General features: G+C 47.4%; 1 protein-coding gene across 3 annotated transcripts; it reads right to left on the bottom strand.

Moving 5' to 3' along the window:
* Positions 1 to 49,193: 49,193 nt before the first annotated feature.
* On the bottom strand, positions 49,194 to 62,621 carry LOC144773492 (serpin H1-like). Of its 3 annotated transcripts, XM_078658538.1 has the most exons (6): positions 62,492 to 62,575; positions 58,988 to 59,031; positions 53,486 to 54,201; positions 53,228 to 53,326; positions 51,351 to 51,583; positions 49,194 to 50,592 (listed from the first exon to the last, which is right to left on the bottom strand). In XM_078658538.1, exons 3-6 carry the CDS (start codon positions 54,168 to 54,170, stop codon positions 50,290 to 50,292), a joined length of 1,320 nt encoding a protein of 439 aa, XP_078514664.1. In that variant the 5' UTR covers positions 54,171 to 54,201; positions 58,988 to 59,031; positions 62,492 to 62,575; the 3' UTR covers positions 49,194 to 50,289. The 3 variants fall into 3 exon arrangements, with proteins under 3 accessions (XP_078514664.1, XP_078514665.1, XP_078514663.1); XM_078658539.1 differs by lacking the exon at positions 58,988 to 59,031 and having other exon boundaries at positions 62,492 to 62,621; XM_078658537.1 differs by lacking the exons at positions 58,988 to 59,031; positions 62,492 to 62,575 and adding an exon at positions 58,330 to 58,401.
* Between the last annotated feature and the right edge of the window lie 9,468 nt (positions 62,622 to 72,089).

The raw sequence follows: 72,089 nt of genomic DNA, 5'->3' as shown, positions 1-72,089 counted from the left end.
ATAGTGGCAATGGATCTGCTAGAATGAAAATTAGGCGTAGGAAGAATCAAAGACCAGCTTTTACTTCTTCATTTATCTAATTTTTATTCAAAGCAAACTTTATCATGTCTGAATTTGTGCATTAGTAAATCTTTATTCGATAAATCTTAAACTTTATTTCAGAATGATCATTTTATTTGAGCTCAAGCAAGAAATCGCTTTATTTCAGAAGACAGTTAAAATTAGCAAAGAACAGATAGTTCCAAAGTCATTCTCTCCTGACATCCCTAACTAGCACCCTCATCTTATCCTTAAATCCTGCAAACAAGTAAAATCATAAGTATCTTACATCCAGGAATCGGTCAGCAATCAGGCAGCATCTCCGATGGAAATGGAAAAAGCAACCCCAACTAGACAAATCCAGGGGTTTTTATACTTTAATTCCCTAACTTAATCTATCTAAAAAGTTTCTAACATCTCTTATTCAGTGTCTCATTGGACAATTTCGGGGTGGGTGAGCATCATCTCACCATTACAGCATTAATTTCACAACGTGTCAGCGAAAAAAGAAAGGGGCTTTGTTTTAGGACAGTCTTTGGCCTAGGCATTTCCTTTAGGGGCAACATCCATATATTCTACCAGGCTCTGAGCACGACATCATCCCTGCTTGGCACCCATCCTATGTCCCGGGCCACATCAGCCTTGAACCTCTTCGAGCACAGGCAGTTCACTCTGACTTGCAGGTTTTGGTGCGCCTGCGCAGTTCAGCTCTTGCTCACAGTTTATCTGACCGTCCATTTTCTGGATAGGCCTCAGAGGCCACTTTTGGAAATATTGCAAAAACAAACACAGATTTATGTTAAATTGTGAATTTAAACCCGTTCTGTTTACCTCCCACCTTACTATTGTTTCCCAATTAGTTGTTACCTAGCAGTCAAGCCACATAAATGCGTTTTATACTCACATTTCGACCTCTCCATCACATAAATGAATACAATAAGCACATTTAAATTGCGTTTGTTTACGAATAAGCTGCACATTAGTTCACAACACGATAACAATACACATTAGCTGGGTTTGATTTGTGCCATGCAAGCAAGTTAGTTCTCCCCATGTGCAAAAATAAAAATAATGTGTGCACTTTATTGTTGGTTAATTTCACAAAACATGCAATCAGTAAACGTTATTGTTATGGGACATTAATTTCACGAGGGGTACACAAAATTTTGCGTTTGCCACCTTGCTCCATCACAAGCATGTGTGTACATGCATTGCAACGCATGTACATGCATATTTTGTGATGCTGGAGAACCAATGCAAACAAAGCATTGGCAAAGCAAATGGGTTAGCATTCACCTTTTGAAAGGTGAGACCTATTGGCATTGCCAGTGCTTATTTTAATTCCCATTTTGAACAGCAGATGTCTCGAAAGAGATGTTTACACTCCACCAGAAAGATGCTCAAAAGTTACGTCCTTCAATAAGACTCCTGAAATGACCAGGCCCTCTCAGCCTCCTTCTCTGGATCCCCCAAGCTTTCTCCTGCTCTCTATACTACACTCACAGCCACCTGGACGCAGCCATCTACACAGATACCAGCTACTGGAAGTTTCCACTTTGCTCTACACATTTTGAGACCGTCATTTGGTGCCCTTTTGTGAAAATCTTCAAAAACTGATCTGTAAATGTAACCAATGACATTGATTTCATTGCCTTCTCAACAAGAGCTGCATACTTTCTGATCACTGGTTCCCTCTTGGGACATGTTATTGGTACCCTTTTAAGTACTGCTCCAACTGAGAGTTAGTTCAGTTGGAAGCCAGGTTATTTATGTGCCCCAGAAAAAACAGACCTCTCCAACACCTTGAATGAGCCGGTGGTCATATCGAATTTTAAATATTGACCTACATTAGTATTGAGTTTTTAATATCGTAGCGACAGAGTATTGAAGTCAAGAGTATCGTTGACCAAAATATCGACCCCAAGGTAAATTATATTGTTTTTTAAAATATCAAAGTAAGTAATATCGTGAGCAAAAATATCGATTTTTTTTTTGTGTTATGTATTTTAGTATGTATTTTATATGTATGTTAAATTAGTAATTTTGTTAAAGTAAATTTTGCATTTTAGTATCAGAGTGGCTTGTGTGTTTATAGGGGAATAGGGTGGGAAATAATGTAATTATAATTAATTCATGTTTTTACTAATTGGTATTGATAATTCATTGTTAATTAATTGGTAATTAATTTTTATTAATTAGTTAGTTAATTATTTGAATTAAAATTAATTTATTATTAATTTGTAATTATTATTGTGAATTCATTTATTGTTAATAATTAATTGGTTTTTTAATATTTATTAAGTGATTTATTGATTAATAAATTAATTATGTAATTTTTTATGTTTAGTGGGTTGTGTGTTTATAGGGGATTAGGGCGGGAACTAATTAAGTTAAATGGATTAATGAGATTGTTTTTATTTATTGGTATTTATAATTAATTAATTATTAATTGGTAATTACGTTTTATTAATTAGTACATTATATAAATTATAATACATTTATTAATAATGTTTACTTATTGGTATTAATTAATTGTTAATTATTTATTAATTGGCAATTCATTATTAATTCATATTTATTAATTGGTTAATGTTGCACCCTCTGGAGTGGGAATAGTCATTTTTACCCCTACGCTATCCAGCGCTTTCCCTACTGTTGCACTCTCTGGAGTTGGAATAGTAATTTTTACCCATACGCTATCCAACACTTTCCCTACTGTTGCACTCTCTGGAGTGGGAATAGTAATTTTTATCCCTACTCTATCCAGCGCTTTCCCTACTGTTGCACCCTCTGGATTGGGAATAGTAATTTTTACCCATACGCTATCCAGCGCTTTCCCTACTGTTGCACTCTCTGGAGTCGGAATAGTAATTTTTACCCCTACGCTATCCAACGCTTTCTCTACTGTTGCACTCACTGGAGTTGGAATAGTAATTTTTACCCCTACGCTATCCAACGCTTTCCCTACTGTTGCAATATGTGGAGTAAGTATATATATTAATTTATATATAGATGTTTAATTAATTTTAAAATTATATGTATTAGTTAATTTTTTTAAATATGTTTTAATGTTTATATCTATAATGTTTTTAATTATATGTATTTTTACTTTTTTTACATTATTATTAAAACATTTTAAAAAACGATATTTTTAACTGATATTTTTGACGATATTTTTTAGCATTGATATTTTTGTACTTACCTTTATGTAGATAGGACTTTGATATTTTTACGTCGATATTTCTGTGTCGATATTTTTGTAGGTCGATTTTCTGCCTTTCAGAATTTTGTCAGACAATTGAATAAGCCCAGACGGAGACCTAGCGAGTGGGCAGGGAAAAGCAGGTAGCATGGAGAAGGGCTACCACATCCGTATATGTGTTTTTTACATGTGGAGTGCATAAATGATATTCCTAGGGCTCAAGGAGGCAATTCTTCTGTACCAAATATGAATTACTGACTTCCACCCAACCCATAGGAAATCAGTAGAGACCCCACTCCTTGCTTTATTCAACCCGCAGGATGATTAGTGAGGAGCTGGTAATATGGAGTCATCGACTTCCTTAGAATCTGTATCCCTCTGAAAAGACACCAGGTCTTTCAGTTGGAGTCCCACCCAAAAAATCTCTGTGGCATGCTTCACCATTGAGTCGTTGCCTGAAGGGGAAATACATCTGGATGGGCTCAACCTCTGTTGTTATTATTATTATTATTATTACGAATTTTAATATAGCGCCTGGTTACCATTAGGCATCCCCGCACTCATCCAGAACAAAACAACGTCACACCAGCACAAGAAATCAGGCAGGGAACAAAAAAGTTTTTAAGAGTTTACGAAACCGTAAAAAACTAGCTTCCGAGCGCAAGTACAGAGGGAGAGAATTCCACAGGGTGGCCACCTTTATAGAGAATCTTCTTCCGCCAGTTCTTTCTTTCCTCACCCTCATGACCTGCAGCAGATGTTGATGGTCAGAGCGGAGAGAGCGGGGGGCCTTATAAGATTGGACCATATCCTCAAGGATAGGTGGCCCTTTCCCCTGTAGAAGTTTATGGGCTACGCAAAGTGCCTTAAATTTAACCCTCTCTCTGACGGGGAGCCAATGTAACGCCTTTAGTGCGGGGCGAGCAGACTGACGCCTAGGAAGATCCGTCAGGAGCCTGGCGGCCGCATTCTGCACTTGCTGCAGTTTATTTAATGTGGATTCCGGGGCACCCAAAAATAGGACATTACTAAAGTCCAACCGCGAGATGATAAGCCCCTGAATGAGTAACCTCCTAGAGGCTGCTGGAAGGAGAGGTAAAATCTTCCGGGCTGAACGGAGCAGGCCAAAACACACGCCTGAGATCTTTTTCGCGTGTGTTTTAAAAGAAAGGTCCTGCTCAAGCCACACCCCGAGGCTCTTGATCTCCTGCTTGGGGGTGGGCACAGGTCCCAAACAACTGGGCCAGCTGCTAGGAGATAAAGAAGGGGAAGAATTCCCCAGCAGCATCAGTTCCGTCTTAGAGCCATTAAGCTTTAGAGCTGAGCTACACATCCATATAAAGATCTTCTCCAGGCATGTGTGCAACCGGTCGGGATGGTGAGTCAATTGTGGGAGACCTACTACCAACTGGGTATCATCAGCATAGCTGATGATCTTAATACCCAGAGGCAGTACCACACTCTCCAGAGGGGCCATATAAATGTTAAATAAGGTAGGGCTCAACGAGGAGCCCTGTGGCACACCACACTGGAGAGGTACTGAGGATGATTTCTCGAGGCCTTCCCACACCTCAAATGACCGGCCTTCCAAAAAGGAGGCAAACCACTTGAGGGCCATCCCCGAGACCCCCACCCCTGACAGCCGTCGGAGAAGCACCTGATGGTCTACGGTGTCAAAGGCAGCACTGAGGTCCAGGAGGATCACTGCCACTGATCCCCCTGAGTCCAAAATGCTCCTTGCATTCTCCACGACTGCCAGCAAGGCGGTATCGGTCCCTTGATCGGGACGGAACCCCGTTTGGGAATTACCCAAAAGAGAGTTAGACTCCAGGAAGCCTGAAAGGCGACTATTCACCAGCTTCTCGGCCACCTTGCTGAGGCCGGGGAGCAGGGAGATAGGCCTAAAATTGGCAAGGTCGGCTGGGTCCAAGTTAGGCTTCTTCAAAAGAGCCTTCACAACCGCTCCTTTCCAACTAGGGGGTACTACTCCTTGGGCAAGAGACAGATTTATAAGGTCCGTCACAGGCCCACCGATGGTATGGGCTACCTGCTTCAGGTATTTCATGGGAGCAGGATCTTTCGGAGAGCCACTTTTCATAGATGTCAACACTGTGAGGACTTCTTCCACAGTGACCGGATCAAGAGAGTCCAACTCTACAGGTCGCACCCTAGACTGAGGCCCTGGACTGCCACTCGAGGAAACATCCTCGGTTAGCCGGGGAAGGGAAGCAAGGATGTTATCAATTTTGGTTTTAAAGAAAGTGGCCAGTTCTGAGCATTTCTCACGTGGGTCCTCGTGAGTGACCTGTGGTTCGGGAGCTTTCAAAAGTTCTTTAATGACCCTAAACGATTCCCTCGAGGAGTTGGCCGCAGAGCCAATTCTCTCCGTAAAGAATCCAGTTTTAGCTACCTGAATAGCAGACTTGTAGGTACTAAGAGCCGCCCGATATTCTCTCCGGCGCGTTTCGCTCCAATCTTTCCTCCAGGACCGCTCCAGCCTCTTGCAGCCCTTCCTTGACGTTCTCAGTTCAGGTGTGTACCAGGGTGCAGATCCTACTCTCTTACCCTTAGTAAGTTGTTTTTTTTGGGGGAGGAGAGCATCCAATGAGTTGGTGAACCAGGTATTAAGGTTCTCATCCGCCACTAGCAGATTAGGCCCAGGGGTAGGTCGTGACGCCTCCAAATGTGCCGCCCATGTGTTCACTGGGAGCCTAGACCAGGCTCTGTCCACAATGTAAACCCTGGGGGCCGGCGCAGCTGAGATATCAAACTGCCACTGGGCAAGCACCATAAAGTGGTCTGTCCAGGGTAGAGCCAACGATGGAAATGCTCTAAGGCCCAACGAGTTGGAAAATATAGGGTCCAACAAGTGGCCTTTCTCATGAGTGGCACCCGAGTTGGCCAGGTAGATTCCAAACACTTTAAGGTCACCTAACAGATCTACTCCCAGAGGATTGAGAGGGTCGTCAAGGTGGATGTTAAAATCGCCTAAAGTGACGAAATTACCCGTGGAGGAGGCAAGAAGAGCAGTGGTTTCTAAGAAAGAATTGAGAAAATTTCCCAGGGCTCCCGGAGGACGATAGATAAGCAAACCCGCCATAGATGCGGTAGGGGATAAGCGGAGAGAGAACTGATAGCTCTCACAATCGCTCACCCCTCCCTCCTGAACCTTACAGACTAGTGAGTACCTATAGAGGATAGCAACTCCTCCTCCCCTCCCTACAGGCCTATCCTGATGCGAGATAAGAAAGCCAGGGGGGGGTGCTCTAACTATATCGGGACCCGAGCTGGAGGAGATCCAGGTCTCGGTTAGGAATAACACATCCAGCTCGTGGTCCAATATGAGGGAATTAATCTCAGTAGCGTGGCTAGGTAACGACCGACAATTCAGCAGCGCGATGGTGAGCGCTGATTTAGCAGAGACCGTCTTCTGACCCACACTGCAAGCCCTACACGACAGGAACGGGGGCGGTCCTTCCTGGGCAAATTTACAAAAAGTCGGGTGGAGAGTCCGACATGACATAAGTTCTTCCCTCCCATACCTGATACACGTACGTGGTGACTCCAATGGGTCTGGCATAGGGACCAGCCCTAAGCCCGTCTGGGCCCGGACGGGCACAGACGGGCTAAACTCTGGCGTAACTCCGGCGTCAGTTCGGCGTCCCTGCTGCGCGTGTCCGCTGCGCGTAAGCATGGCTACCTAAATACTCTCCTAACGAAATGGAGAGAGGACTTGCAGGCGCGCTGGGACCCCCTCACCCAAGATGGCCGCCACGAGTCAGGGGCAAAGGACCCGCAAAACGCGGTGAAATTCCTGAATTACAGTGCAGGTGAGGTGGCAGAGATGAGGGTATGCGAGGCCAGGCAGGTAAGACCAGGGGAAAACTGTCAAAGCAATCTAAAACAAATACAAAAACGGGTATTTAAAAACAGAGCAGGAGCTGCCACAGAAAACAAGCGCTGCTGGGATAGCGCTCGCGCTGGAATAGGGCGCGCAACACAATCAAGCCTTCCTAAATACTCTCCTAACGAAATGGAGAGAGGACTTGCAGGCGCGCTGGGACCCCCTCACCCAAGATGGCCGCCACGAGTCAGGGGCAAAGGACCTGCAAAACGCGGTGAAATTCCTGAATTACAGTGCAGGTGAGGTGGCAGAGATGAGGGTATGCGAGGCCAGGCAGGTAAGACCAGGGGAAAACTGTCAAAGCAATCTAAAACAAATACAAAAACGGGTATTTAAAAACAGAGCAGAAGCTGCCACAGAAAACAAGCGCTGCTGGGATAGCGCTCGCGCTGGAATCTATGTAGCAGAGAGAACTCTTTAGATATTGCTCTTAACTGGGAATCTATTAAATTATTTGATTAAAATTGCCTAAAGGAATACCTAATGTCTTAGATTTGATTCGCAGGGTTCTTTCAGAAGAATAAAAACAAGGATTGAAGTAGAGTAGATTAAAAACCAGAATTGGAGTGGAGTAAATTAGTTTTCCCGCATCTGTATCTTTACTGTATATGTTTCAGCCAGTTACTTATATGCCCATCAGGGTCAACCGTGTTTCTTCAGGTCAAGAGCAAGTGTGGTGTTCTCTCAAAGATCCAGGCAGTTCCGCCCAGATATATTTTAAGTAGTTTATTCCATAACATAGGACTCTATCCAAAATGTCATCCCTCCAGTATAAGAATAACTGTTTCCTCAGAATCTTCATCTCTTCCAGTATAAACATACTCAGAACAGAGATGAAATACTATTCCATCATTGAAATTAAAGACACGCAATATGACACATCTTTCCCACCCACCACATAAAAAACACACCCACAAACAAGCAGTGGCGGCTTCTCCGCTAAGGCGGCAGAGCGTCGTCCCAATGCTTTGCAGCAGTGAAATATAGGAAAAATAAAATGATAATAACTCGAGATTATTGTCATTTTATTTTTCCCTGTTGCGTCAGCTTTGTGGGTGGGGCTGCTCTGGTGACAGAGGAACAGGGGGAGGAGTGGTAGCACACTATGAGTGCCCATGACTGTTTGGCCGGCTAAACAGTCATTCGCACTTTGCATGTTCTCCACCCAGGCTGCATTACAGCCTGGGTGGAGAAGAAATTGAAATTGAAATTGAAAGAGTTTTGTAGAGAGCTCTAATACCAAGCGGTTTCTTGGCGCTATAGGAAGAAACTGAAACTGAGGAAGAGGGGGGAAGAGCCTAAGAGGAATATGCTAAAGAAAAAAGGTGAGTTTTTAAGGCTGCGCGAAAGTCCGCATAGGAGGAGGTGGATCGAATCGCAATTGGGAGTGCATTCCAGAAAGGGGGGGCAAGGGTAGAAAATCTGGAGCCACCAAATTTCTTCTTTCGGAAGCGGGGAACGTTCAGGAGGAGCTTGGTGGATGAGCGGAGATTTCTGCCGGGTACATAAGCATTGATCTTGGATCTAACCAAGGCGGGGGCGGTACCGGCTAAGGACATGAAAATCAAGCAGCCCATCTTAAAAAGCGAGCGTTCCCTCATGGGGAGCCAGTGGAGAGCCTTAAGCAGAGGGGTGATGTGACTGGATTTTGGGAGCCTATAGATGAGGCGGGCCGCTTGATTCTGGATGAGCTGCAGGCGGCGGCGTTCGTAGGCTGGGATGCCAACGTATAGGGCATTACCATAGTCCAGGCGGGATAAAATCATCGCCAGGACAATGAGTTTGAGGGCTTCAGCTGAGAAATACCGCGAGATTTTACGAATGGACCTGAGGGACAGGTAGCAGGAGGAGACCACCGAGCTGATATGGGGGCGCTTGGAGAGGTCTTGACTAATTTTGATGCCCAGGGTTTTCACAGAGCTAGAAGGAGACGGGGGAGAACCAAAAATAGGGGGCCAGAAAACAGGGGACCAAGGATTAGAAGCACCACCAATGAGAACCAACTCCGTTTTGTCGGGATTTAACTTCAATTGGTTACGGTTCATTCAGTTATAGATGAATGTGAGGGTGGAATGAACTGTAGTAATAGAGTCGGGAGAGGAGGAGAGGTTGAAAATAAGCTGGAGGTCATCAGCGTAATTGAACGCCGTGACCTCCATGTCCTGTAAAGCAACAATAAGGGGATGTATGTAAAGGTTAAACAAAAGAGGGGATAGAGAAGAACCCTGGGGTACCCCACAGGAAACAGAACGGGAAGGGGCTAAGAAGCCCTCCAGCCTGACAGCCTGCGTACGGCCTGCTAAAAAGGAAGTAAGCCAGGCTAGAGCTGGCCCCCGCAGACCGGCACCCCTGACACGGTCGAGCAGAATGGAATGGTCGACCGTGTCAAAGGCAGCAGATAGGTCGAGAAGGACTAAGGCCTGGGGTGAATTGGTATCGGCGCTGCGTTTGAGCTCATCGACAACAGAGAGGACAGCGGATTCCGTGGAATGTGCAGGTCGGAAGCCAGCCTGGTGGGCGGCCAAAAGGTGATTGGCCTCAATGTAGGTAGAGAGCGAAGAGGTGATGTGGCTCTCTAGGATCTTACTCATGAGCGGGAGTAGCGAGATGGGCCTAAAATTAGAAGGAGCGGTGGGGTCGGCACCGTTTTTTTTTAGGATGGGGATTACCGTGGCTGATTTGAACGAATCAGGTACGGTACCTAGGGTAATAGAGGTATTGAGGAGAGTTACTTTGGCCAGGAGAGTATGAAAGATCTCATCAGAGATCAGAGGGAATTGGTCAAGAGAGGAGAGGTGCAAAGGTGGCGGAGAGCATGAAAAGAGAGGTGGGGCCGAGGGGATGTTCTGTTTAATGGTAGTAATCTTCTCAATGAAAAAATCATTGAGAGCGTTACAGAGGGATTGAGAAGGAATGGGCTTGGGAGCAACTCTGTTGGAGGCAGCTAGCTCGTGCACAATTGTGAAGATCTCCTTGGGTTTATTGGCTGCCTGATGAATTTTCTGGGAAAAATATTCCAGTTTTGCGGTGAGTATAGCGTTTTTATAGGCCCGAAGGAGAGTCAGATATTGAATCTTAAGATCGGGGAGGTATCTAGAGCGCCAATGGCGCTCAGCCCGCCTAAGTGCTAATTTCTGGGATTTAAGGGCTTCGGTGAACCATCTGTTGGCGTCGTGGGGGCGGCGCGTTCCGACTCGTCTGAGTGGTGTAACTTGATTGCAGGCCTCTGAGAGACAGTTGTTAATGGTGGCTACCTGCCTGTTGGGAGAAGTGTCTGTCAGAGTAGGAGCGGAAAGAGCTAGAGAGAGGCCTAAAGCGGCCAAGTCCACCCTATTCCAGTTGCGAGCCCAGGTGTTCTTGGGAAGGGAGGGAGAGTTAACCTCCCTCAGAAAAGCAGAAAAGGTGATCAGGAAGTGGTCGGACCAAGCGCAAGGGGATATAGTGGGAGTAGAAATAGGCAGATTAACGGACCATACTTGGTCAAGAATGTGTCCATGAGTATGGGTGGGGAAGAGATATGGGGAGTGAAATTGATGCAATGAAGAGTGTCAGAAAAATCTTTAGACATGGTGTCCTCGCGCGGGTCGCCCGGCCAAAAGTTGAAATCACCTAATAGCAGGACGGCCGCATTGTTGACCACAAGGGTGGCCAGAAGGTCCTGTATGGCCGGGATGAAATGGGGCATGGGTTGGGGGGACGATAGAGGAGCACCGCAGTTAGAGGAATCACAAGATTAGTGGAACGTACCACCAAAAAGTCAACTGAAGTGATCGGAGGGTAAGAAAGGGGTTGAAAGGGGTTGAAATCGAAGGTTAGGATGGACTATCATTGCCACTCCGCCGCCGATCTTTCCCTCAGGACGATCGGCTCGGAGGATATAGTACGGGTCAGGAAGAGATGTAAGGACATCTGGTAGGGAATCAGCAGTGTACCAGGTTTCAGTGAGACACAGGATCTCAGGCTTGGTGGATTCAAGAAGATCGAAAAGCTCTATTTGGTGCTTGACTGCGGACAGAGTGTTAAGGAGAAAGACGGAAGCCATGGGGGGAGGGATTTCAGAAGGCCTAAAACAAGATGGTGAAAAAGCGGGGCGTGACAGTCCCATTCGCAGCTCGGGCTTCGGGATAGGAGGATTAGTGCGATGGGGCTGAGCAATGTCGAGAGTATTAATCCGGGCCAGGATAGAGGGACTAATGGGCCACTCGTCATGATAAGCCAGAAGTTTGTTGGGCGAATATGTAAAGGGACAGACAGGGTGCGAGGCCCCAGGACCTGGCCTGGCGCGGACGGGCGCAGACGGGTTTGCCTTCGGTGCGCCGCCGGCGCGCCCTCTGCGAGCGTCCGCTGCACGGCCGGGGGAGGCACATCGTTAAGAAGAGTGAGAAAGGGCGTGGCCTGGCTTCGGTGGGCGTGGCCTAAACCCAGGGCTTCCCCGAGAATGGCGGCAATACTTCCCGAGGCCCGCAGCAGCGCCTTAATCGGTTGCGCGGGTACCGGCAATCAGGGGAACAGGGGGTAAGTGCTCCAGCAAAGTAAAATCACAATACAGTTTTAAAAATACAGTTTTAAAATGTCGCTCCCGGCTTCCGCCTCAGGAGTCACTTTCTGGCTAAGACGCGCGGTGCTGGGGGCGCGATTTAGATAGCAAAAGGGGCGTGGCCTGGCGTCGGTGGGCATAGCCTAAACCCAGGGCTTCCCCGAGAATGGCGGCAATCCTTCCCGTGGCCCGCAGCAGCGCCTTAATCGGCTGCGCGGGTACCGGGAACAGGGGCTAAGTGCTCCAGCAAAGTAAAATCACAATACAGTTTTAAAAAATACAGTTTTAAAATGTCGCTCCTGGCTTCCGCCCAGGCTCCCATTCCCTGGCTGAGCACCGAACCATGACACTCAGACCAATCGCTGCATTGCACCGTTGTGATTGGCTCAGGGAAGCCTTGGTGATTCCTGTTCCGTTCAGTCCGGGAGAGACGCGGCAAGGTGGGGCATTTTCTATTTTATTTGTCATTCCACACTGTTCACGTTCAGGTACATGCATCAATGTAGGCTTTTGCAATTCCTTAATTATGATTATTAAGGAATCACAAATAAGGAATTGCAAAAGCCTATGCATGTAATAATCGCTATGAAATTAGTGATTTCCAAACATTCCTTAATTGCGACTCACAAATTGCGACTCGCAATTAAGGAATGCCTTCCCATTCATTCCCATGGGCCAACAGGCCCATAGGAATGAATGGGAGATTGCATGCGCAATTTGCCAGTACCAATAGGTACTCGCAAATTGCGCTTGCAATTTCAATGGTGCAAGGGTGTCAAAAGGACACCCTGTTGCACCCCTGAAATTGATCTGTGCACACATGTTGCGCACACACATGCCCCGTTTTTCAAAGTTTTTGAACATTTCCATCAAGTACAAATTGATGGTAATTTGCACCCCATTAGCAAAATCGCAATTTGCGATTCCATCATGATTTGCATTTAAGGAATCGCAATTTACAGTTCCTTAAATGCAATCACAATTTAAGAAATCACAATAATTTGCGATTTCTTAAATTGCGAGAGGCTGACAGGTTGATGCATCGCAGAAGCCCTTTTTGCAGGCGCAAACTGACGATTTTTGCTAATTGCACCGTTTGTGCTCACATAAATCGTTGATGCATGTGCCTGATTAATCTTTACTTGCCAAACAAATTCACCTAATTCAGTAACAATCTCTTTCACCTTATCAACATTTTTGTATTCCTGCAGCATTTCGTTAAATACCCCTTCTTTGCAAAACAGTTTAATAACTGGAATTGCCACAACGAAAGCATGCCCCCTTAAACATACTGTAGTTCACAGAGGGCTTTGGTTGGGTATCAATAACATGTCCTGTCATAACTTGCAGTATTTCTTTGCCTAATACAGCAAAGCACCCAGGAAAATGTTCAAACTCTTTTGCCACTATTACAACAACTTTCAACAATTTATTTTTCCACATGTCTGGAATGTAATGTTTATTTTTTTAATGCATACTGCATATTCGTTTAGAATCAGTCAGCACATTAGAGGATTTCTCAATAGAACCACCTCTTCCCCTAAACTTCTTTTGTTTCCACCAATTCTAGTATAACACAGAACACTAAGGCTAAATCAACAATGACATTATTCATAGCCCACAGTGGTAAATTCTGGGTGGCATTTCCTAGGGTGAGTAGCAATTGGTACCACTTCTGCATGTTGTGCTGATTTGTTACCGGTTTGTATCTGTATTCAGAGTGTGATTTCAGTCCCATTCGGCGTACTGAGATATTGAACATGCACTCCACCACCTCCGTGGTATTGGGTCTGAGTCTGACAGGTTCTGCCAGACCTTTGCCTTGGAAGTTTCTAAACACTTGTGGCCTCATTTATGAAAAGGGTAGCAAAACAGCGATGCAACACTTTTCAGTGCGCCCTTCTTGCGACACCATGGATGCACAGTATTTATTGTATGGTGCTCCATATCACAAGGATTGACAGATACGTCAGCAATCCTGACGTATCTGTCGGCACATAAATGGCGCATTGCTAGTGTGTCTGGAAATTCCAGCAAGACCCATGTGAAAAGGCCTGCATCACCCCTTACGCCTGCTTCAAGCAGGCATAAGGATTTGAGGCAGTGCGGCTGTAGAAGTGTTGAGGTGAAATCTCCTAGATTTCACTGCAACACATCTATGAGCCTTTTCTGCGCCGGAACACCCACCCTGCATATATTATACCTGTCGCTTGTACAATGTGGTACAGGGGTTTACAAAGTGCCTCATCTGTCTGTGTTTTGCTCAGCGATAGAATTATATTGAAAGCTGAAGGTTGCTGCTGGTCGGGATGAAAGTGCATTGCCACAGCTGTATGTGACTTGACTGGATTGCATGGGATGCTTGCACATGAGGCGTGAGGTGCATTGTATGGGAGATAGGTCACGGTGCTGATATCAAGATGGTTCACTTACAGGGCTGTGCTGAAGTCAAGTAATGCACACAGACTTGAACCCATGACAGTACTTTATCAGTGGCACTGTAATCTACTCTAAGTATGTATGCAGTATTTGGATAATGCGCATCTAGCCAAAGGCAGTAGATGCTATACCGGGGCAATGGGAAAGGTACAGCCAACAAGTGATTAGAGGTGTCTGGTCCTGATGAATATGCAGTTGTTTTTCCAGTTCCTGGGTACTTTGATGGAGGAGGTCTTGAGTTTTTTTTGTTTTTGCACGTCGATCCAGAGGTGGCCAGCTCTCTTTGAGGAACTGTTTCACTTTCTAAAGTAGGGAAAGCTAGTACCAAGTTGTCTTGGTTCTCTTGGTGACATGTTCCTTAAGGTCAGTCTCCAGGGTGAATCAGAGTGAGCTGGGCGACAGCTGGGGTTTGACTCTTGTGATTCAGATCATTGAGCTATCACAGACCCTTTCATGTGTCAGCTGATATGGGGATGGAATGACACCTCTCCTCTAGGATGGCACTTATTTATCTGCTGTTTGAACCAGTGATATGTGAGAATAGTGTAATTGGTCTGTTGTTGAAGCCTGTAATAGTACTCTAGGCCTCCCGTACTGTATGTGATTGTGAGATTGTGTATTTTTTGTTATTCTGCCCCTTTCAAAAAGATTCTTATTTACAAACGTATAATTGAAAATCTGCTTGGAAGGTGCAGGAAAGGAAGCAAGTTGTATAATATAGTTAGATGCTAAGGTAAATGTCAGGCCAATGAAGACTTCATTTTAATTCCTTTTTCACTTGTAGCTTTTGTGCTGAAAATTCCACCTTTGTATGATCAACTTCTGAAAATTGGCTTAGGATGAATGAATCTACAACAGTTTCAGGGAGGGTCAGGTTTGCCTGGTACTCCTTGATACTACTGGAAAGTTTCTCAAGAGGCCCTTAAGCGCAGATAGCTTTTTAACAAACTTTTCATCTTTCCTATGTTATTCCTGGACTTTTAGGTGCCTTGTGCTGCTACATGCTGCTAGGTATTGAGCAGCCTTTCCTGCTATCTCACAAATTTCACCAAACAGAATTTGTAACAGTTATTCCACATTTACCCCTGAAAGCTCTTTCTGTACCACCGATATGCTTCTGTTGCATGGCTTGGTCTATCCGACTCTCCTTCCCACGCCTGGTCTGCTGGTAAATCAAGCCTGTTCTTGTTGCCCCCATCAACCAGGGCTCCTTTTGCTAGACCTTTTGCTAGGTCTACCTTCCTTGTACTCTCCTTGTCTTACATGCACTAAATTGCTGAGTTAAATAATTGGACGGGAGTGGACAACATCATCCATTGGTATGGTACAAATATAATATTCTAATACTAACAATATAACAAAAGTAAACCGAAGAAACTCATGGCATCCGAAAAACAAAGGTGCTGTCCTGGATATGCAGTACAGGTGAGGATAAATAGTTCAGTGGAGACCAAAAAAGCCAGAGGTTCATCTTGAGCCCAGAAGTATTCTAAAGTTCTGGGATCTGGCCCCCAATATTTATACCATATTCTCCTTTGATCTCTTGTGGCAAAAAGTCTCTCAGCTCAGTCCAAACCAGTTCTCTCCTCTCTGGCTCAACTTCTTGGCAGGAGGTTTAGACAGGATTGTGCCCAGGAGACAGGCAGGGCTTATTCAGATGCAAGGAAAGCTCCTCCCACTACTCTAAATGTAGCCCTGGTCTATTCAGCTCAGCTCTGAGTCATCCAGGAAAGGCAGGACACGCCTCAACCCCAACCCCCCCTGCCCTCCCCCCATCTGCTGGCTGTCTACAGTGAATGCACATCCCCAGCCCCTGTCACACCAACATTCTGCTATGTTTTAGAAAAAAGCCTGAATGGGCATTTCTTCTACTTTGAAAGATTGGAACCACGTTGTTTCTGTTTAGATTCTGAAACTATAGATGGAATTGGAATAAAGTTGATCACATCGATTACATTGGATTCATGCTTCTTGCTTATATGGCAGTGCTCTTTGGGATTGGTGCGTGATGGCACACTTACTATGTTTGGATTAATTTCTAAAAGTGGCATTTTCCAACACACAATTTAAAAACCATCTCCCTACAAAGATGTGTTATTAATTCTGAGTTCAGAGAGCCTAAACCCCACTTCTCTATTCTGTCCCAATGGAACGTTATACTTTTAAGATCTTACAGAGCAACTCCCATGTTAGCCTATGGGACAGATAGCCTTTTAATAGTGAAAAACGAAATTGGCAGTATTTCACTATCAGGACATGTTACACACAGTACATGTCCTACCTTTCACACTGCACACTGCCCAAGGGTACCTTGGCCTTACCTGAGGGGTGCCGGACATGTAAGAAAAGGGTCGGTTAGGGCCTGGCTAGTGGGTGCGCTTGCCAGGTGGACATGGCAGTTTAAAACTGCACGCAGACACTGCAGTGGCAGGTGTGGGATACCTTTACAGGGATACTCATGTGGGTGGCACTATCAGTGCCGCAGCCCTCTAGTAGCATTTGATTTACAGGCCCTGTTACACTCAGTGCACTGTACTAGGGTTTTACCTAGTAGATCAAATATTCCAATCATGGATAACCAAATGTGTCCACAATTTACACAGAGAACATATACACTGTAGCACTGAGTAGCAGTGGTAAAGTACCCAGAGTCCAAAAGCCAACAAAAACAGGTCAGGAAAAATAGGAGGAAGAAGCAAAATGGGCCATTTCCAACACTCTGTGTGTTGAGTACTTCATTATGAACCATTTATTGAAATTTGCATGCTCTCTTTACTAAATACATCCCTCTCTTTTAACACCTAACTACACAAGGTGGCCATTACCAAAGAGTCTATTCGATCAATAATCTAGGCCCTCTATAGTACCTACACTATTAGTCTGTATTTTAAGGCAACAAGGGGACCCCGAAAAATCAACCAGGGACCTTGGGAGTCAATTATTTTAGCAACAGTGGTCTCTAGAAAAATTGGAATTAGGAAACCAAAAAATGAATATAGACCCGGTCAGTGCTATCTTTCTTTTTTGTGAAACTTTTTATTATTTTAAAACACAAAGAAACAAAACATCAAACAAACAAGCAAGGCATTACAATAATAAAACAGCCATTAGGTCTGCGCTCAGGGAGGACGGGAGGTACATAATAGCAGGAGAAAAGAGTCTTTGAATACAGATGAGGGGAGGGAGGCAGAGGTAGGATTACATATGGACAACACAATAAACCACAGCTGGAAGGGATGTCGGTCAGGGCGATTGGGAAGGACTCGGAATAGCGGTGAGCGGGGGCGTACAAATATCTCCACGGTATGAGTTCCAAGGGTTCCAGATTTTCCCCCATTTTTTGGGCCTGCCTCTTGCAACATACACTGTTTTCTCTCCAAACATGCACCAGTCCAGACTCTCTCTCCAAGCAGTCACTGTAGGCGGCCTTAAGGATCCCCACAACTGAGCAATATCCCTCTTCGCAACCATATTGGCCAGAGTCACCCACCGAAGCTGTGATACGTCATAGTCATTCGGACCCCATACATTCAATAAACATTGTCGGGCTTCCGGCATCATCACAACACCCGTAACTTCATTCATAATCTCATGTATACGTTTCCAAAATCGCACCACAGCAGGGCATTCCCATATAATATGGAGAAAGGTGCCAAGAAGACCACATCCACGCCGACACATTCCATCCGTGGAGTAGCCCATATGAATCAGACGCGGACCGGTGACATAGATTCTGTGGAGGATCTTGAGTTGGACCAGACGGAGGCGGGCCGGAATCGCCACCTCCTTGGGGGAGGAGATCGCAGACTGCCAGTCCTCGTCATCCAGTTCAATACCGTCGGCAATCCAGGCATCACGGAGGCGATCGAGCAGACTCGATCGGTCATTAATCATTTTCTTGTAGAACAGTGAGATAGTACTATCTGGCACATAGCCGTCTAGGATACGATCCTCGAGGGGGGAGGAATCCGGAATATCACTACCCACTGGCAACACTGAGTGCAGAGCATGACGTACCTGGATATAACGAAATCTTTCCCTGTCACTTAGCTTGTACTCTGTTTGCAGATCCGAGAAGGCTTTAACCCGTCCCTGAACCCAGAGATCGCGCACTTTACCAATACCGATCATGTCCCACTTATCGAATCCGTTCGTCCGCCATAAGCCACCCAGCTTCGCAGAGGCATAGAGCGGTGTCGCACCAGTTACTTTATCACTCCAGCCCATAGCCGTCGTTGCACTATGCCATACCCGCACAGTTATAGCGGTAGGTCCCGTGAGTTGTGAACGGGCGGATCCCGAATAGAGTGCCCTGTAGTAATCACCCCCCGGGAGCAGCCACTTATCCATTTCGAATGCTGGATTCAACGCCGGTCCGTACATCCCGTGGTTGATGGCAGTAAGGTGGGAAGCCCAATAATACCTGCGAATATCCGGGAGCGCTATACCGCCATCATACCAGGGAAGTGTCAATTTCGGAAGAGCTATGCGGGAACGTCCGTCCCATATCAGTTGCCTCTGCAACGGTTCTATTTCCCGAAAGTATTTCGACGGGATGACATCAAAACTATTTTGGAGGGCATATAGGAACCGCGGTAAGGACATCATCTTAAAAAGGGCCGCACGCCCTAGGGGAGACAACGCTAATTTACGCCAACGCACCACTTCGGAGCGCAACCGCTGGAGCGGGGGGAGCAAATTACGTTCATAGCGAACCGCCGGATCCATCGAAATAAACACACCCAAGTACTTAAAGCCAAATTGCGACAACTGGATGGGACAGCCCCGGGGCAAGCGAGGGACATCACCCGCAAGTACATAAATGTAGGATTTCGACCAATTAATGATAAGACCGAGTTCTTCCCGAAGGAGTTAAGTACGTCGAACAATACGTTGAGCGACTTTTGGGGAGATGTAAGATATAATAAAATATCATCCGCATATAAGGAAATGCGATCTTCAAATTCCGGCGTCCAGCATATACCCTTCATCGAAGGTTCCCACCGCAGCCAAGCGGCAAGAGGCTCCAACGACAGAGCAAAAAGGAGCGGGGACAACGGACAACCTTGTTGCGTGCCCCTCCCAAGAGTAAAAGGCACGGAGACGCGGCCATTAACCACCACCTGTGCCAGTGGCGTCTCATACAGGAGTTTGACCCAACCAATAAAACCCGCGCCGAATCCAAACTTGGCGAGTACCGCCCAGAGATAAGACCACTCGAGTGTATCAAAGGCCATCGTGGCGTCTAAGGACGCCAAGATGGCCGGTTCACGCAGCGTCGGGGCCCTCGCGAGAACACCATGCATATGTCGCAAATGTAATGCCGTGTTACGGTGCGGAATAAAACCCGATTGATCCGGATGAATCAGGTCGCCAACAACCGTAATCAGACGATTAGCAAGCAGTTTGGCAAGGATCTTGGGTTCCGCATTTAAGAGCGAAATGGGTCTATAGGACGAGCAGCGATCGCGTGGTTTACCCTCCTTATGGATCACCACAATGGTCGCAAGACGCTGATCTCGAGGGAGGGAGCCATGATCTCGCGCAGCCAAAAACATATCACGGAGATAGGGAGCTAAAGTATCAGGGTGTAACTTATACAGTTCCACAGGAAGGCCATTGGGGCCCAGAGCCTTTCCGGAACGCAGGGAGCGTAGCGCGAGAGCCACCTCATCCACCGAGGGCGTGGCATCCAAACAGTCATGATTTCGACAAACATGGGAGTGCTATATCCCGAAGCAACAACCGCGAATCCTCCTCGGTCCTGTCGGACACCGAGGTATAGATTTCTCGAAAGTGATCAGCAAAGCATTCAACAATTTCAGCGGATCAGTTACGCTCACACCACTGCATGTCTCAAGCACCGGAACCACTCGATTCGCTCTCTCCCTTTTATCCAGCCAGGCAATCAGTTTTCCAGCTTTATCACCCACATCATAGAGCCGACCCTGTTGATCCCTGCTCATCGTCTTTGCCGCATCAGTAACCAAAGTTTTATATTCTAATTGTTTAAGGCGAAGGACATGTAACGTTTCTCGAGACACCTCCCGCTCCAATGCAGTCTCCAGGTCTGTGATGTCAGTCTCAAGCTGAACAACTGCCTCATTCTTACGTTTCTTGGCACACCCCACCAAAGACAATGCTTGTCCCCTGATCACAGTTTTAAAGGCTTCCCACAACAAGACAGGCGAGGATACAGAACCAGCATTCTCAGCAAAATACAGATCAAATGATTTAATCAATTCAGCGCGAGTCTTAGGGTTGAGGAGATACCAGGGGTTAATTGGAGCCACCCTGCCTTCGGCCCCGATGCTAAGAGTAAAATGAAACCAAATAGGGGAATGGTCCGATATACCCCGGGCCAAGTGTCTAATCTCTCCAACCGAGGGGGACAGTGCCGCAGGTATCAGGACATAATCCAACCTAGAGAGACTACCATGGGCTCCCGAATGGAAAGTAAACTGTGTTTGGTCCGGATGCATTAGTCTCCAACAGTCAACGAGTCCCAATGTGTCTAAGAAGTCACCCAACCAGGATTGCGTAGTAGGAAGATCTCGGGGGGGATAGCGGTCCATCCTGCCGGACATGACAGAGTTGAAATCACCACCCAGTATCAAAACACTCTCCGGGAGGCCCAGAACCATCCGCCCCAGGTCTGTAAAGGTCGTGGATTGTAAGCCCGGGGGGGACATAAAACGACACCAACGAGACTGGCTTTCCCTCCCACCGCCCTACAAGTGCAACATATCGACCCCTGGCATCAAGGATCACATCATCAACCTCAAGGGGGAGGGAAACCCTTAGCAGAATACCTACTCCTCTAGAACTAGACGTGAATCCAGAATGGGCGGCAAGACGATAACCCCGTCTATTAAGAGCGTGACAAGTGTTTCCTACCAAGTGTGTCTCTTGTAGCAGAATGACATCAGGCGAAAGGCGCCGCAACAGCTGCATGACCACCCCTCTCTTTATACGATCCCCCATCCCATTCACATTCCAGCACAGTACCCTCAACCCTCTACCCCCATCCAAATCCACAATGAACTCCCATCGCAAAATGAGCCTCACACCAATGTCAGAAATAATGAAAGTACCTTGCTGTGAAAAAGAAAGAACGAACAATCCCAGAACATACCCCTCCCTCCCCCCAAGGTTCCCAACAGAACTCCCCCCCACCCTGCACCCCTGCACCGACTCAAAAGCCACCCCAATTTGAAGTGTGCCTGTCGCCCTAGCAATTACAAACAAAAACTAATCTACACAAAGAAAACCCCAGAGGAGGAAAGGGCTTCGCTATCCCCGCGGCCTCCCAAGATACGAATGGAATGATCAAAAAAGTCTGGGAGCCTCAGCTGATCACGTTGAGTAGTGTTCCGGACACAGGCACCATAGTCATTTTCGGTCCATCAGTCCCCCTTCAGCACCACCATCATGTTCCTGGCCAGCACGGCGAGCCGGCAAAGTGTCCAACCAATCACTCGCTTCCTCAGGCCTGACAAAGAAGAATGTTCGATTGTCATATTCAACCCGCAGTCGGGCCGGGAATAACATAGCATATTTTAGTTCCATGTCTCTTAGTCGCCGTTTAACACCTTGAAATCCCATACGTTGTTTCTGGACCGATTGGGAAAAGTCCGGATAAAAGTTCACAGAAGCGTTCTCGAACTGCGTAGGGCCGCTTGTCCGTGCCGCCTGCAAAATGGCATCGCGATCTCTGAAGTTGAAGATCCGTGCGATAATCGGACGGGGGTGGGGAAATGGGCTTCGCCTGTCCCCCTGACACTCTGTGCGCACGTTCGATGGCAAAGAATTTGCTCAGGCCCTTGGGTGCAAGATGATTAAGAATGAGGTCCTCTACTCGAAGATCAGTGGCAAGGGAACTAGAATCCTCCGGAACACCAATAATACGCACGTTATTGCGCCGTGCACGGCCTTCAAAATCCTCCAAGCGACGAGCATAAAAATCATTAGCAGATCGAAGGTTGCGCACTTCTGTTTGCAAGTCGGACACGTCCGTGGTGAGGCTGGATGTCTTGAGGTCCAATGACTTCACTTTTTCATTGGTCAGTGCTATCTTAAATGGACATGTCCAGCCGAACAGAGGTCTAATATTTACTGATAAACAAATTTAAACAGTAACTTTCAAAGTATTACATAAAGTGGGACACAGGCCTGTGTCCTAATAAATCCATAGAGTACCAAACAAAACAACAAGGGGAGACACAGGCAAAGCTCATGGTTTGTTACACAGGAACATTTCACAGTGTCAGAGAACAAATCGCAAAGAACACCTTTACAGTTTTTCATATGAAGAATTTCAAGAGTATTAGGTGTTTTTATCGTGTCGACGACGTTTCGATCCTTTGGGTTAATGTGAGGATCATCATCAGGACATTTATTATATGCCTGTTGGATAGAGCCTTATTAAACCGGAGTAATTAGGGAGGTTCGCTGAGTCCGGGGAGCCGCGTGTGCGTGCTCAGTTGGCGCAATGGCCAGTATTAAGATGTGTAGGGCTGAATAGCTGGGGTCTCTGTCTGACTGTGCGGGATTTCCTAATTCCAATTTTTCTAGGGACCACTGTTCCACTATTAGTCTGGGCTTATGGTACTTGGAATACAAACATAGTATGTAAAATCTCTTGTTCAGCTTTACCCAGCATATCTGGGATTTTTTCCATGTTCCTCCCTGGACCTGCACCCCTCAAATTCTTGAAAACTGCCTCAACTGTTTCTTTACATTGCTACTCGTCCAATGCACTCTGGGAGACAGCACTGTCTGACATAGCTGTGGTCATTACAGTGTATCTTCCTCTACTAGATTTATAGAACCACCCCACTATGAAAAGGTAAAAATCTATTACCTTTTTCCTTCCTTTGTGTGCGAAGTGTAGTAGACAAGTTGGGTGCCAAGTATGCTGGAATTCTCTTTGTATCTTCCTGGTAGCCTATCTCAAACCACACCATCCACATGGAAAGGGGGCTGAGAAAGCCTCAAAGGTCAATGAGTTGAGACTGCTAACATGGTATGGCTGTTATTTGCTCCACCATAAGGAAGGAACAGAACACTGAAGCCAGGTTATCGCAAAGAGCATATATTATAGATAAGAAATACAGTAACGACATACAGAAGTACACACTCACCCCGAGAACTGTTAGATATGAAACGCTGAATTCTGCTAATGTTTTCTGAAGCACGCTTGACATAGAAGAATGTTCTCGGGGGGAGTGCAAAGTGGGCCTCCACCAGGCCAGGGCACAAGAGGAGTATATGCCAAACCCTGAGTGTACAGGAAGGTAACACATCCAATTAAGATAGCTTTCCTGGAGTCGATGTGCAAGTTTTCGCATACATTCTCTTCCCAGGAAGGATGTTGACCCTAAGATATCTGTACTACTCTTTGAACGGTCTGTGTTGTTATGGCCCCACCTCGGGGGACAGGGCAAGACCGTGAAATGACTTAGTGATGCAGGCACCAGTCAGACAAGTGAGGGAAGATTTAATATTACTGAGGACAACTGTATTCCTATTCATCACAACCCAATGAATACCATGGGGGGTGGGTGAGCAGCGTTATCTAGTTAAATGTGCGGATTGGAAATTTCTAGCAGGGCTTGCCCTTTTGTCTTTCCCTGATTGCTGGTTCAGGAGGGTGATAACAGCCAGGTGGAGTGATTTCACACTTCCTTGTTTTGGATACTCCTGCTTGGACCCCATCTATTGATTACCTGATGGGGGAGTAATCACCTTTCACAAAGGCTGGGTCTGCTCTACAGCCAGAAAATGACATTTGAAAATGAACCACCCCAGATCTGTTCCAAACATTTGAGACTGCACCATGATATCCTGTCTGGAAAATGAAGTGGAACCCAAGCCACTTCACTTTGTTTCAGTACCGCCTTCATCTTGACCAAGAAAGGGAACTTGGAGTACTTTTAAAGTTGCTGTGTAACCAGGACTGGTGTCTGCATTACAGACATTCTCCCAGTGGTGACATGAAGTCTGCACATCCTGCTGAGAAGTGGAGGATCTGGTAGTGCTTGGAGTCCTGCCTGCCTGCTTAGAGAGGGTAGGAGAGAGCCTGGCCCTGCAGGAGGAGAGACTGTCCAGGAGGAGAATCTCACATCAGAAGGCTGATGTAAGGCACTGAGACTGCCACCGGGAGCTATGCCAAAGCCAAACCATGTTGCAAGGAGTCTCTCACTGCAGTTCCCATAGAGGACCGCATTGAGAAATGAAGGTCGAAAGCATTTTGCAGTTCGTCCCCCTTGCAACGTGCCCACAGGACTGATGCTGCTGCTTCCCATTGTTGGTGTACCTGGTGAGGGAGCTCTCATTATCTCTGAAGTGGTAACCCTGTTCTTGGCATGTATACTGCTACTACCAAAGACGATAATCTTCTGAAACCAGCCCAGAGGATGCTACTGTTGAAGACTAAAACCCAACTGCAATTGGACCAGATGCTGCAACCATTGAACATGAGCACCTGTCTGATCTTGGCCTAGAAGATCAACTGCAGAAGATGGGTTCCTGCCAAGCAGGTCTGCTGTGCTGCTCAATCCCCAGCTACCAGAGTCCAGAGCGGGGCTGCCAACCCGTCCTACATCACTAGAATTGACACTGAAGGTGCATGTGTGATAAACACACCAGTTCGCTCTAAACAAGCTGCACTGCTGTAAAGGTAAAAACGGGATACTTCTAATCGCAGACGTGTCACCTATAGAACATTCCCAATGCAACAGTCTGCACCCAGAAGCTTTCACAGCACTGCTCTCACACACAGCTAGATGGTGACATGCAGCTACACATTGGTCTTGTTCCTCCCCGGAAGGGATGGAGCAGAGTCGCTCCCCGTTTTCATCAGCTTGACTGGTTTTTCAAACTAATTCCAGTGTGCAGGGTAATGATGTCCCCACCAAAGACTACTGGGTTCAAACCATGCAATGACTGTTGTGAACAGATGTTGGGGGTGAACCCATAAGAGGTGTGGCTCTTGTGTTTTCGCTCATGCTTGACTCCAAGTTGAGGAGGAATGTGTCCTCATGCACCCGAAGGCGATCCAGCACCATGAAGCGTGGTTGTACGTCGAAAAGAGCCATGCAAGCCTTATCCCCACTCTAAATCGAGGGTGAGGACCCATTTCCACTCTCGAGGCCGATCCAATGACAGGTCCCCTTCGCGTTTGCGGTTGTTTGGTAATGTGAAATCCATATCAAAACAGAAACAAAAAAACATGAAGCAAGACTTGACCCCATCCTCCCACTCTCTAGGTAAAGAGAAGTTGTGAGAGTATCAAAGTGCTACTCAATATCACTCCTGATCCCCAATTATGGAGCAGATCCCACAGCTAATCCCGATGCGTCCCAAGTTCCCCAGGCCATCAGCAATGCCACAGCAAGTCAAGGCCTTTAGAAAGGCCATGCACCTTCATCTCCAAGGATCTACAGGGGCCTCCAGCCAGGCTATCACTGGGATGGATCCCAGTCAGACTCCATTTAAGCCCCTGGAGCCCACCTTGGATTCATCACCGAATCCGGTGCCGACTAAAAGTTTGGTGATCCAAGGTGAATCATAGTTCTTTTCCAACAACTTCCCTTGACAGATAGTTGAAAAGGAATGAGGCATGTGGGAAACGTTTATTCTCAAGCCTACCCTTGAGGTTGCTCAATGACGGCTGCCTATTGGCCAGTTGTACATATGCCCTCTGGGACATGGTCAGCAGGATTTTGCCACTGATCCTGGAAGAGTTTAAAGCTTCCGATTCACGATGGTCAGGATGTACCTAAATATGTGATTCGTGCTCATCTGAGCACTACTACTGCTTGGGCCAAGCAGTTGGCACTGGTGTGCTGCTCCATTCATTTGCAAAGATTAGATCTACAGGTTTCTCTGGAGCTGTACAGGCATCCCTTATGGACGTGCATTTTGATGGATCCCATCTGCTTGACGATAAAGCTGACTCTGCCCTGCAGCACTTCAAGGAAGGCTGGGCCACAGTGCAGTTTTTGGGCCTTTCGACCCATGCCAGTCAGTTACCTCATTCGTTTTGGTCTTTCAAGTCTATTCAAGAGGTTTGGTGTGCCGACAATGTCCCCTAGTCCCTGCTGCAGTAAACGAAGCCCTTTTATGGCCGTGGGCAGGGATCACGCAGAACATGATGTTTACCAGGCTCACCAAGCTTTACAGTACCCCTCCCAAGGCATCCGCCTTCAAGCAGCTTTCCTTTGCCCCTAATGGTATACAACCACCCTGTTGGAGGCAGGGTGGCAGTCCATCACATCTGACAGATGGGCCCACCAGATCATCCAGCAGGGCTATGAACTTCGGTTTCTTTCAGACCCTCAACATCTTAATCCCACATCAGAGCGTCTCTTAGAGGAGCACCTTTCCATCTCACTGTTAGAGGTGTGAGCCTTACTGTTCAAATGGGTTGTTGAGAGATTATCGCACTAGGAAATAAGAATGGGTTGTTGCTCCCGCTATTCCTTTTACCAAAGAAGGACAGAGGTTTTAGTCCTACTTTAGATCTACTCCTCTGAATGCCTTCTTACGGAAAGACAAATTCAAAATGCTCACACTGGCCCAGATTCTGTATGACCAGGTCCTGGGTGACTGGACAGTAGCCTTGGACCCACAGGATGTGTACATTCATGTGCCTGACCTGCAGACCTACAGACATTACCTGCAATTTAAGGCCAGCCAAGAGCATTTTCAGTTCCTGTGCTCCCCTTCGGTCTTACCATCACCCCTCGGGTGTTCACGAAAGTGATGGCAGATTTTCAGAGGTTAGGGATACCAGTTTTCCCCTACCTCGACGACTGGCTGTTGAAGGCAGGCTCATCACAGTCAGGTATAAACAACCTCCAGATGACAGTGAACTTTCTGACATCTTTGGGGTTATCGATCAACGAGTTGAAGTCACACCTGATGCCTTCACAAAGACTTCCATTTGTAGCTGTCTTGGAGTTCAGAGCCTTTGCTCCACGCTGTGATTCCAGGAAATTCAGGCTATGATCCTGATGTTTTAGCAGCATCATTCCTGGATCTGAGTGAGAGTAACACCGAGACATCTTGGTGCCTTGTTCTTGTTCATCCTGCTCGTCCACTTTGTCAAGTAGCATATGTAGGGTCATCAGTGGGATGTGAAATCTCAGTCAGACCCTCCGGGATATCGCGATTTCGCGGTTTGCCGCGAAATCGGCACTTTTGTTAAAGTGCTGCGATTTTTTTTTAAAGTGCCGCGAAATCGGGTCCCCGTGCAGAAGAGGGGTGTGCGCGAGCCGCAGAAGAGATGTTTTCTATTTACTGCATGGCCCCTTTGAGAAGCAGAATGTTAAAGTAGCTAAAGGCACTGGGCCTGTTTAGGAGGCAGCAAGGCAGCATCCTTTATCAGCACCAGAAACTACTGCAGCGACCCGCCCCCCCTGCTAAAACATGGTGCCCAAAGGGAATTATCTTTTGGCATGTACAGCTTATCCCAGTAGTTGCCCCCTCACCTCCTTGACCACTAGGTGCTTTAATATGAGGCAAAGAGGAGTGTGGGGTTCTAGAGGGAAACCACTGTATGGTAATGTAACTTCCTTTATATAGTGCCTCGCTTACAAGAGAATTTTTTTGTTATTGCAGTTTTATATAGAGCGAACTCGACCCGAAGGTATCAGAGCACTTTACATGAGCACCAATTGTATTACAGACAGACACATTCATTTCTGTAGGCATGGGAAGATTAAGTGATTTGCCAGGAATCACAGGATGTTTTACTCGAACCTGGTTCCCCAATTTCAAAGTCGGTCGTTCTAACCGTTAAGCCACATCATCTGCTGAAAGACATTTTAGAGTGGTTACCACGCTAAACTGGAGAAGGGGGGTTACTTGATTCGACTAAAGTTGAATAGCAGTGCATCTTACCGGGGAAGCATGTTTGGGGTTGCGTTTGAGTGACAAGAGCGGTACTCTTATTTTGTCTGGGTTGCTGTGCCTAGACACCTGATAGGTGATGAAAAGTGAGACAGAATAGATGTATTTTAATTTCGTGTTGATAACGTCTTTAGCATCTGACAAAGAGTGACAGAAGCAAACAGGGGATACATTGCAAATGCTCTATTTGTTCCCCTCAGATGATGTGCGTGACATGCAAACATGCCCTGGATACAGGCAGCCATTGTATAGAAGCTGAGTTTTTCCAGGAGTGATGAGCAGTAATCCACAGGCATGCACAGAAGAAAAGCAGTTGTCAGAGATTAGGGTTATTTATTTGGGTGTCCCTACCAACTCATTACACCCACTCTGATTAGGTCAAACGGCTGTTCTGAGAGCATCCCTGTCCAAGCACTAGTAGCTGTAGAAAGAGCAGCAGACAGTCCCTGGAGAAGTGTGTGATAAGTCCATAGAGAAGTGTGTGATAAGTTCAAGCAGTACCAACAGCCATATAGTAAAGAGCATAATGCTATAAAATTCCCAACCAATGCAGAATAATAGGGACAAATATAATGAGCATATAATCAAATAGACACAAAGTTCACTAAAGTAAGTTAAGGGGAACCAGAGATGTGGATTTTTTTTATGTTTCAGGCTATGCTAAAGCAAATGGAGAATTGCATTTCCAAGGGATAACAGCCTTCACATGTGGGCTGCTTCCTCTATTCCATATTCCAGGTTGCCTATTCAAAGTGGAATACTCTGCTAAAACGGTTCCCATTGATTTAAGGCTGAAAATGAATGATTATGAGTAAAATAAAGTGCCGCAAAAAGGCCGCTAAATTTCAATATTTGTGCCGCTAAATTTCCATATTTGTGCCGCTAAATTTGCGAATCCATGCCGCTATATCCTGGGGGGTCTGGTGGTCCAGCAACAATGAAACTTGGTAGATGTCATCCAAGTTTTGGAGGATACTGCACAAGATCTACAGTGGTGGCTCCTCAACTGCAACTTGATCAGTGGCAGACCACTCTTCCCACCAAGAGCTGATGGTTGTGACGGATGCATCACTGTTGGATTGGGGAGGCCATCTCTGGAGATCCAGAAGGCTCTGGTCTCTGGCAGAAACACAGCTCCGCATAACTTTTTCAAAGCTGTGGCCAGTCACCTGGCATTGAAGGCCTTCCTGCCGTCCATTAAGGGAAGGCTACTGCAGGTTTTTACAGATAATACCACCACCTTGTAGTACTGCAACAAGCAGGGCAGAATGGGGTCCTATGCCATGAGGTACTGTGCCTCTGAAGTGTCAGGGCATTTACCTGAACGTGAACCTCCTGGCAGGATCTTTAAATCTCAGGTTGGATAAGCTCAGCTGGGAATGCCTAGTGGATCACCAATGGCACAGGGCATCTTCCCACAGTGGTTAGAACCCTGGCTGGATGTTTTCACTTTCAAAATGAGCGTGCAGTGTCAAAACATCTGTACATTGGAGTCCTCTCTCAAGGAGACAGGGGAATCTTGTATGCCTTTTCACCTGTCCCGAGTTCTGAGAAAGATCAGGAACAACCTGGCCGAAGACATCGTAATGGCTTTGGATCGGACCAGTAGAGTGTGGTACCCGTATCTTCTGGGCACAGACTTCTCTCCTTCAATCAGGCTACCGATTCGGGAAGACCTTCTGTTGGAGCACCAGGGCAGGGTTCTGCACCTGAACCTGCTCAATCTACACCTCCATACATGGAAATTTATCGGCACCTGTTGATGGCATTCAATCTATCACCCAAGGTAATCCTTGTGGCCAGTACCCATCTACAAAGTCCATTTATGCTGGGCACAGGGACACATTTGTGGCCTGTTGTGGGATTTTGCTGCACTACAGAAACACCCTCTATGCCGGGATCAGCCACCAGAAGACTGAAAACCATTTGGAACGTGGTGGCCAGAATCACTTTCAGCCTCACACACCGCACTCACATCACACCTGAAGGAGCTTCACTGGCTCCCGATACACAAATGAGCCCAATTTAAGCTCTTCATTCACACTTTCAAGGCACTAAAAAACACTGGCACAACATACTTCAGCAGTCACATCTGCTTTCACAATCCTTTCAGACACCTCTGCTCATTGCGAACTTTGCCTTGCACACATCACATGCATACAGAAAACCAGGTCATGCCTTCTCCTACATTGCTCTTAAAGTGTGGAACCACCTGCCATCACATATAAGAGGTCCTCCTCACTTCTATAATTGTGCGCAAAGCTGAAGACCTGGATTTTCGAGTGGTCCCACTAAGCCTTAGGTTTGGCGAGGTTCACACCTGCTCTGTGCCAGGATACACACTCCGGGGATAGTGCGCTCTACAAATCTGCATAATATAACCTTTTAGAAGTCAAACTGTTGAATGTTTTCTTTTGTCGTTGGCACAGCAAGGCCTTGCAGTAGGCGTTACTAAAGGTTATTTATCTGTCCATTTTGTGTTTGCTGGACCAACCATACTTGTTTAGGTCACCTGGTTTAATTTATTAAAGGTTCACATTTGATACACATGTTCCCTCCTAAACCCTTTGTGATGACACAGTTGGATCTTAATTTGTTCCTAATGTTCCTCATGGGAAGCCCCTATGAGCCAATGCACAGCTGCTCATCGCTTTTTGTTACTCTCAAAACTGTCTTCCTCTTTGCGATCACTTCATCTTGTCATGTGGGTGAGCTCCAGGCTCTCTTAGTCCACCGTCCTACATCTCCTTTTTCCAGGACTAACTGGGATTGAGGACCAAGGTGGCCTTTTTGCCAAAAGTTGTGACTCCTTTTTACATAGCGGTACAAAAGGGGGTGGTGATGGACAGAGCATCTGAACCAATCAAACACTCACACCCAGTCAAAAGATCTGGGTTTGATCCATCACCGTTCTTTAGCCCACTCTGCCACCCCAGTTCAGTACCGCTTTTGGCCGCCATAAGTGTGGCAAGGTATGCTCAGACGTGAGTCCCTTGCTCACTTTGCCACTGGATTCAAGCAAGCCGGGCTGAAGATGGCTGGAATGCCAGAAACCGGTCCTCGGAAGCTACTTTCCGGTCCAGGGAACACATGGCTTGGCAGTTCGGGCGGGACTGTTCCCAGGAGGCACAGGGTCAGACTGATTTGCATATAGCCATGTCTGAACTGGGGTGGCGGAGTGGGCTAAAGAACGGTGATGGATCAAACCCAGATCTTTAGGCTGGGTGTGAGTGTTTGATTGGTTCAGATGCTCCGTCCATCACCCCCCCCTTTTGTACCGCTTTTGGCCACCATAAGTGTGGCAGGGTATGCTCAGACGTGAGTCCCTTGCTCACTTTGCCACTGGATTCAAGCAAGCCGGGCTGAAGACAGCTGGAATGCCAGAAACCGGTCCTCGGAAGCTTGTTTCCGGTCCAGGGAAGACATGGCTTGGCAGTTCGGGCTGGACTGTTCCCACGAGGCACAGGGTCAGACTGATTTGCATATAGCCATGTCTGAACTGGGGTGGCGGAGTGGGCAAAAGAACGGTGATGGATCAAACCCAGATCTTTTGACTGGGTGTGAGTGTTTGATTGGTTCAGATGCTCCATCCATCACCACCCCCTTTTGTACCGCTTATGGCCGCCATAAGTGTGGCAGGGTATGCTCAGACGTGAGTCCCTTGCTCACTTTGCCACTGGATTCAAGCAAGCCGGGCTGAAGACGGCTGGAATGCCAGAAACCGGTCCTCGGAAGCTTGTTTCCGGTCCAGGGAAGACATGGCTTAGCAGTTCGGGCTGGACTGTTCCCAGGAGGCACAGGGTCAGACTGATTTGCATATAGCCATGTCTGAACTGGGGTGGCGGAGTGGGCTAAAGAACGGTGATGGATCAAACCCAGATCTTTTGACTGGGTGTGAGTGTTTGATTGGTTCAGATGCTCCGTCCATCACCACCCCTTTTTGTACCTCCTTTTTACATAGGGCTATCCATCACCCTGCCAACGTTCTTTGCTCCCCTTCACTTTGCAAAAGAAGAGGAAAGATTCCACTAAATAGACTCCAAACGAGGCTTAAGCTTTTTCATTAAATGCACCAAAAACCATTGGGTGGATGATCAGCTTTTTGTGGAGTTCACGGGGGCAAAGAGAGGTAAGGCAGGTCAGAAATGGACTTTATCAAGGTGGATAGTCCTCTGCATTAAGATAGGTGGATAGTCCTCTGCATTAAGATCTCCCATGCATTGGCCAAGAAGAAGCCTCCAGAAGTACTGAGCATTCATTCTACTAGGGCCATGGCTTCGACTACTGTGTTGGCATGCCGCATGCCTGCTCTTCTCATCTGCTGACCATGACGTTGGGCGTCAGTGCACACATTCATGAAGCACTACTGCCTTGACTTTCATGTATTTCGCCCATTCAGATCTGCAGGATATCTTGGTTTAAGAACTCTCCACAGACCTCTCGCCTGGCGAGGAATTGCTTTGGTATCGAATTTGTGATTAGAATTTTGCATCAAAAGAACAGGTTACTTACCTTCACTTACTGTTCTGATGGATACCCTTAAGCACAGATTCCTCCATGCCTTACCTCCTTACGTACTGTTGAGTGCCCTCTTTTTACCACCTTAGAAGGTCCCAAATTAGAGCTGTACACACCAGTATCTCCAATTATTATGTGCTTCATGCCTGAGGCGTGGCAAGAGTCAAGCAAGAAACTGACTTTGGCGCATATGGCTCGCTCTCAAATGAGACTCCGGTCCATGAATTCTAGGGTGAAATGAGACCAACGTGGCGCAGCATGGCACCACCTAGTGGCAAGTAGACCATTGCTGTGAGATATTCTGGATCCAGTCTGGCACATGGGGTAGTTTACAGGTGAGGAATCTGCAGTTAGAGTATCCACCATAATGAATTACCAAAGGTTTCTTGCTTGATTGCACAGAGGTAAGTTAGTTCCGAGAACACCAAATGTTGCCAGTGTGATCGCTTTTTGCAAGAACTGTTTGAATTTATCTCTGACTTATCCCACGGGGTATTCACTAGGGAACTTCACCAGTTCCTATCACTGTCTATGCATGTGTTTTTGTATAAGTAACTGTAGACACTCAGAGAGCTTCCGAGCACAGGGAAGGGGGCATTGTAGTGAATGTAACCTTTCGCTAGATTCATAGGTGGGATCACAGCCCTATAACTGAGCCCCTGTAGAACTATGTAGTCGTTCACTTTGCTGTGATATTTAAGTACTTAGGGGCCGATTAGGATGGAGGTCGGACTTTTGTCCAACTGCCATCGATGGCGGTCCCTCACGTGCAACTACGATGCGACTGCCCCCGTGGCAGTCGCATCGTGCACATTTACCATTGCTGCCTGTGCTGCTGGCTGCAGCACCTGCAGCAATAGTAACAAGCATTAGAAATGCAATCGGGCTCGGATTTATTTGAGTTTGAGCTAATGGCATTGTAAATGCCAATGTGTTGGTGGAGTTCTTCTGGCTCACTAGAAGTTGTGTTTTGAGTCTATCTGACCTAGATATCTCTTAATCATATTCATTAAAGAGGCCTTGCTTTGTGGCGATGTCATTAATCACATATTTGAGCATTTGTTGAGTTATTTCATGTAAGATGCTTTATTTTAGTGCATTAAAGGGCAGTATTGAACCAATGTCACATTCATCTTTTATTGTCAAAGTCTTCTCTTGGAGCATCAGCCTACCTTCAAAGAGGTTTTACTGAGCCCAGTTTCACAGGAGCAGGTGGTTTATTCCTGGATTGGAGTTACAAATAGGTCAGCAGAGATGATCTTTCTGTGTATTTGGGGCCGTCTGGCAGGATCTAAACACTTCTATGACTACGCTCCCCCAACGGATGGTAACTTCCTTTGGGTGTCCCCTGCCACAGGGCAACCTTCGGGCTGTTGGTCAGGATAGGCATGCCCGTGAGATGACTGCTTCGTGTGTAGAGGTACAGTGGGGCTCCGGGTCAGACATCTGCTGGGCAGTTACTTGAGCATCTCTTGCAACCATTATACTACACTGCAAGTGTGGACTACTCTAACATCGGAATGTGATGCTTGGATACCCTTGAAAGTACGAGAAGAATAATGCATCTCATCAGTAAAAATAAAATACTCCAAACGACAGAGGCAAAAGTATTGGTATATTAGATGTGATTTTAGTCAAATACAAGAATAGTGCTTGGGTGTGATTGTGGAGTTTCTATCTTTATCTAGAATCCTACCACTGGTCTATTGGCAGCAGCAGCAACAATTGTTACAGATTAAGTGAAACAGGATTATAAAGGCACCTTATCAGAGGCGTCTAAAAATCTACGCGGGAAGAGAAAATTCTGAGGGACTTAGACAAAATAATGAAAGTTTCTAAGACAACTTGGGTAAGAGTCAGTTATCAGTACAGGACATCTGCTCATTGAAAAGTGTCAGGCAGCAGCAAGCGCACAGCTGGAAATGGTGCTGTGGGATGGAAAGTGGGCTGAGATGGAGAGAGAGTGGCCATAGCCCAGGCAAGGCAAGAAGGACAAGTTTACAGCTGACAGAGAGGGGAAAAGAAATGAACTTTCTCAGAAGCAGTAAAAAGGATAAAAACATGAAGATACAGTGCCTTCAATCTCTGGAGCCAGAGCCAATCATAAAACCCCTATTTTTCACAGGGTTCACAACTCCACAAATAAAACCCATCGACGGCGAACATGAGATTCCCCCGTGATCATGGTCTGCGCTGCTACGTAACTGAGCGAGGTAGAATCTCGTTCATTACCTCACAGGTCGTAACAATGTTTTTTTTAATTCAAATTTCACTGAAATGTCATGGAATGACAACTCGATTGGGGAAGATAACGTTTGGGAATATGTCAAAGATGCAAAAGCTTTGCTTCAAAACAAATGAAATGTACAGTGGCTGTTTTCAACTAATACGTCATAAAAGCTGCCCTTCGGACACTCAAACTCTAGCATTTAACACATGCATTCTGTTCACTTCTTCAGATTTAAAACAAATCTTTAACCCGACCTCCCTGCTCTGGGCTTCATGGTGGGCTCACACATTGTATTTGTATCTCGCCCACATAAGCATACATTTCTTGAAATGAATGTACTAACAGCAACGTTTTCAGTCAAAGTCCATGAAGATAAAACCACGAAAAATAGACACACTTTAGTAATTTTAAAATGTCTTCTACTTCTACGTAATTACAATGAAGGAATTGACACAATTTGAACATCATCAAATACTATTATTGACCAAAATGTTAGTGGAAGAGACATCACTTGCTATTCCACTACAATTGACATCACAGGAAGTGACACTGCACAACCTATCAATTCAATAACCAGCGAGTGCCTTTTTCACACGACCTTCTTCAATTGCAGCGTATTCGTCAATATTCATTGATACCATGTATAAACAATCAGCTACTAAAAGCGGCACGGAATAAAATGCACACTTACTTGTTTAAGCTCATTAAGCAGACTGTTTAAAGCACAGGTTGGCAAGCAGTAACACTGAGGTAACCTTTATACCCTACTTGGCACCCTATATTCCACCCAAGAGTCTGTTTTGTTTCTATAAAAGTTATTTTTAGGAAGATATTTTGAGGTCACCTTCACAGGACAATTTCAGCCAATTACCAAACTTCTCTCTGACATGCTGCATAAAGATGACACAAGAAGAAAAGACAACCACTACCTCTTAAGCCATGTAACTAAAGGTGGTAGTACTTGTGCAAGAACGGGATGGTGTCAAACATCATCACATGTACGTTTTGACGGACAAAAAATGATTGCAGTATAGAGGTTCATGAAATAATTTAAGTGTGGAAATACATTTGAGTGGATAATGGGTCACGTGCTCAGCCAGTACACTGAGGTGCATGGGCTTAGCTCTTCGCTGCCCTCTTTCTGAGGCCACGTTCGCTGTGCTTTCCGTGTGCAGTGCCTGTCCGAACTCCTGGAATTTCCATACTGATTTGTGTTTCCGTATGCTTTTTGTATCTCGACTTTCTCAGATGTGGCAGCGCTGTCACAAGCTGGCCTCATGAAGACACGGAAATAACTGGAAAATGTATGATGCGTTTTCTCACTATGAGTTTTGAGTGTAGTTACATCATAGTAGAGCGAGGGGTGGATATTTATCTCTAAACTCAGGTTTCCTTTCTTCACAAGATGTGTGATCCTGGGCAGGTCACTGCATCTCCTTCTGCCTCAGATGCATCAGCTGCCACTGCAGCAACTTGGCAACAGGGTCCTCAATATGAACTGTTGCCTAAAAGTGAAACGGGGCGTGTCCTGTAGCTGCTGTTGGTCAATACCACCCCTTCCCCTCAGCAGTGTTTACGGTAAGGAGGCCTGAATGCACCATCTGTGAAAATAATGACGACGTCACTGTCATCAGGGGAAGGGGCGCCCTAATGCATGTTCAGTAACAAAACCACGAGTTGAATCCAAGCATTCTGCCAACTTTCAAGTCATACTGTGAACACGTGTGTGGTGGTTAGTGACGTGGTCCTCTCAAGTGACGTCAGAGCCAGGTTTCAGCTACCATAACCTCGCTACCCTCCAATTCCAAAGCAACATACATCCTGATCATGACAGCTCCATTTTTCACCACAGGGACCCAGTTCAATGATTGGAATCTGCCTGCTAAATCCATCTATGCACTCGTCCCTCCAATTGTTTCATTTATCGATTCATCCATTTCTCCCATCCACCCGTCCAGCCTGCCCTTATCCAGCCCAGAGAATAGCTTGCCTGCTCCTGTCCATCATGTGCTGTTGACTGTCCCTATCTGAGGAATCCGGAGTTATCCCAGAAGGGATGCCCAGGCCAGCGGCAGGTACGTGGAACTGAAACAAAGCAGACACGAAGAAAAGCCCGGAGGGTTTGGTGTCTGTCAAAAAAAAAAGCAATCACACAGCACTGGACCACTGCTGCTCGCACCCTGACGCCATCTCCGACAGAGCCTGACAATCTGCATTCCGGGGGGGGGGGGCTTCAGGAGACAACCACAGACCCACGTCTCAGGATCGCAGTATTTCGGGGTACCAGAGACAGACACAACACAGTGAAGCGCAACCAGTGAAACGCTAGAACAGTGTGATCGCAGCAACGAGAAGACGAACACAAACATGTCATTTGCAGCTAATTGAGAACAAACCTTGATCCAGCCCATAAGAGCCGGCAGACGTCCCCCTGCTGACCTCTCCAGCGGATCACGACATTACACCCATCCGTGGATGGGTGGTAACAGGGGAAACAAATGCTTCTCTCATCCTCGCTCACACATCCACGTCGCCTTCACTTCCTCGAACAGCAACTTCGAGCTTGTTCGCCACAGCGCCATCTAGTGACCGCATAGCCGAACAGTAAGGCTGAATGGTGAACGCGCCCGGCCATCTGGATTCACTTACGGAGGCACCCTGACAGCTCCTAATTATAATTAATGTACTTCTTTGCGCGAGCACGAACGAAATATGCCCAAGATGGCGGAACAAAACTAAATTTACCCTATCACTTCAAGCCTATTAAAACGACAACACAACGAAGACGAATCACTGGCCAGATGACAGAACACGCTAAGGAATGTGTGGAATTTGTCTCGGCCAAAGCCCTAGGAGATACTTCTTTTTTTTCTTCTTTAACATTAGTTCTCGAAACTCCTCCCACTTTCAGTGGGGAGGAGTCCGAGCCCTAAAAATGCATGTTTTCCATTTCCCTCTACTGCGTGGCAGGCACCACGCGGTGCCTGCCACTCAGTGCACAGAAAGAAATGCAGGGGGGGTACCATGGGTACCCTCCCAGTACAACACCACCTCCCCCAAGACAAGAGGGGCCCCCAATCGGCCCCCAAAACCAATCTCCGCCAGCCTTTCTATGGCGGTTCCACCGACATGGAAAGCCTGGCTGAGACCCATATCCTAATATGGTGGAAGGTGCCTGCTAAGCATGCCTAGCAGGCACCCTATCTGGACCGTCTGGCAGGCAATCGGTTTGATTGCCTATGGTGGTTCCGTGGTGGACGGTCTTTGCTTCTGCCACGATGGCAGTGTGGAACCGCCCGCAATCCTAATCTGGCGGGTAGTCAATCCACGTTTGATGGCGGACGGATCACCACTGTGCGGCTGGCAGTGGCGGTCCTTCTGCCATCAAAATGACCCCCTTCGTTTTTAATAAAATATGCACTGGACTGGCCATTGCATTATTGTGTCTATTATTTGTCCTCTGAGTTCTGATCTCTTGTCCCCCCCACTACCTGCCTAAGAAGCCTTGACCTGCTCCCTCTTGCTACCCGGAGAGTTAAGTGTGTAAGGGTTGTACTTGGCCCAGATTACAGAGCCGTAGCAGGACAGATCTCAGAGCATCAGACGGAAATAGCCTTAACAACCACGGTTGCTAACAGTAGCCTGTGTCTGCACTGTGACCGCCGCCCCCCCGCCCCCCACAAACAAGTTCTGCAGGCACTGAAATGGTGTTTCTGTAGTAGGGGATCTCTGTGTATAGTCATAATCTAGTGAATAGTCCCGCCCATGTGCGTGGACCCCGGAGCAATCAAAAATAATCTCTTACAGTGTCAAAAAATGCAGAAAAGCATAGACACTTAAGAGAGAATTTAAAGACAGATAATGCAGCCTAAAAGGCTACACTGTCCAGTACTTCAACTAGAAATTCCACCATAAAATCCACAAAACAGCAAAAAGCCTGTACAGATTTCCCTTGCTTTAACAGCAAACTCCCTCAGGAATGATAGAGAGGAGAACCTGGACAGACAAGCCCCATAGGCTGCCATTATGTGGCTCAGAACAGGATACTGTGCCTTTAAGAGAATCTTCCAGAACCTTCTCCCAGTATCCCAGAATGCATAGCAGGTCCAACTTACTTTCAGTTCTTTTTTCCGGCTCCTGCAAGCAGGACCCTGGAGCATTGAGCTCTCCCTTTTCAAGGGTTTTGTTGGTGTTTTTTTCACTAATTCGATTTTGTGTACTTTTAAAGTACTTTGGTGTCTTTCTTCTTGATTTTCTGCACTCTTTTGTTGTCCATAATGCCTGCATTATTTGACAAATGCCCGGAGTGCTCCAGGAAGAAGGCCAAGTCAGACCCCCATGAGGTGTGTATCCTCTGCCTTCCCTCTTCCCACATCCCAGAGGAATGTGTGATCTGTAGAGGCTTCTCTGGCAGGACCCTGAAGGACAGGAGGAAGATCAGACTTCAGGGACTTGAAGAAAGAAGACTGAAGGCTCGAGGTGGGTCTGGAGGGGCTTCTACTGCCCATGCTGAGGCCTCTGGGGGGCTCCCCAGGGGCAGGAAGTCCAGCAAACGTCCAAGGTCTCCGTCTGGGTCGGTTGCTCTGACCACGACGTCGAGAGGAAGGTCCACGGCCAGTTCCCGGTCTCCCCAGGGCTCTGGGTTGAGAAAACATCGCCCGTCGAGGGACTTACACAGGCCGCCGTCGAACCCGGTGTCGATTTCTTCGTCGTCGCCGTCGGCGTCGAGTGGACGGCATCGGAGGGCCCGGCGTCGGCGCTCGCCGTCGAGGCGACACCGCCGTTCGCCGTCGAGGGCGAGGTCATCGTCGTCGTCGAGGGGAGCCTCGTCGTCGAGGCCGCCGTCGAGGAAGGCGAGGTCGCCGTCGAGGCGGAAGAGGTCTCCAGCGCTGAAGAAGTCGACGTCAAGGCGATCGAGGTCGACGTCGAGGCGATCGAAGAGGTCGTCGTCGAGGCGGTCGAGGTCGCCGTCGAGGCGTCAGCGCCCGTCGTCGAGGTTTAGAGGATCGTACATCTGGTCGGGGTCGATGTCGAGGCATAGAAGCCGGTCGACGCCGAGGCGTGTGAAACGGTCGACGCCGAAGGGCCGCTCGACGTCGAAGGAACCACGGTCGACGTCTGAACACCGGTCTTCGACGTCAGGGGGTCGTAAGGACAGGCCGAGGACTGTGGGGGGCTCCCCTCAGTCAGGACAGGATGGTGGCTCGCCGGGAACGGCGTACTCAGAGGTGTATACCCCGAAGAAGACTGTTAAGCCGCCTCCTCCTCCTCCTTTGCCTAGAGGACCTCCTCCGAGGGCTTCGACCCCTCCTCCATTGCCTCCTCTACCTGCTCTTCCGTCAGGACCGCAGGCCCCGGTGCCGGGTGCTCCTCCTCCGGTTCCACCGAGATCGGTATCGATGCCCAGACTTCCGACACCTCCGAAGAAGACTCCTAAGTCGAAGGTTCCTCCTAAGCCCAAGACGTCCGACCCGGGGAAGCCGGCGGAGCGTCCCAGGCCCAGGAGATCGAGGTCACGCTCCGGGAGGAGAGACAGATCTAGGAGTGGACACGGTTCCTCCTCGAGATCCAGACATCGCCATAGGAGGCATAGGTCCAGGTCCCGTTCGGCCTCCTACATTGTCGGATTCACTGGAGACGAGGGTGTCTCCAATAGATGACATTGGCACGTTCCAGGAGGTTCTCCTGAGAGGGGCTGCGAAGTTGGGGATCAAGGTGACGGCCCCTACGCCCACAACTTCTGTGATCTTCGAGACTTTGCACACGAAGCACCTGTCTCGCCCCCTACTGCCTTTGGTGCCAGGACTGGTCGAGCCTGCTGAACAGCTCTTCCTTACGCCGGCGGTGGTGAAAGCTGCTCCCTCCAGGCTTGTCAAGAAGTACAGGGCTCCAGAGTCGGACCCGGCCTTCTTACGGAAGGACCCAGTGCCTGATTCGGTGATTGTGACGGCGGCTCGGAAACTACATGCTACCTCCCCGTCCTCCACTGTGCCTCCGGATAAGGAGAGTCGCTGGATTGACTCAGCTGGACGGAAGGCGTGTGGGACGTCTTCCACGACGATGAAGGCCTCCAGCGACTCGGCGTTGTTGGGGCGATACGACCGTGCACTGTGGGATTCCATGGAACAGTTTGCGGACCTTGTCCCGCGCGACAGGAAAGAGGACTTCATGGAGATCGTCCAGGAAGGGATGCTGGTTTCGAACCAGGTCATCAGCGCCGCGGTGGATATCTCCCTGCTGGCCGCGCATGGATACTGCCACGGTATCAATCAGAGACGCCATGCTTGGCTCCGGCTGACGTCGCTCAAGCCTGAAGCGCAACAACGAGTGGCAAATCTGCCGTTTTCCGGCGACACCCTCTTCGGGAAACACGCAGATGACGAAATGGCCAGGATGAAGGCCGAGGCTGAAACCCTGACGGCTGTGGGCTTGGAGAAGCCAAAAGAAAAGGAACCCTACCGCCAGTTCCAACGACGGTTCGGGTCGCAGGGTAGAGGAAGGGGATAGTCTTCTGGGCAACAACAGCAGCAGCAACAACAGCAGCAATACAGAAGACCCTTCCAGAAACATCAGAGGGGTAGAGGTGGACAGCAGTCCTCTACCGCGAACAAGGGCCCGGCTGGGTCTCGCCCCTGAGCGGTTACTTCCCCTTCGTCCGTTACCCGCTCCGGTGGGGGGGAAGCGTTCAATTTTTTCTGGCAGAGTGGAGAAAAATTACTCAGGACAAGTGGGTGCTGAATATTGTTTGCAATGGATACAGTCTTCGGTTCATCAGCCCTCCTCCATCGATGCCTCCGGTCAGCTCGCAGTATCAACTGCGCGAGCTCCAGGCGGAGGCCGACATCCTTCTAAGGAAAAGGGCGATAGAAGATGTACCTCTGTCTCAAAGAGGAAGAGGTCTGTACTCCCGGTTCTTTCTGGTCCGCAAGAAGGACAAGAACGAGTTCAGGCCCATTCTGGACTTGCGACAGGCAAACAAATGGATTCGCAGAGAAAAGTTTTGCATGCTGTCGTTGCATCAGATTTATCCTCAGCTGCAGCGGGGAGACTGGCTTTGCGCCATAGACCTACAGGATGCGTACTTCCATGTGCCCATTGCACACAAACACAGGAAGTTCCTGCGCTTTCAAGTCGGCACCAATCACTATCAGTACACGGTACTTCCGTTCGGGCTGAAGTCTGCGCCCAGGACGTTCTCGAAGTGCATGGCAGTGGTAGCGGCACACCTGAGGAAGAACAAGGTGTTTGTCTACCCGTACCTGGACGATTGGTTGATCAAGGCCTCCTCCTTCTCGGAAGCTCAAGCACACTTCCAGAAGACGTGCGTTCTCTTGAACAAGCTGGGGTTGCACATCAACATGTCCAAGTCTGTCCCGACTCCGGTCCAGTGCATCCAGTACTTGGGAGCCTCCATCGATACGCTGTCAGCAAGCGTGTCTCCTTCGGAAGAGCGACGTTTATCACTCCTTCGGAAGGCTCAGGCTCTCATGTCCACTCCATCCACGACAGTGAGGACGGTGTCTTCTCTGCTGGGATCGATGGCCTCTTGCATCTTCCTGACACCACATGTGCGGCTGCACATGAGACCGCTGCAGGAGTGCTTGGAAGATCAGTGGGACCAGAGGAGAGGATCTTGGGATGACAAGATACGACTGTCTCTGCATGCTCTCCAGTCTCTGAAGTGGTGGTGTTCAGCGGAGAATCTCCTCAGAGGGGTTCCCTTCCACAAGGACATTCCCACTCAGACTATCGTGACGGATGCTTCTCTCCTGGGATGGGGAGCGCACTCCGGAGACCTGCAGATTCAAGGGACGTGGTCCCCGTCGGAGTCCACGTACCACATCAATTTCCTGGAACTCGGGGCTGTTCACTTGGCACTGAAGGCTTTTCAACCGTCCTTCCGGACCAACTGTCTGCTTGTACAGACGGACAATACGACCACGATGTATTATCTCAACAAGCAGGGGGGCTCGAGATCACGCACTCTGTCTCAGGAGGCGCAGGCGATCTGGCATTGGCTTCTGGCTCGAGGACTCTCGATAACGGCCACTCATCTGCCAGGTGTGCAGAATGTTCAGGCAGACGATCTGAGCAGATTGATTCAGGAAAACCACGAATGGGTCATAAACGACGAAGTACTAGGAGAAGTCTTCGCTAGGTGGGGCACTCCAGACATAGATCTGTTCGCCACCGCAGAAAACAGCAAATGCCGAGACTTCGCCTCCAGATACTACCAGCCGGGGACGCTGGGGAACGCGTTATGGATCAACTGGTCGAACAGCTTTCTGTACGCTTTTCCACCCATTCCCCTGATTCCAGCTGTTCTCATCAAGCTTTCCCAATCCAGGGCGAAGATGGTTCTGATTGCCCCGGAATGGCCCAGACAGTGGTGGTTCACGGACCTGCTTCACCGGTCTCTCCTTCCTCACATGAAGCTGCCGTGCAGGCCGGACCTTCTCACGAAGTTCGGGGGGCGGATGGTGCACCCCAACCTCTCGTCTTTGAGTTTGGCGGCATGGCTCCTGAAATAGTGCAATATGGCCATTTGAATCTCCCAGAGGATTGCATGGACATACTGAAGGAGGCTAAGCGACCTTCCACTCGGACTTCTTATGCTTACAAGTGGAAGAGGTTTTGCATCTGGTGCACGTCTAAGAACTATGACCCTACGACATGCAAGGAAGATGTCATCCTTCCATATCTGCTACATCTGGCGCAGTCTGGCCTTAATGTCCATTCCATTAAGGTTCATCTGGCTGCTTTGACTGCCTACAGGAAATGCCCTTCACAGACTTCCTTATTCCAGATCCCTGTGATCAAGGATTTTTTGGAAGGCTTGAAGAAAGTGTTCCCTCCTGTCAGGCTTCCTTCGCCTTCATGGGACTTGAATGTGGTGCTGTCCAGGTTGATGAAGGAGCCTTTTGAACCTATTCATAAGGCTTCGTTGCAGCACCTGTCCTGGAAGGCGGCGTTCCTCGTGGCCATTACATCGGCCCGCAGGGTGAGTGAAATTCAGGCGTTGTGTTGCCAAGAACCTTATACTGTATTTCATGCTGCTACGGTTGTTATGCGTACTCACCCTAAGTTTCTTCCCAAGGTTGTTTCTGATTTTCATATCAACCAGACTATAACTTTACCTACGTTCTTTCAGAATCCTTCCTCTCCAGCGGAAAGGTCTTTGCATTCCCTGGATGTTAGGAGGGTGTTGAAACAGTCCATCTCGCGGTGGATTGTGTCCTGCATACAATTGTGTTACCAAAAAGCTAATAAGACCTTAGGAGGTAAGCCTAAGGCTCATTCCACCAGGGGCAAGGCTGCCACGACAGCATTGCTTCGTAATGTTCCGATTGCAGAAATCTGCAAGGCGGCCACTTGGAAGTCGGTTCATACCTTTGCTAAGCATTACTGCCTGGACACTGATGCTAGGGCAGATGCTCAGGTTGGACAGGCTTCACTGCGAAATCTGTTCGCAAAATAGTGGTGTTGATTCTCTTTTCTCCACTGCCGCTTTGGTGTGGGGATGGGCTTGCCATTCTATTCACTAGATTATGACTATACACAGAGATCCCCTACTACAGAAGGAGTAGTTTCTGTCCTGTAACTCCAGTTCTGTATTAGGGGTATCTCTGTTATAGTCATAAGCGCCCGCCCTCCTCCCCGGGGGAGAGAGACATATTCCTTTAAGGAATGCTACAGGTCTGGCGTGTTACGCCTTCAAAAAGAACTGAAAGTAAGTTGGACCTACTATGCATTCTGGGACACTGGGAGAAGGTTCTGGAAGATTCTCTTAAAGGCACAGTATCCTGTTCTGAGCCACATAATGGCAGCCTATGGGGCTTGTCTGTCCAGGTTCTCCTCTCTATCATTCCTGAGGGAGTTTGCTGTTAAAGCAAGGGAAATCTGTACAGGCTTTTTGCTGTTTTGTGGATTTTATGGTGGAATTTCTAGTTGAAGTACTGGACAGTGTAGCCTTTTAGGCTGCATTATCTGTCTTTAAATTCTCTCTTAAGTGTCTATGCTTTTCTGCATTTTTTGACACTGTAAGAGATTATTTTTGATTGCTCCGGGGTCCACGCACATGGGCGGGACTATTCACTAGATTATGACTATAACAGAGATACCCCTACTACAGAACTGGAGTTACAGGACAGAAACTACTCCTTCTTAAATGATAACTTTGCAATATGACCGAGGCTGAGAACCCAATACACCCAGTAAGTTATTAGTAAGACTGAAGAAGTTGAAACACTTAGTTTGGCATTTACTGATGTAACGATATTGCTTTGTTTCCCATTGGCCTAAAAGATTACAGATGATTCAAACAACTTAGCATGATTCAGATTGTTGATTAGTTAAAAAAAGACTTGAAGTGGCCAATGACTTGTTAAAGTTATCGGGGAAGGAGGCTCATTTAATGCAGGTTAAGAAACTGAAAGATAAATAAAGACACAAAATGTGAGAACGTTCTGGAAGGTTGTAAGTGATGAGGTAGGGTTACCAATTGATGACATTGAATGGGTATTACCCAATGAGCGATGAATTCGCTTTATAGTAGAATTATATGAAGGGTATTGGACTGGTAAAAGGGAAGAGGCTTATGGGCTTGAACCTCTTTTGCTGGGTATGGTAAATGTATGTAATGAAAGAAAAACATGGTGTCATCAACTATGTCTAGAGCTGGTGTGCCAGATGGTCTACCAGGAACTCAACTGGGTTATAGCCCAGATTGGTGGGGTGTTCATTTTGCATCTCAATTGTCATCTTTGGTGTAGTGCCGGAACCATGGTAATGTGAGATAGTAAAGCAAACTTTTTTTTTTTTAAAGATGACGTTTCTGACCTCAACCTTTTCTAAATACAATCTCTATAAGATTTCCAAAACTAACTTTTTTGTTTGGTGGAATGACCAGGTTCATCTTATCTTAATCCAATTTATATGGCAAATTTTCAAGATAGCTGCACCACAATGAGTTAGTTTTGTGTTACAGGAACTGGCCTAGGAAATATGTTAGACAAATGGTGGCTTTAATCACCTGCTCGTGGATTTTAAGACCACTTTTGATTCTGTTAATCTTGATAAAGTAGGCTAAAACATACAAACAAACTCATACCCCGTGGCCTCCTTCTTTTGATTAAATATTTGCTTACTCAAATTAGGATTTGGGCAGAGTTTGCAATGTCTGGTTGTCTTAGTCCTAAAGCTGAAACCTAGAATTAATGGCCTTAAGCAGCATTGTATATTGGCCCAAATGCTTGTATTTATTTCTAGTAAACCTACCAGTCGCTGTTTGTCTATCAAACTTTTTTCCCCAAAATAATAGCTTGTCATAGAGAGTGGATAATGTAGGAAGATGTTTAACTTGTTCTGGATATTACTCTGATCCCCTTACAAACCCAAATTACAGCTTTGTGGTGGCACAATGATCTTATGACAAACACTTATAAAATCAAGGTCCTACCTTGTGGTCACTGCAAGATTAATTACACTTGGTGGATTCATGATAAGGTGTTGGAAATAGTGGATTCTTATCAATATTTGGGCATGTACTTTTCTTATTTTATATATCTTTTATTGGCTTTTTAGATAACTCACACATTTCGTAACCTAGCACTGTCACCCATCTTGATTGCTTATCATGAAAGACAATCCCCTCTCCCCCCGATTCCCCGTATATGGACTGTATGGGTGATAGTTCCTGGTAAAGTCTCATCAACATTGAGTACGCTGGGTTCGCTACATATACTGCCTCTGTAGGCATTCCATTGGTTCCCAATTTTACCCACTTTTGGGGGATCCTGTGCCCTCGCAAACCAATTCTCCAACAGGATGCACCAGTCCATATGTAATTTCCAGTCTTTAAGCAGCAGCGTCTGATCGGCTCCCCATAGTCGCGCTATATTTCTCTTATCCACATCCAATCCTAGCACTACAAGTATTTGTTGCATGCGGCCTACTTCTCTTTCTCACCAGAAATTTAGCACGCACCACCTGACTGAGACCCTCATAGGTCTTCCAGTCACTGCCCCCATGCATTCGACTACCGCTGTCAAGTATCCATGTATCCTGGGGCATTCCCAGAGGATGTGGAAAAATTTCCCCGTCAGCCCACAGCCCCGCAAACAGCGCCCATCTGTTGCCCTCCCCATCTTTACCATCATTGTTCAAGCATGGTACAAGCGATGACGGACCTTTAATTGGCCACCTCCCTAGGCGGCGCTAGAGCTTTGGCCCTCTCATCATCCTTCAAGCCCTCTAGATCCTGAGCCCGTAGCTCCCATAGGATCTGTAGAGCATCAGGTATGTTATTCAGTAGATTTTTGTATGTATGTCAATAAGGTGGCCATACGGGGCATATACTTGTCTAGGAGCCTATCTTTCGGGACGAGGATTCTGGGAGATCAGTTTATCTGGACAACACTGCATGGCGGAGTTGTATGTAACAATAGGTTTCCTTGGGCGCAAACTGCTAGTCGCGCTGCAGATCAGATAGGGGGATAAGATCCCCTTGTGTCCAGACGTCTCCCACCTGAGAAAATCCTATGAGGTCCTATTTATTAAACTGTGGTTGTTTCCTTAGTGTACCCAGAATTTCAGTGTCCAGAGTGGTGTTGCTTGCATGATCTTATCTTTTTATCCAAAGGCCAGCGCCAGTTGGCCACCATAGTCTGCGAGGAGTTCAGGTAAGTCTGTCGGCCTAGGTCTACTGTAAAGGGCCCGAGTTACCTTCTGGGTTGCAGAGCTAGTCTGTCCAATCTGGAAGGCAGGCTCCATTTGCGGTAGGAAACCCTTACTATTAATGAGTCTTAATTGTGCTACACAGTAATATTTCTGTACATCGTGCAGTGCCAGCCCTCCATCATGCCAGCCTGTGCAAGTTTGTGCAGTGCTGCACGTGCCGGCCCCATCCCAGAGCAGCATTGGAACCTCCCCCTCAATCACTTTAAGTGGGATTTGTCTATTGTGTATGACGTGTTTTGAAGGGCATATAAGAAGCGGGGTAGGGACATCATTTTAAATAATGCAGCCCTGCCCAGGATGAACAGAGGCAGAGACCTCCAATGTTGCACGTCTCTTTTCAGCCTCTCTAGCAACGGGGCTGAGTTATGGTGGAAGAAGAGGCCTGGTGTGATACAATGGAACCCAATGGTGGCAACCATGTTTGCACAGCCGTGCGGAAGCCGAGGAATCTGTCCCAAGAGTGGGCAAATCAAGGGCTTGTGCCAATTAATGGTATAACAAGAATAGAAGCCGAAGATGCCAATAATCTGCATCAGTCTGTATAGTGTGCTTTCCGTGTCGATTATGTATAGCAGCACATCATTCGCATATAGAGAGATTTTATCTTCCAACTGCTCATCCCAGCATAAGCATCGAACCATTGGTTCTCGCACTGTCCATACCGCCAAGGATTCCAAGACCAGAGAAAAAATTAGGAGTGACACGGGGCATCTCTGCCTGGCATGCACTTTTCTTGAGTGTGTAAGGACAATGATCTTATGATAAACACTTGTAAAAAATAAGGTTTTACCTTGCGGCTATTGTAAGATTCATTATACTTTGTGGATTGGTGATAAGAGATTGGAAGTAGTGGATTCATTTCAATATTTTGACATGTACTTTTGTAGAATGCGGTCCTGTGCTACCCACTAGTGCACGACAAATGTATACGTGATAAATATCATTGATGGTTTCAGGAAGTATAATCAACTGTATTTAGGCTTTTCTATGTTTGTTTGTTAAAGCTATCTGAGGGTAATTTGGGCATTTGGATTTTAGTTCCTTGTTAGAGATGGATGGGATGTTAGATTTTACGTTTTTGGATGGAAAGAATTGGAAAGGGTTTGGGACTTCTAAATCTAGCTTGCTCCAGGTTATCGGACTTTACCAGATAACCAAAAGTGCTGCATTACCATGTTAAAGACCGACTGTCCGATGTATAGTTTCCCAATAACAATAAATGAATCCCACTACAGCTTGCAATAGTCATTGCCAGACTGGACTACTGACTTCCTTTAATAGAGGATTGCTAAAGAGATCCTCTCCATGCACTAAAGAACCCATAAACACACCCTCTAGAATTCAACAACTGCACGGAACTTATTCTTAAGGACACACGTGTTGTCCTCTGCAAATATTATTATAAGGATTGCAATCACTTTGAAACACTAGATCTACACAGTGATTTATATGGGACGTCACATTGTTCATGAAACAAATGTGACTTGTCCCACAGCCCTTTATTCATGGTACACAGCTTTTGAAATTAAATCAATGCTGGGATAGTATTTTCTGAGCCAATGTGAACAAGCACAAACATTAGTGCAAGGTGTCTAGCTCAGCCTAAATTATATCTTTCTCTTGTAGATATAGTGAAGAATTCACACCAGTACCTCTAGACACGAAATAATTCAGCTTTGGTTTTTGTTCATTTTATTGCAAAAATCCCACGACAAGTTCTTTAGAAAAAAATACTCACAGTTCTTAAAACACACAGGGAAAGAAAAACAATTCAGGGTTAATGTAAAATATAAAACTTCAGAAACCCTTTAACCCCTCCCACCCCACAACATTCCATTTTCTCCATACATTTATATGGTGGATCAATCATTGCATTTACCTTGAACATTGCATAGTTTTTCGTACAATGTGTGTTTCTTATAACAGATCAAACGCACGCACACGGCTTGAAGTAAGCCGCCATTCATACTATTATCGGTATTAAAAAGGTTTCTTTAGAAACCCCAACAACTTCATTACACTACTTGACTGACTTGTTCTCCAGTTTGCTCATTGATTTTTATTGCAATTAGGAACATTATCGTCACATAACCCCCTACTCTTTCTGGGAAGTAAAAAAGAAGTCACTAAAAAGTAAAACCTCTAATACCGTACTTTAGTGAGGGGTTGAATTTGACATTTCTCAAAGTAATTAACTTCAAATATGAAGAACTTCTCAGACTTAAATACGAGGTGATGTTACATTCACTAATCTTATATACACATGTACAAGTCAGTCAACAAGTAAGTAAATGGAGTCTCCTCCCAAAGAAACCTGGGTCTTCCCATCCATCCAGAATGTCCAACAGGCAGTTCACTACATATGCCAATACTCACACACACACATGTCCCAAGTGGGATTTGTTTCCTTTGGTCTTATGAGATACTATGACTTGAACTCATTCATGGATGCACTCTTGTGCAGATCTGTGCCCCCATAACAGGTGGTATGAAGGTCTCGTACACCCTGTTGGACATTTTGGTGGTGTTTCCGACACTTAGAGCCATACCAAGTCTCATGTCTGTCTCCTTTCAGTGAACCGTGAAATGCCTTATACGAACTGTCTTAGTGGCGAAGATGTCGTCTTCGTGGCTTTCCGCGGCCTGCGCTAGCGAGGTGAATTTCATGATTACTTTCATTATGCTGGCTTGTGACCCAAATAGCACCCTGACTTTCTCAATGAAAAAAAAAACACAAATTTCTCACAATGATAAAATAAAAATCACTATAACTCATCACGCATTTTGTCGCCCTTGGGCCTCACTAGCCGGCCAATGAAAAGAATCGAGTCTGTTTTGTTGTCTTTGATAAGGAAAACGAATGGATGGTCAGCGTAGAAGAGTTTAGGATTCCTCAGTTCTTCGCGCCCGTAGATATCAGAATCAAAAGGGTTGCCGGGAGTGTCAAACTCTAAGGCTGTGGCATGGAAGACGTTGGCCAGGTACAGATCCTTCTTACCAGAGATCTTGGATAAATCAGCTTTTGCTTTGTCGCTGGCTTCTGTCAGGCCCAGGTCAGCCAGATGTTTCTGAAATGAGAGAGTCAGTGTTGTGGGTTCTAAAACATACAGGTGTCAATTAAAACACAAGTGTTGCCAGCTCCCCAAGTTGCATGATGATGGCAAAGAAATGCAAAGTCGGCTTCCATGACACATGCTTGTGACAAACTGAACTTTTGAGGTGGGAAAATGTTAAAGTATGTTTTTTCTGCATTCCTTGTCAAGTTTTAATGTCACTCTACCTTACTCACATTGCTTCCTCTCCCGAATTTAGCCTGCTATGTTAGTTATGCTTAGAGACAGCTTTAACTGTTCACCAGCTTGTTTTCCAATGTACATGTGTCTGTCAATCTATCTATCTATCGATATATATATCTATAGATGGATAGATAGATATGTATGTGTGTGTGTGTACTTTGATTGCTTTTTAAATGTAATGTCTAGGGAATATAATTGCAAAAGGAGAAATGTAAAAAAACACTGCTGACATCCCAAGGAAAGGCCTATCGGGTTTGCCCATGTTTGTGGCTGTTCTTCGCGTCTCCATGGTAGCCATGCAACCAGCTCCATGCAAAGACACGCAAACCTATCAACAACATTTCACAGAAATGCATATTGCCATTGTTTCTTTTTTCTTTTTTCCTATTTCTTATCTTCTGCCTTCGTCTGGCCACTAAAATGACTGCATACCACTGAGTTAGCAACTGTCCCCAAGGTAACTGGCAGAGCGCATAGCCGCTCTCAGATTAACATTTAAGAGCTGTGCCTGTTTTCGAGGTGGGACTTACCTGAAGGTCGTGGCTGACTTCCACGCTGACTTTGGGAAGGGAGATCGCCACTGCTCTTTTCTGAAATTGGCCCTGCCAGGTTTTCAGCTGCTCTCTCGTTAGGAGTTTCTCAACGCGTTCAAGTGGCTCGACATGGTGGGGCATGATGAAAATCATGCTGGATAGCTTGTGGGCGAGAGGCATCTCCACGATCTGAAGACTGTTGGCAGAGTCTTCGTAGTAATTATACAGACCTTAGGACAAAAAGCAATCAGAAATATGTTCATTCTTTCTGCATAGGAAGGATGGTAATCTGTGAGCTGCACAAACGTACAAGCTTACTTAGAGGCATTCTTATGAGAGGCTTGCGCCCCCGTTGCATCACTTTTAGTGGCACAAACCTTTCAACCATATCTATGAGGCCATGCAGCTACTTTGCGTGGCTTCGAATGGCCTCATAGATATGGGGTACGGCAAGGAAACGCAAATCGATGCGTTGCCTTACTCTGCGGTAGGGAGGCATTCATGGGCGTTGCGGATTGGTGTTCCCACGCAACACCCATGATTTTGATGCCCTCTAAATTTACACAAGCTTGTAAACCTGGGTTGTGCCAAAATCTTATGCCTCCTGAGGTGAGGTGCAATGAGGAGAAATATCTTTATTTGTCCTAGTTCTTTCCGCTTTTTAAATGTGCTGCATTCTGCAGCACACGTAGAAAGAGGTTAAAGCCTCCCAGGATTGATTGTGTGCAGGGAGGTGCCCCTTCCTACACAAAAACAATCCTGCCTTCAATGCAGACATCCTTGCATCAAGGTGAAAGGGTGCCTGCATTGGCACTAGGCAGCCAAATCGTATCCATCACAGTGTGAAAGGACAGGAATGCGCTGTATTGCATAGAAACTGCACATTCCCGCCCATTCCTTTAGGCGCAGGGCAGCGCAGCAAGGAGACTTGCTGTGCTACCCTGCACCAAAAACCCATTAATCTGGGCCTTAGTTTTTTGATATTGCACTAACTACTACCTGGCCTATTGTGGTCACAGCTTTGGTCTGATGTAGATTTTTTCAACAGTGGGGACATTTGACCATTCCACTAGTCTAATAGAGGGTGGGTGATACTGTTTAAAGGGTGAAGGCTTTCCCTAATGTGTTGCTTCAGGAGAGTGGGGGTCATCGATTTTTCAACCTCCTGGCTGGTTATGGGGGGGTCTCTGAGGGTGCTTTGCCACAGGGGTTTGGGTCCTAATGGTCTGTCGCGCAAGCCAGTGGTGTGGTTGTTGAAATTAAGAGTCCTGTTTCTCCAACATCTCAATAACAGAATTATATATAGTTCCTCTGCAGTCCTCCCGACGCCCCCAGAAGCTTACTTAGTGATTCTGGTACCCCACTTGTTTTAACTGCTCTTGGTTACTTCTTTTAATCATTGACGTTCATCTGTACTTCGTACTGGAACTCTACATGGGTTTTACTTGATATTGCTACATTCTAGTTACATGATGTGCTTGGCTTCATGACTGAATTTCACTATAACTCAGCAGTGCAGGAGTGAGACACATGCTGGACTTTTGCATAACGCAGTCGGATAATTGCAAATAACCCAGGTCAGTGCTTCCGAGAGAGATACAGAGAGTGTGCGTTGTATACTATTTGCTACCATTTATGATCTTGCAGTGCTTTCAGAGTCTGGGTGCGTTTTATGGTATGAAATGTGAACGAAGTACAGTACAAAATGACAAATTCTGCTAGGGCTAAACTAATGATATGTTTCATTTTCTGAAGTCTGAGCATGCAAGAAAATCATCCATGGTAATGGCCTTTAGGGAAGTTTGCAGTAGGGCGGAGGGGGAGTCAATGGTGCACAAGGACAAAGGTTTTCAGATTTAAACTCCTTAACATACCTGTACGGTGCATCATGGGAATGCCCACTGTGAAGGAACGGGTCACCATGAAGACACGATCATCGACCATGGTGTGATGGAATCTTTCATCCCAATGAGCTGCAACACATAATAAGAGAACGGTATCAATGACAATGAGATCTGTAACAGCAGGGCAGGTGTTGTCTGCATATACATTACATGTCTTTCATGTGCAATATCTACCTATTACCATGTTCCCCTCTTTTCTTAGTTAAAGTTTATCCTACTGATACTTACGCTTGAAAAACATGGCGTTGACGATCAATGCCCCGTCTGTCTTCTCAACGTTGTTGGTCACTTCTGGAAGTTTGCCATCGGTGGTCTGCGATGCCCATTCGTTGATCGACTTCAAGGCACTCCTCTTGTCTCGGAAGTTGATCTTGGAATGCTCGTAGTTGTAGTGCTTCTTGCTGTCCTTCACAAAGTCTTCAGCAAAGTTGATAGAGGTCGGACCGTAGAGGCGGTTGCCGATCTTCCAAGTCACGTTGCGGGCGGTGGAGTTGCTCACCTCATTCAGAAGCTCAGACAGCCCCGCGTGGATGTAGTCGTCATTCAGCTTGTCTGCACTCAGGATTGCTTTGGCTTGCGTGGCAGTGCTGGCCTTGCCCGCAAGTGAAACTAGGCCAAGAGAGGAGGCCACCACCACAGGAGAAACAAGAATGTTGTCCATGCTCTTGTCTTTGGCCATCGTATGGTACAGGTTGAACGCTAGAGTTGCACTTCTGTCTGCCAGGGCGGTGGCTTCCTCACTTAGTTTCTTGATCTCCCCTGTCCCATCAGCCGCTGGTTTATCTGCAGGCTTAGCTTCTGCAAGCTTAGCTTCTGCAGGTTTAGCTGCCGCAGGTTTAGCTGCCGGCTTCTTACTTACTCCTGCGTTGACCGCGACCAGAATGGTCAAAAGTACAAATCTGGTCAGCCACATGGTTTCAAAGCGAGTTGGCGGCCCTCTAATCCTGCAAAAATGAAAAACACATGCATAGTTTTGCAATCACAAATTGGGAGCTACACAGGTCTAAATATCTAGCAGTCCTGAAGCTTGATTACTATGCTTGACAGTGATAAGATTACATTTATAATTTCTTCTGAAAATGACTATGGTCAACTTCACTAATATGCGGTTTGAAGAAGACAGAGTGCCTTCAGGATATGATATCTGCTCACGATGTAAGTTTATGGATGAACATATAGCAACTAGGGTTATAAAGGTGGTCAAAAAAAGTCTACAAATGGAAGACCCTGTTACTGACGCGAGTCTGTACAACAAGCTCTTGGACACTATGAGCTAGTAGCCCTCAAATACTTTTGGGTTTGGGGGTGTTACAGCAGCCTCTGCACATCAAATGATGGGCTCTTGGTCATCTGGGCTGCAAGTTTCTTTGAAATATTAAGTGATCTTTATTGCGTTCTGTGTGTTCTTTACTCTTATGTGTTCTCACCTCCTGAGATGACATTGTCACTTCAGATATGTTATATTAAGTATTCTTGTAGAGCGCTCGATTACCCAGAAGGCGTCTTGGCGCTAGCTGAGATAGCATGTGATAAAATGACCCCAAGGAAAGAGATTAACCTACAGAGAAAAGCTAAGAGATTATACATGGCTTTGATGTGTAAAGTTCTCTGTGGCTAACACTAACCACATCAGTGAGATGGAAAAATCCATTCTCCCACCGCTATAGGCCCAACCAGCTGGTTTCTCACCTTAGCTCCAGTAAGGATTTCCTAAGAACTACCAATCAAAAGATTGTGTGGGCCCCAAATAGCAACCCATTTACTTCCAGCAGTCCACATGCAAGTATAATAAAAGGATACAAAATATGACATGGCAATTAGTTTGGAACGTGCAGAGCATGTGTGCAGTTTAGAACGTGTTCAGTAACAGTGATGTGTCAAATGTGCAGGGCTAGGTGACAAAATGCTCTCTCCCTACCACAGCCCCTAAAGGGACACCAGATGACAGGATTACACTCACAGCCCTCAACAGTTGCCTTTTCCGTAAAGGAATTACTGCCTTTAGTAGCACAATGTAGTTTTAAAATCTAGCGGGCCAAAGTATGATCAGGTCAAATAAAGGTTTCTTTGCTACCCGGGGAAACAGCCTTTACAACGCGGGCATTACCACGCGCTGCCATTACTACGCTGCTTTTACAACGCAAGTCGTTTCAACGACTTGCGCTGGAGGGCGCTGTTGGACAAGGAATAGTTTAATTTTCTATTCCAACACCTTCCCTACTGTAACGTGGGCTGGAGTTGGAATAGAAAATTAAACTATTCCACTATCCAGCGCTTACAGTGCAAGTCGTTGTAACGACTTGCGTTGTAAAAACAGCATTGTAATGGCACGTGTGGTAATAGCTCTCGTTGTGCTGACATACAACCCTACCCGGGGCCACTTTTTAGTCTCCTTCCTTACTTAATGGGACGTGTTATCCAGGGACGGACTTGGAACTTAAAACAGCCCTGGCAAAAAATATCAATTTGGCCCCCATGTGCAGAAGTGCTAATGCGTGCTAGGATCAGAGCTTATTTTAAGTTGCTGCTGGGGTTCACGTAACGTGCAACCACTCCTGGAGGCCAAAACCAGCCGCCCAGCATCAATACTGGCCTCCTGGGGCTCCAGCCTCCCGGCGGATTGCCCACTTGCCGGCTGGCCATGGTATTATCCTCTTGAGCAGCGTTCTCCAAAGTCGGTCCTGGAGGGGTGGATCCATGACAGATTTTAAAATAACTACTTTTATCTAAATGGGAATATGCTAAAAATCTGGCATTGATTCCGGCCCTCCAGGACCGACTTTGGAGAACGCTGCTCTAGAGACAGGCGTCCAGCTGCCTTGCAGTATAGGAAAGACATATGACTAGGCCATGCCATCTGCAACCACTTCTAGGTGGAGCATAAAAGTACCTTCTGTAGAATCAACATTTTATATCCGTGAGGAGACAGGTGCCCGAGTGATCTTAGTCACAGATCACTGGCTTCCTGTTGAGGACCGTATACTCTTTAAGACCTTGTGTATGGTCTATAAGGCCCTAGCAAAAAGCAGCCCTACTGGAATTGGATCCATCTTGTCTCGTTATAGTCCAGGTAGGAACCTTCGTTCTTCCAACCGACTGCTTCTCTCAGTTCCACGCATCCGGAAAACTAGATGGGGTGGTAAAGCCTTCTCCAATCTGGCCCCAAAGTGGTGGAATGCCCTCCCAGTGGAATTAAGGTCCCTTCCCACTTTACAATCATTTAGAACTGCCCTGAAAACTCGTCTCTTTGTGCAGGCTTACCTGTAGTTGTGTTCTGCCTTTTTGATCCTTTTTGTTAGGCGCCTTGACACCTTCGGGTTTAGTCGCGCAATATAAATTGCAAATAAATAAATAAATAAATAGTAGTAAAGTCGGGGTTCATTTAAGGCTAAGAGCCATGAACTACTTTTTATTTCTTTTATTATGTTGTTTTTATTGGCTAGGTTCAAGCTGCAAGACAGTCAAATGAAGGCATCTTGCTAGAAGAATCTGTGTTTCTCTTTAAGCAAAACATATTAAGTGAGCAAATAATGTAATGTAACCCGGTATAAATCCCAGAGGCTGAAGCTAACTCACCCATTGTTAGTTTTTCCTAAGGAGCCGCCCTCAGTGCAGTAGACGTTACCAGACTTGGAACCATAGCGCACTGTCCCATACTCGCGCTGCCCCTCACTCATGGCGCCCAACAAGGTCAAAGCCAATCTGGGCTGCTTTTATTCCCCCTTAGAATGGACCAGGCCTGGCAGTTTGGTTGAAGTTTTCCTATTGGAGCAGGACCAATACTGATTTGCATTGGGCTGGTCTTTTCAGTAGTGGCACAGTGAACCAAAGGAAAACAGGGAAAGGTATGCAGCCAGGGGTAATTACCAGCGTCCACGGCTGATCTAAGTACATACAGTGCTGGAAAGCAAAAATAATGTGGCACAGAACTGTGAACAGTAAAAAAAAAACAATCCTATGCCCTGCATCGCTGCAAACTGGGAATGCCTTTAAATTCCACCGACTGCAGGGACCTGGCGATGCGTGAAGCGTGTGTGTATAAAACAAGCACTGGATTCCACACAGACTAGTAGAGCGTGGGACAAAGCGAGCAAAGGCCAAACCCTTCTGAGGAGGGAAAAAATCGCTGCCTGGGGCCAGGAATTACTGCGTCTGCTAAGACCTGCTGACAGAGAACGCTTTGTTTGCAGGGAAAGAATGCGCCCTGCTCGGTGCTCACAACCCACACCTGAAATCCCTTTCCCTGTAATAACTATCCGGCATGTTAGGAGGCCATGGGCTGCCTTGATAACACATCATGGCCACACAATGTGTATGTCAGGGGAGACACTGGAGGCATCTGGAAGAAAATTCTGCAGAGGAGTTCTGTAGACTTCCACGGAAATCAAAGTTGTACGCTGGGACCTGGACGCTCTTGCTTGTGAAAGAAAATGAGACTACAAGCTCCAGCACGAGCTGTCCTTTTGGCTAAAGAGACAGGAAGCAAGGACTGAATACAGGGTTCTTGTGATGGCATGGGGTGTTTACTCTTAAATTTGCATTCAACAAATTACAAGGGATATATCTCCACCCCCCTGCTTCCCCACTAATGTGGTGGTACCTTCTGACCAGCCATCCCTCGTGCTCTCAAGAGAAAGTGCAGGGGACCTTCAAAGCGCTATGCTGCGGACCTTTTAAAGTAAAACAAAATCTGGAAATTTACAAAAAGGTGCAAAAAGCTGCATATGCTCCACTTCACACCATGGATGCAAATGGCCGCATGTAACATTGAATACGTCACCGCATTCCAACCTGACGCGTAGTTTCGCTTTTACATCATCATAGCCGTAAACAACACGGTAGCAAAAGAACTGCGTGGCTGGGGGCCCATTAATTGGGGGCGCTTGCGCCGTGGCAACTACACCGGGGGTCTGGAGATAAGCACAGGCCGCGGACATGCAAACTCATCGGGCCCACCCCCACCCCCTATGCGGGGAAGTGTGGGTGTGGTGGTCCTCGGCTGGCCCGGGAAGGAGGCCGGGACCCCCACCCCTGTCCATATCAACGCCTGTCTTAATGCAGTAAAAACTTACTTGAGTTGGGAAAGTTCTCCGTGTTGCACCGGCTCCGGCTGCGCCTGCCTCTTCTGCCGGAATGCAGACGCAGGGAGGGGACGTGTCTGGCTCACAGGCCGGAAAAATCTCTTCTCCCGCCCCCCTGAGCAGACTTAACGCTTCCAACGCCAGCCTGGGAGCCGGTGCATGTGATATGCCCGTGACATAAGGTCAACTAGCTGTAATATGGTTTATGGGTATGTAAAGACCAATACACCCCTCAGTGGAAGTTATCAGGGCAGTTGAGGGCAGCATGTCCTATTAACTACATGCAGAAACTCTGGAAAATGTGTGCAAATAGCAAATCCCATCCATTCTGAGGCCTCTTACCCGTCTTTGGGCTTCGATGGAGCGCACAGCAATCACATCATCTATAATACAATACCATAGGAACGAAGTGACTGCGGGGCTTAGTTACCTAACCGTGGAGGGACTGGGAGACTTTGTTACAAGACTGAAATCTAAGCTGAGGGACAGCCATTTGTGTACATACAGCTACCCTTTGTTGTTCACACTTTGAAATTACAACCATAAGCAGGACAGGTAACATGTAGAACCCACTTCTTGGGTTCTTGTGCAAAATGATTAGACATAAAAACACTTCATAAACAGCAGAGTTGTTAGGACGTCTAGATACCTTCAAACTTTTTCATACTGTTCTCAACGTTTGCCCTTTTCATTCTGAAAGAAAACAGACATATCAAGTAGGACCCGAAGGAAGAATGTTATTAGTACAGATTTAAACGTTTTGCTCAGCTTAGGGTGGGTGCACCAAGGCCTAGAATCACAACAATGGCAGAGGTTTTTTATGTTGCAAGACAACATATTGAACAGTTTTTTTCTAAATGCTACTGGACACAATTTAGGTATTGCATGAACTGCTTTAAAGGGTTAAAAACAATACATTAAACCATGTGTCCACTCGTCTTGCTACATCTTGAAAACTATTTAAAGGGCCCTTACAGTGCAGATTAAAAACACAGTTCTTTTTACCCAGTCCTGCATGGCTAACTAGCACTAGCAATCTCAATCTCTAGCACATACATACTAGAATGTTGGTTTGTTTGATAATGTCAGCCTGGGTTCTGAAATTGTGACACCATTCACCAGATGGTCCCTTTATAAACAGACATTTGCAAAAAAATCACAAGCATCATTGCTCTCGAACTGCAACCTCTTATACATATGATACTGATCAAACCACAGTTTTTACTGAATTTGCAAACTGGGTTAGTCATTAACACGAGCTCTTCTTGTAGAATAAGACATTATTTGAGACAATGTTCTGTCGATTTCAAACGCAGTAGGAAGCAATGTATCAAAATTGTACGCGAGGGTGAATACCTGTACAGAGCAACTCAACAAAGTGGGTAACCTTTAGGGGTTTACAAGCGGGACAAGTACAGTCCGGTCTATTTTTATGTTTCCAATACTTTCAGTCTGTGATGTGTGATCAGCCACTTGCAGATCCTAGTAATCTGCTCAGGATCACACAGTTCTATCAAGAAGAAAGGGCAGCTAGGATCATAACTCAGCTCTGGTCAGTTGTAAAGGGACCAACTTAGCCACTAGCCTGTCCAGTGCCGCCTCTCCGTTGATGCGATGGGGCAGTCCTTGGCCACAACATCTATTTGAGACAGGTCGGTCTGGTTGGATGCTACTGGTAATTACACGGTCTCTTAGCAACAGGATGGGATCTTTACAGATGCACCCATGGGGCCAGGCGGTCCTCTCCCTGCCCTGACACGTAGCCGCGGGTAGGCGGCGCTCTGCACGAGGAGGATGAGAGCCCGAGCCTGCCAGGGTTCAGATTTCACCCGCCCCTGGCTCACTCCCGAGACCACTGACCCCCTGGCTCCTCCCACCACGGGTGTGGCGGCTGGCTGGAGGGTCTCTGGTTACTGTCTGCTGAGGTGGCAGGGAGTGACGTGGAAGAGGGCCTATGTGCAGGGCGGGGGCTTCTCTTTCCAGCCTGGCAGGGCCAACTCAGCCTGCATTGGAGAATGTCTGCACCGAGTCACAACTATTTCTTTGTGGGCTTTGGGTACGTGGGGGGATAATGCATATACTTAAAACAAACAAAATATTGAGGGATATAATGCCCCCCCCCCCATCAACAACAGTTTGGATATGTCTATTACCCACGAGGCGAATAATGCCCCAGCTTTAAACTGAGCCTCAAAACTCACTGATGGGGAAAATATATTACATTTCAAGGAAATGAATGAGGCTAACGCCAAATATCCTGTGGGGTGCACAGGGAGAGCGCACGCCCCCACTCCCCGGAGTTCCCACCTGCAGTATTTCATTGTAGTGTTAATGACGTGTTTCAATCGGTGACCCATTAGTCACCCATGTACTAAGGCCCCTGGACTGTGCAGTCGAGAAAATACTTTCTTGTAGCTGCTGACTCTGATCTCAGTCCTCCTTTAAAGAAAGAATGACGTCACCAGAGGGTTTAAGACCCCACCAGCCAGCACCGAAAATAGCGCATTCATGGATCCTCGCTGTGGTGTATTTCGGTTCAGCGCCTGGATACCACAGTGGTGATCAGTGCGCTTTACAAATACCGAGTGATTGAATGACTAGAAGTTCCTTTAAAGTTACGATCTAGTTAATAACGTTAGATAAGATGTCAGCACCCACCTGTGCATCAGACAAAGGGAACATTTGGGCATCCTGGCTGCTACTGAGGCAGAGCTAACGAAGCAGTAATTCCTTCTAGGACTGCCCCTTTAAAAGTACTCTTTAGTGGTCAGTAACGTCAGACAAGCTGGCAATGCAGACCTGTACATCAAACAAGGGGAAATGTTCGGATCTTCATTGCTGCTGAAGCAGAACTCGAGAGGGAAACGGATGTATTACATTTACTGGGTGGCCCATTTAAAGGTCCAATCCAGTGAATACATATCAGTAGGTCTCGAGACGCAATCAGAAGGCGAACAAAAGGACATTTCAGGACTCTTGCTGCCTTGCTGCAGGGCAGGGTAAAGAGGGCTTCCCCTTTCGTTTTGCTGATTTAAATGCGCTTTATTGCGCCCCCTCCACCCCCGCGCGACCTCCTTCGTTTTTCACAGATGTGCAGGGGGCACACCAAGTCCCTCCTCCGTCACGAGAGACTTTTCGCCTGCCAGGCTCACAATTACATATTTTACTTTACCCAAATCATCAAGGTGAAAAAAAGGGGGTGTAGGAATGGGGGGACGGGTCACACTACATAACACCCGGCCCCATGGCAAATCATTGTGCGGCTTTTCTGTTGGCACTCCAAGTCTTTCTGTAAACTACAAACAAATGAATGCACCCCATTTTGGAGGGCTCTGTTCTTCTTCTTGGGTACTACAAGCGAGAATTGAATATATATCCCAGGCCACTTAGACGACTGGCCAAGAGGCCCCTGTGCCATTAGTTCCAGGCGGCGTGCCCACGCTGCCTACTGTTGTAGGGAGAACATGGAAAATAAAGTCTGGGCGGGCTCTGAACACACCAAGAAACGACTCGTGGATCCACTGATGCCTCAGACAAACACAACACAAACTCCCTAAAAACTACCACGAAAACCACAGACTCCAGACAGGAAAGGAACGCCGAGTGTCGGGCGGGGCTGCGTGGCACCCGTCCCGTCTGCAGAAGAGCAGGGTGGAAAACACATCCCTGGACTCCCGGCCTCGGACAAGCCTCACAGCTGGTGATACACACTCAGAGGTAAAGGCAGGAGGAGGGTGGCGCCTCAGAGCACGGGGCACCGAGCCCTTTCTGCCCCTCCCTGGCACCGACTGCAGTACCACGGGCAGCTTGCATATGCACACCCGCTAAACCCACCGGGCACCTCCTGGCTGCAGTCAGCACACAGGAAGCTGTCTGTGGGCGTCAGGAGCAGGCTAGAGCAGGCAGGGTCCTGGCCATGCCTGGGCACGCAGGCTGCGGGTGTAAACGCTCTCCCTTGGACCAGCAGGGCTGCAAACAGACTTTATGAACTCACTAAAACTCGAGGCACACTGAACGCCCCAGGACGATGCCCCCTCCCCATAATGCTTGCTAATGTCCCAGCTCACTTGCACCCTCGCTGTAAAAGGAGCTTTCGCATTTTTACAAGATGCATATTTATTTAAAGAAAAAACATAGTGTCTGCTCTTCTTACCTGGCGAGTTGGTTGTGCTGCTGCTGCAGGGGCTTCTGATGGTGGTGACGTGGCTGCTCTGTGTCTCCTCCGCTCGCCTCCTCTCCAGCGCCTTTATACCCTCCAAAAGAAAGTTCTGGAAGTCTGGGAAAGACCTTAAAAAAAGTCTATTCAAATGAAGCTCTTTGAACTCTGCAAACTTGCAGCCCCATCCCTCCCACTGCCCCCTCCCCCCGTCAGCCCCTGATGCCTCAGCTTCAGGGTCCTAGTGCTTGTGGCACACACCCACAGCCTCGAGGAGCTGCGGCTTCTTTGCAGAGGCGCAACAAAGAAAGACAGACAAGCATTTGCAATGCAATAGGTCTCGCATTTATGAGGGTTTGAGCTATTGTCATTGAAAAAGGCAATGCCTTTTATTTATGTGCTGCTTTTAAAACAGATAAATAAAAGGCCGTATCATTTACACTGGGCCTCAGTGCACTACACCATCTTTAATCAAAGCAAACCCGAAACTCCTAGTTCAGTTCCAGGAAAGGGCCATAGACTAGAGGAGTGAGTATTATTCACTCTAGGGCTGGTGGGCAGTGTGACGTCCTGGCACCGGTGAGCAGTGGAAGAGGAGACTTCTTGCAGTCTTGCAACCTGTGCCAAGTGAGAAGTGTGAAAAGTTGGCATTGCTTGACAGTGTCAGCATGATAAACTGACCCTGCTCTGCAAATGGCTGGTGCCAGTTTAGAGATGTAAATGCTGACAGAGGTAGTCGGTGTAAAAAGCTTACACTGCCCTTGAACACAACATCAAACGCCGTCAGCCACGCCTTCATCAAACACTGCGTGCCCATCACACGCTGCCAATGTAGTCAACAGCTGGCACCGCGTGCACACAGACTGGCAGGTAAGCACCGGATGCACACAGATTAATGCTGAGTGATTCAAGTCCGAATTTCTCAATAAATCACCCTCCTCTCAGGGAAAGCCACCATTCTGCTTTCAGACGCCTATTGGAGCCAGCAGTGAACGCGGTCCCACTGTACCTTAAAAAGACGCTGGGTAAGAGGGGAGGGGGGCAGTGTGTGGGGAGCGCTGTCATAGGGTGTGTGATTTGAGTAGAGATAAGTAACAGCACGCGCCATTGGTCAGCTTGGGTGGGCTTCAACATCTGGCCCAGGTGGGCAGTGTGAGAGTGGGAGGTGTTGACAGACAGTGCAGGGAAGAGTGAGAAACTAGCTCTTTGGCCAGTGCAAAGTGTGCAGGCAGAGGTGAGCATTGTGAGAAGCGGCACGGAAGGGCAGTGTGAAAACGCTGGCACTTTGAGTGAAAAGCTCATGTGTCTAGTTTGAGACGTGTAGTTGTGTGGGAAGCCTGCACTGGTAGATAGTGTGACGAGCACCTGTTCCTGTTCATTCTACGAACTGTTTCTCCTAAGATAATTTCCAGAACTTGATCTGCCTTAATCCTAACATTCAATAAATCAATCAATCAAAGATTGGTAAAGCGCTGCAGATCACCTGTGAGGATCTCAAGGCGCTGTAGTTGCTGCTAGCTTCGTGGTGATCTGTTCATTCGCACAGCCAGGTCTTGGTTCCTTTTCTGAATTGCTGGAGCGATGGAGTGCTCCTGAAGTGAAAGGGAAGATTGTTCCAAGCTTTGGCCACCAGGTGTGAGAAGAAGTGTCCTCCGCTGTTGCTTCAGCGCATCTGGGGGTCAACATTTGTTCGGCCTTTGTTTCTACTAATTCCTTCCACCATCCTTATAAGATAGCAGATATATGTCAGGGCTCTGCAGTACCCCTGGACCCTTGTAGCTCATTCACACCTATGAATTAAACCGTGAGGTAACACAGAAGCCAAATACCCTCATTTGCATTAAGCATGTAGGCCAATTCTCCGGCCACACCAAATGAACTAATAGCTCTGTCCTTTCCGGCCTTACGCTGTCAGGTTTGTAAAATCTGAGCTATAGATCTTCTTCTTGAAGACTGATGCCTGCATGATAATCTGCGGGATAGTTCATACGTGCAGTTGCAGAGCATGTGAATTCTGTGTCCCATGAGGGGCATCTCTATAGTCTAAAAAAGGGGCGTGGCCAAGACGCACGACTAGGAATCCTTTACAAGTGACCTGCCGTGAGTAGTTAAGGGTGTGGCTTAAATTTTGTGAAGTAGAATCCTGTGTTTGATGCAGCATGCTGCCTGACCAGTAATTTGCTTCCTTTGTGTGCTTTCCTTTAGTGCATCCAAACACATCCACACAACAAGAACATACACCTGAAACAAACCTGATTTATTGACTTTTCCGATGGTTGTTAGCACAGATTTTTTCCCTCTATCAGTTAAATGAGTAACAACATTAGTTTTGTAGGGAATAATTGTGAACGTTTCAATTCTGAAAGTATGAGATTCCCAAAACAACCCAAAATATGAGATTGTGAATTATACATTACAAAGGTCTGTGGAAGGGAGAGTGTGTAAGGTTCACTTATGAGCCTTTAAACTGCACTGCCGAGGGACCACCACGCTGCCTGCCTGCCAGACCGTGAATTTACTTGTAATCAGGGGGGCGGGCCGCGGTTGGGTTTGGCGTGTGGAAGTGGGGCGTTGGCATGGTGGCCTGCTTCCACTCCGCCAAACTCGTAATCAGGCCTTTAGTCACTCCAATATTCATTTATACATCACATTTCTCTGCAGCCTCCCTCTGCGAGAGTTACTTACCCTTCTTTTATCTCTGCTCATCTCTTTTTATTTGGTCCCTAGGCAGTACTTAATTTGAGTCGGTGGTTGGCAGTGTCACTCTTTTTTGGGGAGAGGCACTTATTTTTCTTCAACAGACTTTGACCCTGAGAAAGAAAGAGAAAAACATAAAATGGTGAAAGAGTAGAAACAGAGAAAAATAGTGACAGAGTAAGAAAGCAGGGATTAAAAAGAACCTGCAAGAGTGAGATAAAGAGGCAGGGAGTGTCTGGTGGTGGATGAAAGGGATACAAAAGGGGATGATGGACGGAGCGTTTGAGCAAATCAAACACTCACCCCCAGTCAACTGATCTGGGTTTAATCCATCACCATTCTTTAGCCCACTCAGCCACCCCATTTCAGACATGGCCATATGCAAATCAGTCTGACCCTGTGCCTCATGGGAACAGTCCAGCCCGAACTGCCAAGCCATGTCTTCCATGGACCGGAAACAAGCATCCTGGGACCGGTTTCGGATTCATAATCCTCTTCAGCCAGGCTATCTTGAATCCAGTGGCCAAGTGAGCAAGGGACTCGCGTCTGAGCATACCCTGCCACACTTAGGGCGAATAAGGGGCATAAGGGGAGATGAAGACTTTGGAGTCTTGGTATTCAGCACCCCAACCTTTAATAGGGCTGGCCATGGGCCTCTGGGCAAATCCTCAGGTCTGGTGCTTATTCATTGGCAAATTAAGCAGCGAGTCCCCTCCATCTGAATGTGTCACGCTTCAACATCTGCCTTTTCATGGCTCTGTTTTCTCTCTCTACTTCTGCATGCACACGCCACACGCAGACAGAAGCCCAAACTCACCCACACACAAACACCCCATGTATTTTCTTTTCCTTTGGCACTGTCAGCATTTTTCCTCTCATTTTGTTGACAGCTGTGTACCCTCATCACACACTTTCCTATAGATTCATAATTACAATTGCTGTGTAAGTGACTATCTCACTGTGCCATCGTCAGAGAGGCCTAGTATTAGAAGAGCATGTAGTCTGAACACCTTTTTTTTTTGTTGAAAACTTTTTATTGATTTTAAAACAAGAAAACAAAAGAACAATACAAAACAAGGCAGTACATTAAAACGTGTCATCACGTGGCCCGTGGGGGGGTACATAGAAGAATCAAGCAATAGTGCAATCAATAAATGGGGGGGGGGGGGGGGGGGGAAGGAGACCAAAATATATACAAAACAACTATATTCCTGCGGAGGAAACGTCAGGTTGGGAGGAAGACAAATCAGCATCAAATTCCGGCATTGGGGGAGTACATATTTCTCCACGGTATGCGTTCCATTGGGTCCACACTTTCCCCCACTTGCCCGGTTTGCCACGGGAAACATACACAGTTTTTTCTCGAAACATGCACCAATCCATGTTTTGTGTCCATCCCAGAAGTGTCGGAGGTTTCTGAGCGCCCCACAATTGGGCAATATCACGCTTGGCAACCATGTTGCCCAAGGTCGCCCAGCGGAGCTGCGCTTGATTGTAGTCATTCGGCTCCCAGACATTCAACAAGCATCTTCGCGCTTCAGGCATTAATCGCACTCCCGTGACCTCACTCATTACTTCATGCATGCGGTTCCAATAACATATCACAGCAGGGCATTCCCAGATAATATGAAGGAACGTAGCCACCATACCGCATCCGCGCCTGCACAATCCATCCATCGAAAATCCCATTCGAACCAGACGTGGGCCAGTCACATACACCCTATGCAAAATTTTTAGTTGGACGAACCGAAGACGCGCCGGGATAGCCACTTCCTTCGGGGAAGAAATCGCGGACTGCCAGTCCTCATCATCGAGTTCTAGACCATCTCTGGTCCACAACCCTCAAAGACTATCTAGTAGATCAGTCCTGGTATTGATCAACTTTTTATAAATTAGCGAGATCGTGCTATCAGGAACGTGACCATCCAGAATCCGATCCTCGAGCGGGGATGCCTCCGGCACGTCCGAGCCGAGTGGAAAAACAGACAAGACCGCATGCCGGACTTGCGCATACCTGAAGAATTCCTTATCATTCAGCCCATACTCAACTTTCAATTCCTCAAACGTCTTGACCCTGCCCTTGATCCATACGTCATCCACCCTACTGATCCCGATCATGTCCCACCGATCAAATCCCTTCGATTGCCAAAGGGAGCCCAGTTTATCCGAAGCATATAGTGGGGTAGCCCGGGTCGGCCTGTCGGCCCATCCCGTGGCCGCCGTAGCTCTACGCCACACCTGCACTGCTGTTTTGGTGGGGCCCGTAAAAGTTTCGCCAGCTGATTTCGCATATAGAGCCCTATTGTAGTCCCCACCGGGTAGCAACCATCTGTCCATCGCAAAAGCCGGGTTTAGTGGGGGAGTGTAGGTGCCATGGTTGATGGCCCCCAATTGAGAGGCCCAGTAATAGCGACGAATGTCCGGGAGAGCGATGCCACCATCGTACCAAGGGAGTGTAAGCTTCGAGAGGGCGATGCGAGGACGGCCCCCCCATAACAATTGCCGCTGCAGACTCTCAATCTCACGAAAATATTCCGCTGGCACAACATCAAGCGTGTTTTGAAGCGCATAAAGGAATCGGGGGAGCGACATCATCTTAAACAACGCAGCTCATCCCAAGGGAGAAAGGGGGAGTCTGCTCCAAGTCCTGACATCCATCCGAAGGCGTCTGAGAGGGGGCAGCAGATTGCGCTCATACCGAAGTGTGGGGTCCAAGGTGACAAAGATTCCCAGATATTTGAAACCCTCTAGTACCACCGGAATAGGACAATCACGGGGCAGGAGAGGAGTATCACCGGAGAGAACATAAACGCAAGATTTAGACCAATTTATGACTAAGCCGGAATTCTTACGGAAAGAAGTCAAAACGTCGAAAAGGACGATTAACGACTTTCGGGGCGATGTGAGGTACAGAAGGATATCATCTGCATACAGAGATACACGGTCTTCAAATTCCGGAGACCATCGAATGCCCTTCATGGATGGTTCCCATCGCAGCCAAGCCGCCAGTGGCTCTAAAGCAAGGGCAAACAAGAGTGGGGACAGAGGACAGCCCTGGCGCGTACCTCTACCGAGAGCAAAGGAGGCCGAGACACGTCCATTCACCACTACCTGGGCTAAGGGATCAGCATAAAGCAATCGAACCCAACGGATAAAGGTGGGCCCAAACCCGAATTTGGAAAGGACCGCCCAAAGATAGGGCCATTCAATCGTGTCAAACGCCATGGTGGCGTCCAAAGACGCCAAGATGGCCGACTCTCTCAATGTCCCCGCTCGCGCGACTACTCCATGCAAGCGCCGAAGATTAAGTGCCGTATTGCGATGTGGTATAAATCCGGACTGGTCTGGATGAACCAGATCGCCTATAACAGTCACCAGACGATTAGCCAGAACTTTGGCCAGGATCTTGGGTTCAGCATTTATTAGGGAAATAGGCCTGTATGATTCGCAGCGGTCACGTGGCTTACCCTCTTTATGAATAACCACTATGGAAGCCAATCTCTGGTCAGGAGGAAGAAACCCTTCCGCCAGTGATTCCAAAAACATAGATCGCATATATGGTGCCAGCACATCCGGACGGAGCTTGTAGAGTTCTATAGGGAGTCCATTAGGGCCCGAGGCCTTCCCGGAGCGGATCGAACGGATAGCGGTCGCAACTTCATCCGCCGTGGGCGGAGCTTCCAGCAGGTCCCTCTCTGAATCAGACAAGCATGGTAGCGAGATATCGCGTAAAAGCATGTGGGAGTCCTTCTCCGGTCTATCGGACACAGGGGAGTACACTACCCGAAAATAATTGGCGAACCTCTCAACAATCCCAGCAGGGTCCGTGATACTTTCACCATTCGCGTCAACTATAACAGGAACCACTCGACTCGCACATTCTCTCCTATCCAACCAAGCAAGCAACTTCCCAGCCTTATCTCCCACATCATACAGACGTCCCTGCTGTTCACGACTCATCTCCTTCGCTGCATCAGTCACCAGAGCTCTGTATTCATGTTGTTTTAGGTCCAACAGATGAAGCCTCTCAGGGGAGACCCCAGCATCAAACTCTCCCTCAAGAACAGTAATTTCAGTTTCAAGACGAACAACCTCCTCTCGTCTACGTCTCTTAACATTGCCAATCGACGAGAGGGCCTGCCCCCGAATTACAGTTTTGTACGCCTCCCACAAGGAGACAGAAGAAGATACTGACCCCACATTTTCGGCAAAGTATTGATCAATTGTCTTAAGTAGTTCCGCTCTAATCTTAGGATCACGGAGGTACCATGGGTTGATCGGGGCCACTCGACCCTCCGATCCCCCATGTGCGTTCACAACCAACCACAGTGGGGAATGATCCGAAATACCCCTGGCAAGATGTTTCACCTCCCCTACACGGGAAGTCTGGGAGGAGGGCATCAAAACATAGTCCAATCTCGAAAGGCTGCCGTGGGCCCCAGAGTGAAAGGTATACTGTTGTTGCCCAGGATGATGTAAGCGCCAACAATCGGTCAGCCCCAGCGCCTCCATGATGTCCCCAAGCCAGGATTGGAACTTAGCGAGAACTCGGGGAGGGTAACGATCACACATCCCAGATACTACTGAATTAAAGTCTCCCCCGATTACAAGCAGACCCCCGGGGACTCCCAGAATCACTCTTCCCAGATCTGCATAGGTCGTTGTTTGAAGACCGGGGGGTATGTAAACAGAAAATAATGTAACCACCCTACCCTCCCAACGCCCCACAATGGCGGCGTACCGCCCTCTATCATCAAGTATAATGTTGTCAACAGCGAGGGGGAGGGAGGTCCGGATTAGAATGCCCACCCCTCTGGAGCCAGAAGTGAAACCTGAGTGTGCAATGAGACGATAGCCACGCCTATCCATGGCGTGGCACGCATTACCCAGCAAGTGCGTCTCCTGAAGCAAAACCACATCAGGGGACAAGCGTCTCAGTAACTGCAAGACCACTCCCCGCTTAATTCTGTCTCCCAGACCATTTACGTTCCAACACAGTATCCGTAGTCCCCTACCCCCCTTTCCAGAGTCCACCCCAAGTCCCCCCCCACACCAGCCGCGACACCACAACACAGAAGATAATCAGCATTATGCCTTGAAAAAAACAAAGAAACACATCCCTGAACTTCTCAACCCCCCAGAACAACATCATACCCCCCACCCCGCACCCCTGCGTTAGACTCAAAAGCCACCCCAACTCGCAGCGTGCCTGTCGCCCTAACATAAACTAATCTACGAAAAGAACCCCAGAGGAGGAAGTCTCACCTGCCCCTCACCCACACCCCAGTAAGACAATGGAGTAGCAATCATTATCAGTATAGCATCGAACCACTGCCGAAAGTCAAAACGTTGGTCCGGGAGCCGATTGTGCTCCCTATTCCTGCTCCGTCGGGCCGCCCTCCGCTCCACCGGAAGGTTCCGATTGTTCAAATCGCCCTCGTCCCGTAGGCAGCGAGTCCAACCAGTCATTAGCCGCTTCAGGATGGTCAAAGAAAAATGTTCTATCGTTGTGGACGATATGCAATCGAGCCGGGAAAAGCATGGCATATTTCATGTCCCTGTCTCTCAGTCTCTTCTTCACTCCTTGAAATCCCAGCCGCTGCTTCTGGACTTGTTGGGTGAAGTCCGGGTAAAAACTGACCGCAGCGTTCTCATATCCCGTGGGGCCTGATGTGCGGGAAGCCTGCAGTATCACATCTCTGTCACGAAAGTTGAAAATCCGCGCTATGATGGGGCGCGGAGAGGCACCCAGCTTGGGCGGGCCACCCGGGACACGGTGGGCCCGTTCTACTGCAAAAAACTTGCTCAGGCCCTTGGGCGCTAAATGATTTAGGACCAGGTCCTCCACCAGTAGGTCCACAGCTGACGATTCCGTCTTCTCCGGGACACCGACCAGTCGGACGTTGTTCCGTCGTGCTCGGCCCTCAAAATCGTCCAAGCGACGGGAGAGATAGTCATGGGCGGATCTCAGATTACCGACCTCCGTCTGTAGGTCAGAGACGTCGGTGGTAAGACTAGTAGTCTTCAGGTCGAGACACTTGACCTTTTCGTTGGTTTTTGCAAGATCCGCCCTGATCAGATTGACATCTATGGCAACAGTGTCCAGCTTGTGGGTTAGGGCCTCATACTGTTGTCCCATCGCGGCCTTCATCCCAGCAATGGCGCACATGACGTCTTTCAACGACGGGTCATCACCCAGCAGGGATTCGTCCTCAATGCCGGCCGGGGGTTTAGTCATTCCGCTCGGAGAGCTCTTAGTGAGGGTATATCGGTCCATGACGTTGGATTGGACAGAACCTCCTCGAGCTGCCGGTCTGGTCTTGCGCCTCTCTGCTTCAGGCTTGGTGGCCATCTTAGGTCGTGTGCCCCGGAGGGTATTCTGAGACCTAGTGAAAATGGCTACACTCGATGTGCCCGCAGAAGCTCAGAGAATAAAGTGAGGACCAGTCACTAGGCAAAGAGCAAGAAAGTCCGGATCTCCGAGCGATGTTGCGAATAGTTGAGTGAAGCAAGCAACCAGGGCGACCAAGGCAAGGTCAATGACGTAGGATCGTCAGAATCAAAACTGAAAGTAGAAGACCGGGCAAGGGAGGTTAGCGCAGGCCGTTGTTGTTCAATTACTACCCGGCTGGCAGAGTAGGCAAGCCCGAGGCAGTGCCATGGAGCAGGCCACAAATATTCAAAAATCCATATCTTCGGTTCCCGGAGACCAAATCGAAATTAGCAAACGGATAAGTGATCAGCAGGTTCTCGACCACAAAAGCCCGTCGTCCAAATCAGGATTAGTTGCAGGATAGTCGATGGAGGTGGCGAAGGTTCGGGAGCTCTGAGCTCACGCGACCATCTTGGGTGCGCGCTAAGCTCCTCCTCGTCTGAACACCTTTTGATCCGGTGATAG

The sequence above is a fragment of the Lissotriton helveticus genome, chromosome 8 (assembly GCF_964261635.1).
Source record: "Lissotriton helveticus chromosome 8, aLisHel1.1, whole genome shotgun sequence".
NCBI classification, from domain to species: Eukaryota; Metazoa; Chordata; class Amphibia; order Caudata; family Salamandridae; genus Lissotriton; species Lissotriton helveticus.
The sequence above is the reverse complement of the archived record's forward strand: the minus strand, read 5'-3'. Positions and strand labels throughout refer to the sequence as shown.

Bases quoted from the DNA above. Each gene is read 5' to 3' on its own strand.
- LOC144773492 (XM_078658539.1), bottom strand. From the start codon at position 54,170: ATGTGGCTGACCAGATTTGTACTTTTGACCATTCTGGTCGCGGTCAAC. The intron at 53,327-53,485 runs GTAAGTATCAGT...TATGTGTTGCAG, and splicing joins CAACGCCATGTTTTTCAAGC to CTCATTGGGATGAAAGATTC. The intron at 51,584-53,227 runs GTATGTTAAGGA...TTTTGTCCTAAG, and splicing joins TCCCATGATGCACCGTACAG to GTCTGTATAATTACTACGAA.